Here is a 70,787-nt window from a genome sequence, read left to right as displayed (position 1 = left end):
CAGTTTTATTGTCTGTAAAAGGGGCTCACAACAGAGCCTCCTTCATAAGCTATGAGGCATGGGAACTGGGGCTTGGTACCCCAGTAAAGGTTCGACAAAGGTGAGTCGTTATTAGCAACAAGAACCGGAGCTCGTGAGGAGAGCAGGGTTGGGGCCTGCATCCCTTAGTCCCCATGAACACAATGCGGAAGTCCCGAACACCGGCTGCTCTAGCCTGAGAGGCTAGAAGAAGGGAAGGTGTGGCCCCTGACAGTTTCTTTTAGACTCCACAGAAGCCCCTGCCGATGCTGCTGAGGAATCCCCAGATTGGGAACACACACATGGTGGGGCATGGCAAGGTAGGGGCAGTCTTTTTAGAAAACAGCTCTCCTGGGATGGCAGAGCGGGGCCCCAGAGGCCACCCACCTACCACGGGGACTGGCGGCCGCTAGGGACGAGGTAAATCACCCGCGATTGCCTTCTGGAATGCTGTGAAAGGTAACACGCGTATTACTGTTGCATAAACACAGTTAAACTATTTACCATGGCCTCTGCCTGGCGGCCCCGCGAAGACCCTGCCATGAGGGGGTGGGTGGGCCCGCCTCAGCCCTGCAGGCCACGATGGTCAGGAGAGGGATTTATTTTGGCAAGAACCAGATCCTTGGCGCTTTCCTGCTGCTACCCAACCAAGGGCCTGGCGTGGTCCAAGGGAGGCATCTTCTCCCAGGGCCAGGAAAAACGTGTTTTGAAATTATGGAAAGTAGCAGAACAACAAAATCTCCTCTTTGTTTTCTTTTAGCCCTGGTCCTTTGACCTGATTTGTGGAGGGCACAATTTCAAGAAAGCAGGAGCTTTTGTCCCCCCAACCCCAGAATGCCCCGGGGCAGATCTCCATGCAGGATACTGAGGAAGACTACACAACAGTGCTCCTGAGGAGCCCCCAGCGTGGGGGAAAAAACTAGCCCCTGCCCGCAGCAGCCTCCAGTTTGAAGGTGGAGACCCAGCTCTTGTCCTCAGCTCCCTCCTTCCCTCTTGCCCACTCTCAGAGGGGAGGCACAGGTCTGTTCCTCAGAATGGGGAGCCCCTCCCTATTGAAAGCGGGGGACTGGACAACCTGAGTCTCCAGGCCTCTGACAGACTCAGGGAGCACACTGTCCTTTCAGGCCTTCCCAGCAGAAATACCCCCTGAATTGTTCCTTAGATCCATTCAGAGCAGGGGCCCTTTTCTGGCTCTGGTGCAGGTTCTAGCCTTGGTCCATTTTCTTTCTCCAGATGAACCCCCCTTCCCTTTTTTTTTTCTTTTTCTTTTTTTTTTTGATTTAAAACTTACCAGGGTCACTCAAGAGGTCACTGAGGCTGACAAACGTTAGAGGGATTTACCACCAGGGTGTGGAGACCTGGCCCACCTCAGAACCTCCTCCCTGGTCCCTCCAGGCCTCCCCCTCCTCCCCTCTGAGGGGGCTGCCCCTCCATCCGCTTCCCATGCTCCTGCGGCTCCTATACCTGGAATGTACCCCTCAAGCCTTCCCGCCCAGTCAACAAGGCCTTCTTTTCTCCCATCGTCTACACAATCCAGGCCAGTCCACCTGGATTAATCCGCTTGTCCTCCAGCTCTTTAGCTGCCAGCATTCGCGGAAAACCTTGTTAGCTCACATACCTCTCTCCAATTTCCCACCACCACCAGGTAGGTGGGGATTTCTGGCCCCAGGGAGGAGGAATCGGAGGCTGAGAGGCTGGTTATTCTCCCAGGTCACACAGCTGGTGAGTAGGAGGGAAGTCTGCTGGCCGTGCTCTGTCCCCTCCACCACCTTGCCCGCCCACCTGCATGCCCCAGGGAACAAGGAGCAACCAGATCCCTGTTAGGTGGGGTCAGAAATGGTTCTGGTGGGGTTTTGTTTCAGTAAACGAGTGAGGTTATACTTCAAAAAGTTTACCTCAGAAGAGAACAGTTACTCTGATCAGGCTGCTCATTGGGTACATTTTTGTTCTTGGTTTTGATTTACATTTTATTTATTTCTATCAACAGGTACAACATGGAAAAGGCCAAAGAGCAAGTCTTTGTCTCTGCCCTATCCCAGCGCGTGGGTCCCTTCCTTCCAGGGGCGAACCCACCCTGAAGCTTCCCCTCCCTCTAGAGCTTTCTTGCCCGGCTTCCTGCGGTTTGATTCACTCACCAGCACTTTTAAAGTCAATTAAACTCATCACATCAGAATCAAACTTTTTTTTTCTTTACCCAGTTTAATCCAATTATTCTTTGAACTTTCAAATAGCATTTTTTAAAGAAACTCTTTGCTTTAGAATACTTTAAGACTTACGGAAAAATTGCCAAGACAATACAGAGTTCCCATGTACTCCACACCCATGTTCCTCTATAGTAGACATCTCAATTAGCATGGTGTATTTGTTCTCATTAATGAACTCATTGATATGTTATTGGTAATTAAAGTCCTTACTTTTTTCAGATTTACTAATACCCTTTTTCTTATCCAGGATCGCACCCAGGATACGGCATTACAGCTCGTTATCATGTCTCCTTAGGCTCCTCTTGACTGTGACAGTTCCTCATTTCCTTGTTTTGGATGACCTTGACCATTTTTGAGGCGTACCAGGCAGGTATTTCTGTAGAATGTCCTCAGTTAGGATTTGTCTGATGTTTTTCTCCCAACTAGGTTTGAGTTAAGAATTTATGAAGGAAGAATACAGAGATAAAGTGCCATTTTCCTCCCATTTTATCAAGGGTACAAATTACCAACATAGCTTAGCACTGTGGATACTGACCTTGATCATCTGGCTGAGGTGGTCTTGTTCAATTTTCTCCACTTTAAAGATACTCTCCCCCCTTCCTCCACCTGCAACCACCCCGCCCCCTGCCCCAGCTCTTGCCACACTGTTCTCTTTGGAAGGAAGTCGCTATGCCCAGCTTACACTGAAGGGTTGAGGCACTATGTTCTCCCTCCTTGAGACTGAAACATCTACATAATTATATGGCATTTAGTTCTGCATAGGAGATTTGTCTCCTTGTTCCAATTTATTTATTCAATTATTTATTTCTATCAATATGAACTCATCAAAATTTATTTTATACTTCAGGTTATAATCCAAACTATTTCATTTCTCGAATTGTTCCATCTTTGGCCACTGGGAATCCTTTCAGTTGGCTCCTTTGGGGTTTTTTGAGAACTTCCTTACTTTCTGATACTACAGGCCACTCTGGGCTCATCTTGTATATTTCCTGTCCCAGTCCCGAAATCAGCCTTTACTCCAAGGAGCCCTGGGGTATAGAAACCAATGAGTACTAGGTGTGCTTATCGGTATTGGGGTAGAGTTGTTTATAGTCCTTTCTAGTTGACAGAGAAAGGAGATATATATGTACTAGCCCATGTATGTATACGTTTCTATAAGTATTACTTATGTAACCATCTGTATCTGTATTAAGCTAAACATGGCCCTAACTCTATTACCACATGGGTCATTCTAACCTTCTCCCCTTAACTTGTATGTAAACTTTCATTCCAACAGCCAGAAACCTGGCTCTCATCATCTGCTATCCATTTCCTTAATTGGTCGACTCCAGTGTACATGTATATTATTTCATATTGTTGACCCATATTTCTTTGGGAAACAACTTAATCAACTAGAGTACAGTGCTTACGTGCTCTTCCTCTGTCTTGGCTCTTGGAGACTCCACTGATTTCCAGAGTGACATAGCATTTTTCTTCTTGTTCCTTTCAGTGAAGTGGTTTTAAATTTTTGTAAGATGGTTAGATCCTTTGGTCATGTTCTACCTTCTGTCCCGTGACCTCCCAATCTTCTAAGGTTTTTTTGTTTGTTTGTTTTTGTTTTTGCTTTTTTTTTTTTTTTGTTTTGTTTTGTTTTTAATGTACGTAGATTGAGGTGCACTCTTTGCACTGTTAAGTTCTGGGGGTTGTGACAATGATTGTCATGTATGAAAATGGTCCCTACTACCCTGTATTATTACTTGTGCTTCATCAGTTCAACTCTTTCCCCACCCCTGATCAGTTTACCATCTCTGTAGTTTTGCTTTTTCCAAAATGTCATATAATGGAGTCATACGGTGTGTAACTTTTTCAGACTGGCTTCTTTCATTCAGCAATACTCCTTTAAAATTTACCCATGTTTTCGTGTGGCTTGACAGCTCATTTCTTTTTATGGCTAAATACTGTTAAACACAGTAGATATACCCCCGTTTATCTAGTCGCCCATGAAATGACATCTTGGTTACTTTGGCAAGGATGTTTTTGTTAATTCTGAATAATGTGCTTCTATAAATACTTATGTGATGGTATTTGTGTGGATCTAAGTTGTAAAATTAATTGAGGAAACACCTAGAAGTGCAATGGTTGGATCATACGGTAAGAGTATTTTAGTTTTATAAGATACTGGCAAACTCTCTTCCAAAGTGGCTGTATGTTTTGCATTTTTATCAGTGGTGAATGAGAAGTCTTGTTGTTCCACATCCTTGCCAGCAACTGATAATGTCAATTTTTTTTTTTTAATTTTAGCCATTTTGATTAGATATGCTGTGGTTTCTTGATATTGTTTTAATTTGCATTTCCTTAATAACAAATGACATGGAGCTTCTTTTCATATGTCTATTTCCCATATATATGTCTATTTCATATAGATATATCTTCTTTTTTTTTAAGATTTTATTTTTTTGACAGACAGAGATCACAAGTAGGCAGAGAGACAGACAGAGAGAGAGGAGGAAGCAGGCTCCCTGCTGAGCAGAGAGCCTGATGCAGGTCTCGATCCCAGGACCCTGGGATCATGACCTGAGCCGAAGGCAGAGGCTTAACCCACTGAGCCACCCAGGTGCCCCTAGATATATCTTCTTTGATGTGATATCTATTCACATCTTTTGCCCATTTTTAAATTGGGTCATCAAATAACTTTTTATTGTTTTAAACAAATCAAATCCACCTCTGAGAGTGGAAGGTCAAACTCAGCTGAGCGCTGCCCACATTTTGGTGGGAAACAACTAAGGAATGTTTGTGGAATAGCATTCCATGGAGACCTGGAACCCCAGAGTTAAAAGACACCTTGGAGTTCTTTTACAGGAGAGGAAAATGAGATTTTGAGAGGAGAAGTGGTGAAGTGGCAGAGATGTCTACTACTTGCCCTATGCCCACATACTCCCCCCCCACTCCCCGGCCCCCTCACCATCAGCTGGGACTACAAGAGCAGTCCTGGCCAGTGGGCTTGAATGGAGATGCTGCCTGTCACTTCTAGGCCAAAGCATTAGAGAGCTAGTACAGAGCTCTTCTGCTCTTTTCTGTCCCTGTAGGCACAACCATGGAAGCCATGTGTTGAAATTCGATGTATCCAACATCTGGGGTCCCCAACCGACTATGTGGAGCAGAGCCCGAGCCAATCTGCCTGGGTTAAATTGTGTGAGCAAGAAAGAAACCTTGGGGTTGGGGGGAACCTGGGTGGCTCAGTTGATTGGTGGCTGCCTTAGGCTCAAGTCATAATCCCAGGATCCTGGGATCAAGTCCCACATCGGACTTCCTATTTAGTGCTTGCTTTTCCCTCTGCCTGCCACTCACTCTTCTTGTGTTCTCTCTCTCCAAATAAATAAATAAAACATATCTTTTAAAAGTGAGCAAGCAAGCTAGAAACCTTGGTGGTGTGAATCCACTGAGATTTCTGGGCTCATCTGTTACTGTAGCACAAACTGTCCTATCCTGACTCCCACAGCCGGTCACTGGATCATGCTTTTGACATAAGGCTGATGTAATCAGGGTCTCCCAAACCTGGTGGTGTGCTGGCCTGGTGGAAAGTTGTTTAAAGGAAAGAAATCATTTGAATGAACTAGCATCTCCCGAGACCTTCCACACACCTGCCCAATGTGGGCAGTGAGACTTCATTATCTCAGCTCTGTCTAGAAGGTCCAGCTCTCTAAACCATCTGCTCTTGTCATTCCCCGGGCCTTATCTCCCCAGAGGACACGTGGGAGCTGACATATCAGTGGAATTTCCCAACAATAGAACAATCCTTATGGGATACTAAGGTAGATCTCCCCACCCTCAGGCTCTCCAAAGTTCCTATACACTGCCTAGCCCCCAAAGTGTTGCCTTAGGGGAAGCAAGTCTCAGAAGCTCTATTTTATCTTCTGCTACATCTCTCCCCACCCCACATTCAGAACTTGCTTTCTACTAACCCCATCCTTTCTAGAAGTGGAAGACATTCCCATCCCATTTATTGCCAGCATTTAGCACACTTCTTCTCCAGCCTTGCCCTGCCTGAAGCAAATTGTCCTGGGCTGGGCCTCTGCTGAAACAGTCACACTCTCCCAGCCTTCTCATCACAATATCTGGGGCAGGATGCGGCTGTGAGGGCAGAGAATGAGCCTCTCTCTGTGTGAAGTGAAGTGATGTTCACAGGGCTCAAAATCAAGACCTTGACCTCATTAGCTCGATGTTCTGGTCAGTGGGCTTGCCGAAATGTGTTGTTGTTAATTAAGCGCCCATTTATTTAATCCCTGTTCTTGTGAAATGCATGCATCTGTCTTCCCCTTCTCTCCCCAGGGACTATAAATTCCTGGGGGCACAGCAGGGGGTAGAGCAGGACGGGGAAGGGACCAGCCTGGGGTCACCCAGACCTGGATTCCATTCACTTCCTGACTACTCTGACCCTGGGTAACCTTACTGAGCCTGGGATTGGGTAAAGATTACGAGCTTGGCACTGCGCCTGGCACGTAGGAAGCTCTCAGTAAATTATAGCCATTATTATCATACTGTTAATTATTGTTTTATTCTATCAACTGAAGAATGATTTTCCATTGCTCCTTCTTGATTCTTCAGAGGCAGTAATTTGTAGACGGGCGTTGTCCAAAAGAACTTTCTGCCACAATGGGAAAGTTTAGCATCTGCACCGTTCAGTGTGGTAGCCCCTAGCCATGTGTGACTACTGAGCCCTTGAAAGGAGGCTGGTGTAACTGAGGAACCGAATTTCTGCTGTATTGAATTTTAGTGCAAAGTTAAATACAAAAGCCCCTGATTGATTTTTTTTTTTTAACTTTGTGATGGTGCAAAAGTGACACGCATTCAGGAGAAACCGTATTTCGAATTTCGAACTTGGCTCTTTGCACAAGCTAACAAGAGGCAGTAGAATGTTCTCTCATGATGCTGGGCAGGGGCAACCACAGCTCCCAGTCAGCCACGCAATCACAAGGGCAAACAGCCCATATGCTTACAATGATTCTGTCCCCGTATGGCCAATCTGTTTCTCACTTTCAATACAGTATTCAGTAGGTTTCATGAGATATTCAACACTTTATTATAAGATGGGCTTTGCGTTAAATGATTTCGCCAAACTGTAGGCTAATGTAAGTATTCTGAGCACGTTGAAGGTAGGCGAGGCTAAGGTTGTAACTCCTTAAGTCAAGGAAGATCTCTAGTCTCATGAGTTTAGTGGCTCCTGTATTGCTCTTTTCAGGTGCAGAGGCTAAGAGCTCAGGCTCCAGGGTAGAAGGCCTGGCTTCCCATCCTGCTTCCTAGCTGTAAGACTTCAAACCAGTTCCTCAGCCTTTCCGGGCCTCTGCTTCCTCATCTGTAAATTGTGGGTATTATAGTAGAGGACTTTCCCCTTATCCATGGTTTCAGTCATCCATGGTCAACCACGGTCCAGAAGCAGGGGGTCCTCCCCCAGGCATGAGATCAGAAGGTCCATGGCAGCCTACCGGTATGTCACAGCGCCTATGCCATTCCCTTCACTTTAACTCATCACACAGGCATTTACCGTCTCACTCATCACAAGAAGGAGGGTGAGTACATTACAATAGGATATCTGGAGAGAGAGCGAGAGAGAGCACATTCATGTAACTCTTTATAACCGTATGTGGTTACATTGTTCTGTGTTGTTAATTATTGTTGTTAATTTCTTTTTTTTTTTTTTTTAAGATTTTATTTATTTGACAGAGATCACAAGTAGGCAGAGAGGCAGGCAGAGAGAGAGGGAGAAGGAGGCTCCTTGCTTAGCAGAGAGCCGGATGCAGGGCTCAATCCCAGAACCCTAAGATCATGACCTGAGCTGAAGGCAGAGGCTTTAACCCATTGAGCCACCCAGGCGCCCCTGCTGTTAATCTCTTACTGTGCCTAATTTATGAATTAAGCTTTATCATAGGTATGCATGTGTAGGAAAAAAACACAGTGTGTGGAGGTTTCAGTGCTACCCATGGTTTCGGACATCCACTGGGAGTCTTAGTGGGTATCCCCCCACTTATAAGTGGGGACCACCATCCTGACGTCCTAGGGTGGTTGTGAGGATTAAATGGGTTAATCTGTATAAAGTGCTCCATTTTGGAGGTGCTTAAGGAATGTTAGCTCTTACTATTGTTCTCTCGAGCACTAATGCGGGGTCTATAACCTCTGCACAAGATGGCATGGCCTCTGTGTGGACATCTTGAGGACCTCTGTCTGCTCCTGCTCAAGGAGCCCAAGGCAGAGAAAACCAGCATGTACTGACCAGTGAGGAAAAGGAACCCTGGAATGTGTAGAAGAGGAGGTAAATGGGCAATGCTCCTCTCCCCACAGCAGTGCTGGGCTCCTCGCCCTTCTCCAGAGGGTGTGGCCAGCAGGAGGCAGGCTCATCCTCCGGTCCTGGGGCTCTGAGGGCAAGGTAGCCAGAGAAAGGCAGTTCAGGTGGGCTCAGGGGCAAGGGGCTTTCTCCATCTCAATTTCCCGGGTGGGGGAGCCATAGAAACTAGCTATGTCCCTTCTACACCATCTCCAAACATGGACACGATCTGGACCACCTGCCAAACCCAGTCAGAAGAGACCAGAAGTCAGGACGGCTCTCCTGGAAAGCTTCTAAGAAAGCATGAAGATCTGGGTCTGGTGCCAGAGCCCTGGAGCGGGGTCTTTGGAATTCCCCCTTCCTTCTCACCCCTATGAGGAACTGAATGCTTCCATTTCAGGGAATGGGTGCAAGCCTGTGTCCTTTTCCCCTCAATTTCTTCCTCCCCAGGGGTGGAAGGGCCATGTGGGGATTTCCGGATCCTGGGACTTCTTGGTGCCCCCAGAGGCATAGCCTCAAACTCCCCCCAAAAATTCATCAGCATCAGAAGCTGAGGACCCTCCGAAAGGCTGGCAGTTCCTGCCTTCATCCTGACTCACTCCTCACCTGTCCCACACTCGGTAGGAAATGAAAGGATCTGAAGGCGCTGTCCAAGTCTCCTCTGGGAGGTGGCCTGAGAGAAGATCTCCTCCTTCTTCCCCAATGTCTGGGACTCCTGCTTCTGCAGCCAGGAGCAATCCACACTTTGGAGCCCCAGAGGAATGCCACAGTCCTGTGGGACAATCTTCAAAGACAGGGGATGGGGCAGGGACCATCTTTGTTCCACTTCCCTGATTTCATGGTAAGAGATAGGAGGAGGCAGCCAGTTAGACTCCAGGAAGGACTTCCTAGGGTGGGAAATAAGAGATTGTGGGGGGTAGGAGCCAGTTATATTCAATCCCTGAGGAAGAGTGAGCTGATAAGAAATCTGGGATTTAAAATACACAGACTACGTGGTTGTTATGATCTCTCAGTTAGCTGGATCTGGAGTCAGACAGACTGAGGTTTAAATCCTAGCTATGCCACCGACTGGCTGCCCGTGTGACCTTGGGCTAATTGTTTTAATGATGCTTCTCTTCAGTTTCCTCATCTGTAAAATGGAGATAGATTCATCACCCAGGCTCTCCTGAGGGAGGCCTGTGGGTGAATGGCCCTAGCCCAGTGCCTGGTGTAAGCCGGTTTACGGAGAAGTAGCCAAGTCTGAGCTGGCTGGGGATTTAGGGTACAGTGGATGGGGAAGACCTATAGGAAGCTTGGCTAGGGGTGGAAAGAGTGATCATCATGACTGGAGACAGCCTTGAGGACTGCTGCCCACCAACACATGGCCCTCCTCCCTGTGCGGGGCTGAGACTCTCTGGTACCCAGCCCTGCTCCTACACCCCATCTCAAAACAATCATGGGGGAACAATGAAAGAACTGGGATCCCTCCCTGGATATCTCTGTTCTTCCAGCAGGCCCCCTAACCCATCTTGATCTGGGGGCCTTCATTTGCTCGTTGAGGAAGACCTTCGTGGGGCCAGCCGGAGGGAAGCAGTTTCCAGAAGCCTTACCCCTTCCCCTGCAAGCCCCTCAGGGAGTCCTGAGACAACAGCTGGGGCTGGACACCAGCCTGCCTGGCCTGCTTCAGACCCGAGCTGCTGAGTTGCAAGGCAGGGAGGCCTTTGGTGAGCTGGGGAGACGGCTGTGGGTGGGTCTGCAGGGGACCCATTTCCCACCAGACTCAAGAAGAAACTGAAAGCCCATCTGGAGCTCTCAGCAGGGACAGGAAAGAAGCTGGCTGTGCACAGCACGCACTGTGGCATCAGCTGGCTCTAACTGATGCACCTTTGAGGGACTCCCTCCCCCGCACCTCCCGACAGGGGTGAGAAGGACTCTGGCCACTGGACTTTAAACAGCCTCCCCAAACCAGCTCGGGTCAGACGCCCCACTGCCAAGGAGGGAGACCAAAAGATGGTGAGGGCTTGGGAAGCTCGGTGCTGTGTGACCCAGTGGGTGTCTTTAATTCAGGTTTAGGTTCCTGAATATAAAGGAACAGCTCTCTGTCCTAAGACGCAGGCTCCACCCCTTACACTAGGGGTTCCTTGGGCGCAGGGCTGTGTTCCCCATCTTATAGTCCTGGGAGATGGGACCCATCAGCTTTGCCTTACTCTCACTGTATGAATAAGACCAACGTGATTCCAGAAGGGCAAAATCTCTAATTTGTGGTTGTCCGGGATCTGAGAGTGATCCATTACCAAGGAGAGTAACTCTTTCCTGAAAAGCTGCAGACTCCTGGAAGCAAACTTGGTCTTCCCTAGATCTCTTTCTTCCCCTTGCCTCTGCCTGCCCTTCCAGGGGGAGGAGCTGGGTGCTCGGCCGGGCACTACAGGACCAGGTATGTGGCTGGGGCGGCCCCTCCTGTTCTCCCCCACTCCCATACCTGTCCCTCACCCCCAAGCCGGCCCCTCCGGCCTCTCTGCAGCTCTGTCTTGCCCAGGGCCGCCCCACCCTGGACCCCTCCTCCCTCCCTCCTTTGCTCATAGAGGAGGGTGCCCAGATGCCCACTGCCAGGCACAGAGGATAAAAATACCCAGTGGAAAAACACGTGGCCCCAAGTTAAACATTAACCTGTTAGACCTGGCATTCTGGCCATGGTGTCCCTTCCCAGGCTACCTGGCCACTAATGTGCAGCTGCTGACGGTGTCCTTTCTCCCTGACCATCACCGTGACTCTCAGACATTCACCCACATACTCTCAGCAGGAAGCACCTCCCTGAGGACCCCAAGCACGAGTCTGGACAGCACCTGTCTGGACTGGGAACTGTAGGGCGAGGGAAGATGACCCTCCCTCTATTCAGCCTGGAGTCTTCCTTGAAACTCTCTGAGCTTCCAGGTCAGCCCAGCTCCCGGATGAAAGCGGTGCCACGGACCCTCCTCGACGGCAAGAGCCCGGCTCAGAGAGCCTGGGTTCCTCGGGTTGTCCATCCTTCTGCTGCAAAGCCAAGTTAATTTCAAGTCTCGAAGGAATGATGACCGGTGAAGGGAAGGAGTCGGTGGAGGATAGAGTCTAGCCAATGGGGGTACTCAGGGCTCAGCAAGCTGGGAAGCCACCTGGAGGAGGCGTTGGGAGAGGCAGGCAGGACATGTCCCTAACTTATCCTGTGTGTCCAGCTTTGATGTTTGCTGGGGCTGGGGAGACCAGAGGGACAACTGTGCCCACCCAGCTCCATCGACACATCTCAGAACCTTCTAGATCCTACTCGTGGGCATCCCCACAGCTGCCTGAAGCCCCTATTCTCACACCTCTGGGGTCCAACACCCCGGGCTTCTAGGAAATGCCTGTGCAGCAACCTTGGGCGTGAGCCAAGTGCCCCATTTTCTGTCAGGGAAGCTCAACTATGCACAATTTAAAAAGAGTAAAGTCCATCTGGTGCAGCACGACTGCCCCATCATTCTGGCTGGCTGGAGGCCAGTGGGCCCACTTGGAGCCCAAAAAGGATTTGGGGGGCCCGGGACCAGGGAAGCACTCCTGGCCTCTTCGATGTCCATGGCAGCCTCGCAGCACCACTGTGGAAGGTGTATGAATGTTAATTTTGAAGGGGAAGCAGAGGGTTTGAGTGGAGATCAGCAGCCCTTGCTCTCTTCTCCTGGGGCAGTGGAAAGCTGTCCCTCTGGGGATTGGCCTCTGCTGGCCCTTTCTCCGGGGTGAGAGTCCAGCACTGGACAGAGACTTGGGAGGCCTGGCACCTGGCAGTCAGGCTCCCCCAGGCATAGGAGTTCCCACCTAGGACCGTCCCCCAGGCTCCTGGAGATTTTTTTCACCAGGCTGGCAGTTGCTGCACCCAGACAGGGCTCTGTCGACCCAGCAGGGCCACACAGGAGGCCCCATGGGCTTTAGAAGCCTGGTTTAAAGCCCGGTTCTGCCACTTAAGCAGCCATACTGTCTTTTGTGTGTTACTAAGCCTCTCTGAGCCTCAGTTACCTATGCGATGGGGACATTTATGTCCAGCTCTCAAAGTTTCCCAAAGATTAGGTTTGCCTATCCCTCTGTTAGTGCCTGGCAAATGAAATTATTTCATAGGTGGTTGTTCTGGTTAGTTTTTCTCCCCATCCTGGGCCTCAGTTTCTGGATCTGTAAAATGAAAACAATCACACCACACCCACAGGACTAGGCGAGCTGCTCTCTGTATTGTTGCCCGCAGACATCGGTCCATAACTGTCGGCACATCTGTTACCTGTTCCCCTCTCTGCGCCTCAGTGTCCTCACTGCATTCTCTAAGCCCCCCACTGGAGGTCCAGGGCACTCACCACCAGCTGCCTGAACACAGTCACACACCCTGCTCGTCCCCCCTCTGGCCGGGGCCACCACTGCCTCATATCGCCGTCATTATCGTGCTGACATTTGCTTTGGCTCACAGAGCAATTACCTGTTAAATTGAACAAAGGCCGAGAGAGACGCAGATAACAGGTCAGCCAGAGGCCCTGGCTTTGGAGAGAGAAGCGGGGAGAGGTGTTAGCCTGAGCCTTGACCTCAGGCCCGAGAAACCAAGCCAGTGATGTCGGGAGGGGGGTGTGAAGTGGGCTCAGGATTAATTTCCCCCAGCTGAGGAGCCAGAGCTGGGGGGAAAGGAGGGATGTTTGCATCTGGATGCCATCTGGATGGGGGCGAACGCCGAGGGGCCACTCGAGGAAATGCCTGAGCGGCAAATCCAATCCTGCAAAGAAATTGCCGGGCCCTTGAAATGAATGTCTGAGGGAGAGGAATGTGTCTGGGAGTGCTGGTGCTGGCGGGGAGACCTGGTTAGGGAAGGAAGCCAAGGGGGAGAGGAAGGCACCAAGCCTAAGGGCCTCTGGGTGAACAGGCTTCCCTGGCTGGTGGTCCCCAGAGGGCACTGAGCCTGGATCTCTGGGCTCGGGGTCATGTGGGCAGGGTCTCCAAACACACAGGGGGTCCACATCACTCAGAATTCTGGGGCTTGTTCTTTGTAGCCCTCTACCCATTTGCCAGACCCAGGCCCTGGAATGCTGCGGGGGTGCTGCTACCCTTAGGGTCAACAGCCTTGTCCGCTCCCGGCACACCTTTATGGCAGGCAGCTGCTGTATGCAGAGCCACAGGTGCAGAAAGCCTAGACTCTCAGGTGTGGATCAGCATAGGGTGGTAGCTTTAGGTACTGACAGACTCAAGTTCAAATCCGTTCTCTCCTTCGACAGGCTTTCACAAAATTTCATCCTCCATTTTCTCATTTGTAAGAGTATAATCTCGCCGCTTCTTGGAACTTCCTGGGAGTGGACCAGTGCTAAACCTAAGTGGGGCTCCAGAGCAAGGCAGGACGTCTGGGAGATCCTCAACCCTCCATGGGCTGGAGCCTGTGTATCTCCCCCACAACCTCCCGCCACTGATGCAATAAGGTAGGCACCACCCCAAGCCCTGCCCAAGGGAGGTGCGCTCTGATGCAACCCCAAGGGGGTCGGGAGACACACTCCCCCAAAGTCAGCTGACAGCTGCTGACACGTGGGCCTTCTCCCACGGCTCCACGGCATGCCAGGCCGGGCAGGCACACACCAGTATGCGTGCTTGCCTGCCTGTGTGTGTGTATTTGCATGCGCGTGCAAGTGTGGGTGTGTTTGTGCATGTTTTCACATCTGTGGCTGCGCGCATGTGCTCCTATATTTGCCTGTGTATATTGTGTGCTTATTTGTATGTGTTTTGGGCAGAGGCCTGTGTGTTTTATGTATGAAAAGTGTGTGCACATGTCTGTGTGATGACGTGTGAGTGAGAATGTGATGCAAATGTGGGTTGTATGTTTATGGGTGTAGATACGTATATCGACACATTTGTGTGTTTCTATGTGCCATATGTATACACGCTATGTGAGTCCACGTATGTGTGCATATGTAATGTGCTGGGTTTGTGTCTGTAAATAAAGCATGTGTTTGTATCATGTGTTTCCGTGTTAACATATGTTTGTGGCTAGAATGCATCTGTGTGTAATTGGCATGCCTATGTGTTACGTGTGGACGTGTGTGTGCCTGTGTGCTCAGATGTAAGCATGAAAGGCAAGTGTGTTTGTCTGTATGGGTATATTACATGCTTATGTGGAAATGTGTGTGCATGATTAGCATATGTGAGTAATGTATCTATATGTTTGCATATTTGTACGCATAACGTGTGTGTCTGTAGGAGGCAGCCTAGCCTGTTAGGAACAGCCCTGGGCTTGCAGCCAGAGGAAGGGGTTCAGACCCAAGAACTTGGACAGTGACGCCTCGAGGCACTTCTTTGGCCTTTCGAGCTTCTGGAGGCCCAGCTGTAACCATACCAGCTCTGCTCCCTGCCCTGCCTCCCACCTGTCAGGCCTGCAGTCGGAGCAACACGTGGACTAGCAGGCAGCTGAGGGCAGGACCATCCCGCTAAGTGCTGGGAGATCTGCTGGGTCGGGCCCGCCTCTAGCATTGCAGGGCAGAGGACCTGGGGCCTGTCCTCACCCTGCGTACAGTCTGGCTGCAGAGACAGAAGTCAGCAAGAGCACAAGGAAGGGCCTGGCGGAGTTCGGCATGAAGATGGGCTCCTAGGGGCCCGGAGGGACCAGGTGGGCACAGACCCTGCAGTGGAAAGAGCCAGGGTTTAAATCCCGGCTCTGCCACTTCCTTGACCTGGGATCGTGGGAGGGTCACTTAACCTCCCTGTACCATAATTTCTTCATCTGTAAAAGAAGATCTGCTCTGAGGGTTGTTGTAGGGACGAAGTGAGTTCATACACGGAAAGTACTTAAAGAGGGCCTGGCACATAGGAAGGGCTCAACAGATGGTAGGTATAATAAAGCGAGGAGCCACTGAATTCCTCCTAAGTACGTAGAAAATTAAGTGAACGACCGAAAGAACCATTATCAATTGCAGAGAAAATAAAACGTTATGCCCCCCCCCCAAAAAAAATCAGTTTACTAAGTGGCTCACCGCTGGATGTCAATGCTTTCACGAGGTCACATCCATTCTCATCTAACCAGAATGACATGGGATTATGGAGGGGGAGGGAGGGAAGGCTGCGCCTAGGAGTGTGGCCGCAGGCACCAGAAGAATCTGTCATGGCAAGTGAACGTGGTCACCTCTGCCGAGGGAGTCTGTTGTTTTTACCTTACAGAACCTTACAGAGCCGAGTGACTCTCAGGTGACTCATAAGCGACTTTGATACAGATTTTTAAAAAATCCATTGAAATTCATCAAGTAGAGACCTGTGCCTGTGGTCAGGTGTGCCTGAGCTCTAAGTACTGGACGGGGTGCTGTGGGCTGTCCGTCTCAGCAGAGCGCAAGACAACGCCAGCTTGAAGTCTCAGGACCAGGGTTACGGTGAAGAGGGTGTGGCTCTCCCTCCCCCACCGCACCTGGGGATGACTTTCTGTAAGAGCAGGGGTGGATGTCCTGGCAGCTCCTCTCTGGTTTTCCAGTGATGCTGATGGCGGACCATTAGGACTCCGGCTGCCTTCCCCTGCCTCTCTGCTGCCTATTTAGTTATCGGTCTAAATGCATGGGTGAGAAGAAATGTAAGGAAGAGTCACGAGACCTTCTGCTGGTCCTGGAGTGCCACTGTTCTAAGCCTTTAACATATCTTAACTCATTTAATCTTCACACCCATCCTTACAAGGATCTGTTCTCATTTCCATATCAGAGATGAAGAAGTGAGGCCCAGAGAGTTGTTAGGTGACATGCCTAAGGCCATGTAACAGAGCAAGGACCTAAACTCAGGTGGTCTGACCCTGGAGTCTGTGCTCTTCACCACTGAAGCTTCTAGAACGTGTGAAGGAGCAGGGCGGAGAAAGAGATGCTACACCTGGCCCAGGGCTTTGGGAGCCATTGGCAGCCAGGCCACACCGCATGACCCTGTTGGACAAGACAGAGAGAGGCCAGGTCCTCACTGGGGTAGGGCCCACGTCGCCACCAGCACCCTAGCTACTGTTGGGTCATCTGTACGGGCCCAGGTGAGTGCTAGGGGGAGGAGAAGCAGGACCAAGAGGGCTTCGGATTCCAAGCTGCTGAAGTCAGTCCTGAACCAGTCCAGAAACCAAGGCCTGCCCCCCCCTTGGCCCTTCGTCCCCATGTGCCTGCCCAGCATCCTACCGTTCCCACAAGGACCCCACAAACACCCACCAAGTGCTCCCGCTGTACTGGAAAGTGGGCTCAGGCCTTTGAATCCTGGCACCTCCTAGTTTTGTGACCTTGGGAGACAAGTCAATCTACGTTCTGTGCCTCAGTTTCCTCTGCATACACGAAGACTGCACGGCCTCGATCTCATAAGTTTGTGAGGATTAACGAGTTAACACCTGCGAAGAGCTCAGCACGTGCCTGAGCCACGTGCTCAATTCATCTAGCTACTGCTCTGTCCTTGACCTTTGGGGGGTTAAAAATAAGTTGCGATGGAGCTTCAGCCACTTAATCCCTAGGAAGGGTGATGAGTAAGAGCTCACCTGTCGACCCCCATGGGATTTTCAGTCTATTGAGGGGAGCTTGGGCTGATGAGGAAGTACTAGACTAAGGCAAAAACGGGGTAACTGTGTCTGAAGGGGAGCACCTAACAGTCTCTGCTCATGGACAGCCAGCCCATGGGCAGCAGGCTCAGGGAGGCTCAGAGCAGTCCCTCCTCCTGCCTCCATCAGGAGAGCGAAGCAGACCGGCGAATCCCCAGAGGGGTTGGAGCGCCTGAAGGGGCAGGATGGGCCTTGGACGGAGGTACCCCAGAGGAAAGGGGGGGCGCTCTTCCCAGGCCAGTGAGCAGGGCTCGGGGGAGCCCAGCCCCCTGGATACAAGCATGCAGCCTAGACTTTGCTTGTTCTATTCCACTCTCGGCCAAGTCCAGGCATTCCAGAGCCCCAGAGCCCTCACCCACCTGGCCTTTGTGACAGCCTCTTGTCTTGGATGTGAATAATGCGGCTTAGGACTTCGATCTGCCTCCCGAGGTCTGGCTTCTCAGGAGGAGGGGTGCATGGATGGTGCTGACCAGGGCAGCAGCCGGCCCATCTCCCTCCCCTAATGAATGTCCAGGTGGTCTAGGGTCTTCCTCAGGCTATGAGTCCCCTGGGCGCGCTGGAGAAGGAAGGCCAGGAGCAGCCAGAACCCCAATGTCCGTAACGCCTCACTAGGGGTGGAGGCAGGTGGTGGGAGGCGGGACACCTGTGCCCACCGGCCTGCCTCTGGCCCCACTTCTGTTCTGTTGTCCCTCCTGTAAATGTTTGTCACATGTGGGCTCGGTGCCACACCCCATCATGCCCCTTCCTGTGAGCCAGGAGTCATCCCCGCCTCACAGATGAGGAAGCAGAGACTCTGAGAAGTTAGTAAGAGGGCTAGAAAGAAGCAGAGTGGGGACTGGAGGCTTTGCTTACTAGCCCCCCCTTCGCCTTCCCTCTGAGGCTCGAATGACAGGAGAAATCTTGAGAACACTCGCTATGTACTTGCTACGTGCCAGTCATTACCTCACAGTGCTACGTGTCCCCACGCCTCCCAACCTCACGTCACAGAGATAAAGAGCTTGCCCCAGGTCACACGGCTCAGAGCCGAAGCACTGGCTTTGAACCCAGGAATTCTGGCTTCAGCTCACTCCTGCTCCCACCACTCCCAGACAGATGCCAACACCTCAACCCAGGGCCACACTGGGCTACTCTCCTTCCATGTGCTGTGAAGAATGCTAACAGATCTCCCGGATAGACTGAAAGGGAAAAAGCCAAGTAACAGAAGAGTGTGGTCCGGAGGCCACTGTTTGTATGAGGGAACCCGAATAACATAGCCTTGGCTGACCACGGGAGCTGGGAGCCCTGAGGCAGGGGTGTGGCAGGCCCCAGATGTGTGGCCTCAAGGTGTGAGAGCTGGTGTGACCTCCGAGCTTTGGCAGACACAGGACACAGGGGCCGCAGCCCAGGGTGGCACTGGCTTATTGGCCGGTCTGGAGATTGTGACATCAGGCTGGAGAAGGTCCTGAGAGAGACACCGAGGGGAGGACCCTCAGGGGTCTCAGGGAGCCTTCCGTCACACACATAGCTGACAGTACCAAGCTTAGGATCGAGGGAAGTGGGGACATGCTAGGAGGCATGGTCAGGCCCTGTAAGAGGCTGGGATCAGAGGGCTCCAGCGCCTTCCTAGGGTGCTTTTTTAAAGCCTAATTCCCCAGGGCATCTGGGTAGCTAGCTCAGTTGGTTAAGCAACTGGCTCTTGATTTCAGCTCAGGTCTTGATCTCAGGATCTTGAGTTCAAGCCCTGTGTTGGGCTCCATGCTGCATGTGGACCCTACTTAAAATAAAAAAGAGAATAAAATACAGCTTCCAAAGACCCAACCCTTTGAGACCTTAATTTATAAGAAATCCAAAAGAGGCCCCAGAATCCATAGTTTTATTTGATTTAAAAATTATTTTCATATATTTTTGGAAAGGTTGAAAGAACAGAGGAAGGAAAGAGGAAGAGGGGAGGGAGGGAGGCAGGGAGGAAGAACCAAGCAGTACTGAAAAGAATACAGTGGCAAGGGGCGCCTGGGTGGCTCAGTGGGTTAAGCCGCTGCCTTCAGCTCAGGTCATGATCCCAGGGACCTGGGATCGAGTCCCGCATCGGGCTCTCTGCTCAGCAGGGAGCCTGCTTCCCTCTCTCTCTCTGCCTGCCTCTCTGCCTACTTGTGATCTCTGTCAAATAAATAAATAAAATCTTTAAAAAAAAAAAAAAAGATACAGTGGCAAGCAAGTCCCTCTTCTGTGTTCCTTCCCGGGGACTGTCCTCCAGGGCCAGCAATAGCTACCTATTTGCCTTCTCTCTGGAGAGATTCTAGAAACACATAGCACCATACTGATGTGTAGAGAGCTGCCTCTTTTTTTTTCATGACGTTGTTGTAAAGAAGATGTACTTGTATAAAGCTTCTCCGCAAATGTCGATAAACAGCTAGCTTGGGAAAAGGCTGGTTTAGAGAACTTCCTTGGAGCCGACAGCTCTGGATTTGAATCTTGATTCTGACATTGACACGTTTATATGACCTCTCCAAGTTCCAAATCTTAGCTTTCCTGTGCATGACAATGGTAGAGTTTTCATGGAGATTAGAAATAATTTATGGCGAGCTCCTGGTGCCTACTGGGAGTGAATAATGGGGGGATGAGTTTACAAACACAGGCAGAAACGAGAGACCGATCACGACGTTTGAGCTAATACAAAGAGTTCAGACACAGACAGCTTGCGGGGTGAGTCCCTTCAGCTCTGCCCCAGGAAGATTCCCAGGAAGAACAAGGTGGGAGAAAGGGAGCTCCCCTTCCTGATTCCATCAGCAGTGTGGGGAGGGGGCTGGGAGGGCGGGGTTACTTCCTGGAGGAACTGGAGAAGGCTGGCCTGCGCTCCACTTTGGAGGATAATCCTGTGTTGGTCCTCATGGCAGGTGTCCCTAAGTCGGGCCTGGCAGGACTCACGGGGAGACTGGGTCAAATGTCACAGGAGCTTCCGCTAGGCTCAATGCTCCGCTGTCCCTTGGCTTGGTGGCTCCAGGGACTGGGACTTCTAATGGGCGCCCTATCCAGGATAGGGCAACACACAGGAGCTAAACAAAGCTTTGTAGAATCACCTCTGGGACCACAAAACTCACTGGAAAAAAAGAATTCCACAGGATTCAGAAGAAAAGCTGGGGGATGGCCTGAGCCAGGAGTGGTTTCAAATTCCAGCTCTACAATTCCCTGGAGGTGTAAATTCAGGTTCGCTCTGTAATCTTCCAAAGCCCCATTCTCCTTTGGAAACCAGGGCCTTCTTTCAAGGATTAAGTGATAGAATGTCTCTAAAGCAACTGGTTTAGGGCAATTATTATTACACAGCAATAATGGTAGCCTAAATTCATGGTTTTCCCCTTTCAAAATGGACAGTTGTTGAAATTCAATTAGTTATATTTGCAAGTGAGTTTGAGCGTTTGTCACTCAAGTTGGGGAAGTTTTATCATGGAGATTTGTCAATAGGAGAGGAGTCTAAGTTACTGTTGAAAAGGCAAATGGATTCTAATTAATTCAATGATTTTTTATTGAGCACCTACCACATGCCAGTCTGGGTCTTAGGCCCTGGGGGTAAAACAGTGTACAAGGTAGGTCCAAATCCCTGCCCTGGAGAGTTTCTTTTCTAGCCTAGGACTAAAGCTCCCGGTCTGGCAAGGAGACTTTTCCAGACTCAAATAAACCCCTTTCGTGGTCTTTCGCCCTTAACAGGGTCAGTAAAGCTCCTTTTGGGTGGGTGGGGGGGTGGTGGATATGGCCTGGCAAGTAAACTTTGCTGAGCCTGTAGGCACCCACTCTGGGCATGTCTGGCAAGATTCCCACAAAGTAAGGGGCTGGCATTGCCAACAAGAGGCTCCAGGCAATGGTGGAACACCTACCCCATCCTGGTCTCTGTCCAGACTCAGAATGACTCCTTCCAGATGATTATCTGAGGAGCCCTTGGCCTTCTCTGGACAAGTAATGAAGTGGATAGGTAGGGATGAACCCTGTTTCCCAACGGCCAAACTTATTTGGTGCTTCTCTCTCTTGAGTCCCTGGGCTATGTCTCCTCCTCCTTCAGACTGGGGCTCCCCAAGGAGAGAGCTGCACCTCCTCCTCAGACTGGGGTTCCTTGAAGCAAGGCTGTGTTTCCCCCTCAGAATGGAGCTCCCTGAGAGCAGGGCTGTGTCTTCCCCCTCAGAATGAAGCTCCCTGAGGGCAGGGCCATGTCTCCAGTCAGAGTGGAGAATTTCTCCTTTTCCTCCTCTTCCAGGCTCTGGCCTCTAGGGAGAAAGGATGCTCCTCTCAACTCCTGGGGTGATATCCTACAAATTAAGGGTCGAGCTGACTCAAACCCAGCTCTCCTGATGCCAAGCAGAACTCTGCCCCCTACATATGACTTCCTCAAACTCCCAGTCTGGGAGTTTCTAACTAGCTCCAGTGTCGTCTCTGCCCCAGCTGTTCACAAAGCCATTGGGGGCCTGGCTGCCAGGCTAGGCAGCCTGGGGAAAAGGGGCAGTCTAAGGACTGGTACTTTATATCTCTCTCCTCTGTGGGAGCCATTAGGCAAGTGATGCATTTACTTTTCTGAGGCCCTCACTATTTAGCTACAGGATTAGTTCTAGTCCATTTACTCACCAAGCCCACTGGCCAAACGCTGTGACCAGAAAAGCACATCTCCCTTGTATAATAAATGTTTAATAATGACAATTGGGATTGACCAGAAAATGCCCCGGTTGGCAGTCCCAAAGCCACACAGGCTCCAGGGAACGATTAAAGTTCAGTTCCACCACCTCCTCCTCCCCAATCTGCTTGCCTCCAGGCTCTTTGGGCCCTTTGGGCACCAGCCCACCCATGACAACAGAGCTGGCGGGAGTGAATCCCACAGCCACTCCAAGGGCCTCTGTTGTGTTTTTCTATAGTCCTGCCTCCTTCGGCCTGGGAGCTTCCCCTCTGACTGGGGCTCCCTGAGGGCAGGGCTTTGCCTCCCCCTCAGACTGGAGCTCCCTGAGGGCAGGGCTGTGTCCTTCCTGGGGGTTCGTGAGGGCAGGGCTGTGCCTCCCCCTAAGACTGGGGCCCCCCAAGTGCAGACCCTTCAGACTGGGGCTCCCTAATGACTGGACTGTGTCCCCCCCTCAGACTGGGGCTCCCTGAGGGCAGGGCTGTGTCTCCCTCTCAACCCCCAACCACAACCGAGCCTGGGATCTACCTTCTGTGCGTCTTCCCACGCAGCCCAGCACAGAGCTAGTGCCACCTGAGGCTGCCCTGTGCCCAGGCCCCAGGCTCAATTGCAAACAAAGACCAGATCTGTGTGACTGCTGGCAGGTGTTAAAGAGAACCCCACTCGGCCCTTTAGGAATTAGTCTAAAATATACGATTGTATTTCAGGAGCCTTAAGGGTGTTTCTGAAACCTTGGGGCCCAAGACAGTTATAACATATGTCCATTTTAGACTTTGGAAAATAGGGCGCTATAATTGGAAAAGTTAGCAAAGCGCTAAGTACAGGGAGCCGGTCTCTTTACATCTCAAATACCAGGTATTTAGGTGGCTTTCTTGGAACCTGGCATTAGGGACACGTGTGAACGGGCCAGGCTCATTTCTGGGGAGTGAGTGGGAGCAGCGGGTGAAGGTTGGCCGGGTGGCGCTGTCTCTGGGCCCAATGCTAGCTAGCATCCCTGCCGCCTGGCACGTGGACCCTAGAACCACCTACCCTTTTTCCTTCCTATTCTCTTCTAACCTGGGCTTTCTGAGGTTCCCAGGAACACTTCCTAGACTCGGTTCTGGGGCTTGCACCCTAAAGCGTTCCAGGTTCTGGCCTTTTCTCCAAGGGTGGAATATGGGACTCCTGTTGTCTGTCAGCACCCAAGGGCTGGTGCCAGAATGTCTGAGTTCAAGTCTTCCCATCCCCACTTAGGCAAGTTGCCTAACCTCTCTGGGCCATGATTTCCTCATCTATAAAATGGGATGAAAGTTCTAAGACTTACCTCCCAGGATTGTTGAGATGATTAATGCAGTCACTTCCCTAAAGCACTTTGCACAGTGCTTGGCACATAGCAAGAACTCAAGAATGTCAGTCACTGTAATTATATTTTAAAAGGGTTAACGTATTTCTAAAGCAATCTTTCATGAGACCTAGACTCTCTGCTGATCCTGCCCTTGATGGAGACCCTTCTGTACCTCTCCCACCATGACCTCGTGTTGGGATCCAGGTAAGTTCCTTTTTGTCATTGTCATTCATTCGCTCTCCCATTCCTTTATTCCTCCAACGTTTACTTAAGTGGGCACAGAGGAGGCTATTGTAGACACAATTAGCCTTTGGCTGACAAACGCTGCCCAATCCTGATCTAACTGATAGAGCACGTCAGCAGCTTTATGGAAAAGCATGGGTGGTCCTTGGAGCCCGCCCCCATTGAAGAAGCAACAAATCTAAGCGGGAAGGGAAAGAAGGAACACCTGGCAGGGGTCGAGGGGAGGGCTTGGGGTTCTGGAGGGAAGAGTAGCCACTCCTACATATTTCCAGAGCATTAGCACCTTCCCAGGTGTAAGGAAGAGACATTTGGTGTTTTCGTGTAAAAGGAAGCACAGTGGATTTCGTTTTTCCGACAGTACAAAGGGCCTGGGGCCATCCGCCTGTGTTTCAGTTACCTCGTGCTGCATAACAAGCTACAACAAAAGCTAATGACTTAAGACAACAATTATTTATTTGATCCCAATTCTGCAGTTGCAACAGGGCAGGGCAGGGACAGCTGGTCTCTGGTCCACCCCTCAGACTGTAGGATTTACTTCCTGAATGGCTTCACTCACATGCTGGCAAATGGGCGCAGGATCCCCTGGGGCCGAGGGCAGCGCCTCAGTTCTCCTCCATGTGGCCTTGCCTTATGGCTATGTCAGGCTTCTCAAGATTGGCAGCTGGGTTTGGAGAAGAGGCATCCTAAGAGTTAGGGTTCCAAGAGGACAAGACCCGCTGTGCAAATGCTTGCCAAGTCTCTGCTTATAGCCATCACACTTGCTAAGGCCCCAGGGGCCAAAGCAAGTCACATGGTCAAGTCCAGAGTCATTGTGAGCAGAGGTCACTCAAGGGTGTGAATACTGGGAAGGATGATCTATTAGAGACCACCAAAGTAAGAGTCAACTAAAACCTGGCGTTTCCAGTCTCACCAGTGACCAGACACATCTAGATGTGGCGATTCCACCACACTCATACAGTGAGCACATAAATTCAGCTGCCAGGACAAAGAAATTCCCAAATACAGAGGCTTCAACAGAATAAAAGTCGATCTGTTCTACATATAACATCCAACTAGGTAGTTCAAGGATGATCGGTGGCTTAATCATGTCAGGTACACACCACACCTGCCTTCAAACTTGTCGTTCTGCCTTCCTCAAGGTTGTGCAGGTTTCTTCGCGTGGTCCAAAATGACTGCTCCAGTTCCTGTCATCACATCTGCATTCCAACAAGTGGTAAACGGAAAGGTGAAAGGGAGTGCTCCTTCCTTGCAATCTCCTTGACCAGGACCTAGTCATGGGCCACATCTAAACTGCAAGAGAAGCAGGAAAATATAGTCTTTGGTGGAGACCAAAACTTATATCACCATAGAAGAGGAGAAGAGATATAAAGGAGTAATTGGTTGTCTCAGTCATAGGATACAAATGACCAGCCCCAGCACATTCGGTCTGCCAATCTTGTGAGTTAGAAGGGACCATATTCCTGACAACAGGAGCAGAGATTTTAAAAATGACCTTGAACTATGGCTCATGATATAAAGAGAAGGGTGACCCATGGGTGGCAGGCAGCCTGGGCTTTGCACCATCAGAAGCCAGCTGACCTCCTAGGAGCACCATTTCCTACTGGTTCTATCAACTTCACTGCCATGGACAGCCCTTGAGCATCTCCAGCGCATGGCAGGGGAGGGTCCTCGGAGAGACTACTCACAGTTCCAAAGAGGATGCCTTAAACTCTCCACCAGATCCCAAAGCACTGGGTGTGTGTGGGCTCCAAAGGGCTGGACAGAGTTCCAGGATGTGGGGGCCACAGTGGATTCCCCTAGTGAATCTGAATCCCTGGCCTCAGAGAGCAACTCTGGTGCCAACCCCCATCCTGCCCCCTCCACCAACCACCCCTCCCTGCCCCCGTCCTCCAGCTAGCTGGCAGCTGTGAACAGCTGGCCAGAGAAGGCAGCTCAGGTGGCTGCTGATGAGAGGCTGACCCGAGATTTGCCGGCTATCCCTGCCCACACACGGGGGCTTCTCCTGCCTCAGCTCTGCCAGCAACCTAGCCATGTGTCTCCCACCAGACCTGGGGCCCTGACTGTCTGTGTCAGCTGCGTAGCTTTCTTTGCTGCATGTCATCTCTCCCCAGCCTTCTGCTCCTTGATGGAAGGCTCTTCGCTTCAGAGCCACAGCAGTGGGCACTTGGTCAACCGTGGGAGAGGACTCGTAGCCTCTGAGCAGTCCAGTGGCACAGCTTCCAAGAACAGGGCTGCAGATACAAGAGTTCTAACCCCGGGGCTTGGAGACCAAGGTGGGCCCATAGCCCAGTATCAGTATGAGGCAAAAGCGCAATGAGGGCAGATGTGGGAGGCAGCTCGAGGACAAGTCCCACAGCCTGAGCAGCAAACTGGTTCAGCCCTGGAAACTTAACAGAAGTCAATTCATTCAGGAGAAGGAGCCAGAAAGGAGAGGGCAGGCGCAGAGACCCTCCTGGTGGGGGATGTCCCCATTAGAGATTGTCTAGTTCAAATAACACGCCAGGTGGGGAGGGAGAAGTCAGTTTCTCAGAAACACAGATTAGGAAGCCGGTCAACCCCCACCTCCTCACCAGGCCTTTAGGACAAAAGAGAAGTCATGTAGTGAGAAACCATCCTCCCTCCGCACGCAGCCCCTCCCAGCACATCACGGTTCTGTGCGGCATTCACATCTGTGAGATAGAAAGCGTGACCAGGATAGGTGGGTGTGGACAGCACACCCAGAAGGAGAGGGACAAATGGAAATGTGTTCAGGCTTACAAACAACCAATGAGAGGCCGGGGCAAACAAGTTAGCATTTGCGCCAATTACCTGCCTTCTTCCTATTTTTGAAAAAAGGTTTTATTCATTTATTTGACAGACCGAGATCACAAGTAGGCAGAGAGGCAGGCAGAGAGAGAGAGGGGGAAGCAGGCTCCCTGCTGAGCAGAGAGCCTGATGCGGGGCTCCATCACAAGACCCTGGGATCATGACCTGAGCCAAAAGCAGAGGCTTTAACCCACTGAGCCACCCAGGCGCCCCCCTTTTTCATATTTTTTTAACAGAGTCTAACACAGGGGACATCAGAATTGTCTGTCTGCCTGCCCGTGGGCCCCAGCCCATTCTTCAGCATCCCCTGTCTGGCCCTTCCTCCATCGCAGGGGGCAGGACCTTGACTTACAGGGTTCCAACCCATAGATTGGGCTAAGTCAGTCAGATTCTCCCTTTTCTGAATTCTAACTCAGAGACACAGAAATGCTAGGCTGTTGCTGGCAGATTTGGGGGTCTCTGTGTTCCCAGGGATACTGGCATAGTGGTCCGGAGTACATTTTTGAAATGAGGGAGGCCAGTGAGATGGGACCTGGTCCCACCAGTTACCGACTACATCTTTGAACAGGTTACTCAGTTTTTTCCATGCCTCAGTTTCTTCATCTGTACAATGGGGACTATTATAATCCCTACACCCAAGGAGTGGATTGTGAAAATTAAGATAATCCATAAAGATGATTGGTATGGGGCCTGGAACAAAGTAAGTCCTCAGGACATGTGCGTGGTGAGTTTCAAAATGATATGTACTCAGAGATGACAGCTCTTCTAGGTCCAAAAAGAAAAGAAAAGAAAAGAAATACCTGGGCAGGGAGAGCAGAGAGAGGGAGAGGCTGGGACAGGCAGGCCCCCGGGAGCCGGAGGCGGCCAGTTGAGCTCTTGTTGGCTCTCAGCTCCAGTTTCCCTGAAGCCTGACTGTACTTGGCGTCCAGTGTGGGATCCTTACATGAAACCTCCTTCATTTACTTTTGGAAAGCAGTTTGGCAAGCCACATCAAACAGCACAAAAACAGCCTTGCCTGCTGACCTGGACACTTATCTTACAGAAATAATTAATAAGGAGGAAAAAAACCACAGGCACAAAGATGTCCAAGGCAGCTTTGTTTATACTAATGAAACACTGGAAGCCATCAAAGGCGTAATGATCAGGGAAGAGAGATGTCCCGGAGATGGAATATTATGCAGCCATTAAGAATGACAGGTAGCAACATGAAATGGTTATGAAGAATAAGTGAGAAAAAGAACAGAATGTAAAACCATAGCAGATTCTGATGACGTTGGGTAAAAAAAAAAATATATATATATATATATGGGGGAGGCTGGCTAGAATTGCCAAAAATGACCAAAAAAACAGGCTTATTCTTGGGCCTAGAAGGAAAGGCCCTCTGAAGGGAAGGGTCTCCCTCCCAGTTGTGCCCCCAACCCCCAACATCCCAGCCCTGGGAAGGGGAAGGATGGAAGCCCTTGGAACTCCCGTCCCCACAGCCTGCTTCTTGCCAGCCCCCATGCTGCCTCTCTAGGGGGAAGATGCTCCGGGCTTGGGCTGCTGGTATTTTTAGCCAGACCTCGTGCAGTCCAGTGTTCTAGGGTAAAAATAGCTGGGGTGGAGGGCACAGCACTAACTTTGCTGCTTTCTGCCTCCCCCCTCCCCCTTCCCCTGGACCAGGCGCTCCTGGTCTTGGAGTTGCGGCTTTCCGTTGCTTCACTCTGGCTTCATCCTATCTCTTGAGGCCTCAGAGGCCAGAGAGGAATGTTCTAGTCCGTTACATCTTGGAACCTTGGCGTTCATGGAGGCCATGCATTCCATTTTATGGATAAGGAAACTGAGACCCAGAGAGGATATGGGCCAAGTCAGGAAGGGACTGGCCAGAGTAGTCCCATCCTCACACCCCTCTCGTTATTCTTACTTACAGGAGGGAGGAAGCTTCACATGGCAAACACAGGGGAGGCGTGTTTGACTCCCAGCTCTCCTGCTGGCGGGGGGATTGGGGGAAGGTAACTTTCTACCCCAGACTGCAGTTTCTGCATCTGTGAAATGAAAGAGTTAGACAAAACCGGCCCTTGAATTGAAGAGCTGCACTCCATCCCAGGGTGGAGGCTAGACCTGCCAGCATTATCTACCATCTTCCCAGCACCTGCCCTGGGCTGTGAATTCTGTTTGGCAGGAGGATGGCACAGTGCAAGGGTTACCTGAGGTGGCCACTGCCTCCCAGGTGACCTTCTCCCAGGTCCGGACCCATACATGAGGCCCCTCAACCTGTTTCGGTACCTTCTTAAGGATTGAACACTGATTCTAACACTAGCTGGAGCCAAACCTAATTAAGGAGGTAAACCTACTGGCAAAAACAAATCCTCTGAGTGTAGCTGGAGGCAACATACGTGAGGCTTGGGGACCATCAGCTGCTAGGAGCCTGGGACTCCTTGCCACTCCTGCAGAGTGAGAAAGGACTTGAATGTATCTACCACACCGGGAGACTATCCCAGTGTGATGAGCCTTCCACACAGCCCCTAGCTCTGCTCATCTCCTGGGACCTCCCCCTACCCAGGGCACCTGTCTGGCACTGCTTGGGCTGGGACTTCAGTCTATAGGGGGTTAGTCCCAGCACAGGACCCACCTCACAGCTCTGGGAAGGGCTTAAAGGGAACCAGCCCCAAGTGAGAAATCATAAGACTTGGAGCCAAGAGACAAGCCTAAGGGACTGGGGTGGCAAGCAAGTCACATCATCCCAGGCCCAATCTGCTGGTTCTTCTGGGGCACAGTGCGTGTGTGTGTGCACGCGCGCGCACGCGCGCATGTGCATGTGTATGCGTGCCCCATGAGCCCCATGACTGCTCTAAGTGTCCTTGGCATGGGAGCCCAAGCCCCTGAGCTCTTTCCCGTATTGCAAACATTGACCCGAGAATCCTACCAGTTCCCTCATTCATTTGCAGCCTCTAACTCAAATGTCAAATGTCTGCCCTTCTCTGGCACTTCCTCAGTACAGTAACACTGGAAACTGCATATTTCAGACACAGGCTTCCTTCATTAATAAAATGGGGAAATGGATCAGGACATAACAAGCGGCAGATTCGGTAGACAAAACATGAAACGTAGGCAGCAGGGACATTAATCCTGAAGTTCTGGGGCTGAGGGAGGGAGGAGCCCCAGATCAAGGACTCCGGAAGATCCTGAGTTAGAATTTGGAGGTCCTGAGAGCCATGGTGGTTGGAGAGAGGTCTGCCCTGCCGTGGGTCCTCAGACCTCTCCCAGGCTCTCAGACCACATGTGAGACACTCTGTGTTGTCTAAAGGGAAGGTGGGGTCGGGCTGGGGTGGCCTGTGGGAGGCTCCCATGGCACCAGCCCTCTGTCCCTGTCTCCTACGGCTCTCCCTTCCTGGCAGCTAAACGCAGAAGCTTGCGCTCAGCCTGGCATGCAGAGGGAAAGTAATGGATAGGGGTGATCCAGCCCATCTCTCAGCCCCACGTCACCCGTGAGCAGGATCAGTGGCCTATTCTCACAAGGGCACATTTGGGATCATAGCATTGAACTCTATCCCAGTGAGTCACCTGGCAGGCGCCCTGGCATAGTCCTGGGCCTCCCGAGCCCTCTCTGAAAGCCTGGTGTCGCCTGGTAAGTGTCTACCACATGGGGTCAGGAGGGTGGTCCAGAGATTATGGTTCGGATTTCCATTGTTCTCTGCCTCAGTTTCCCCTTCTGTAAAATGCAGATTACAGACAGGCTCTGTGTGTCTTACTACAATCCCACTTGTTTACTGACCTTGGGCAAGTTACTTGACCCCTTTGAACCTGTTTCTTTGCCTTTAAAATGGGGACGCTGATCCTTGCCTTACCTTCCTCACTGGGCTGGTCAAGGATCAAGTCCCATAGCATCTGCAAAAGTACTTTGAACATCAGAGGCTCCTTGGGACCACAGGAGAGCATTCTTAGGACCAAGGACATCCCATGCATCCCACTTGGGTCAGGCTGTGAGGCCGCAGGGGAGAGGCACTGCCCATTGCCACCCTTGGGTGTGTTAGGGAAATGGAAACAACCAGCATCCATTCTGACATGGAGGGTATCCAAGGCACCTAGGCACTGGAGGGGTTCAGTGGCTGAGAAACCCTGGGGACCGGGGCTAACCTAGGAGCCTCCTGGAGGAGAACACTCACCTTGAGGACACAGAGCCTTCAAAGGTAAGATGTGGCTTTGCTCTTCACCACACCAAATCCCTCAAAGTCCCTTTACTGGGTTTTGTTGTTGTTTTTACACACATCATCTTATTTGGTCTTGAAAATTGCCCATTTATTTAGTTATTATATATGTGCATTGACAGGGAGGTCCCCCATTCAAGAAGGCACGAAGTTGGGTCCCAAATGTGGGGCTCGAGAGGCCTGGTGTGGCCCCTCTAAGCATCCCTCAGATGTCTGCTGCCCTCCCCACTTTCTCTCCCTAGCCCTCCCCATCTCTATTACCTGTAGGCAACACAGATGCAGATGGCTCCTTTTATGTCTCTAGGGATCAAAGGATTGGCTTTGGAAGAAAGACGTGCTGCTTGAAAGCCAAGTGGAGCCAGTCTGCACAAATGGCCTGGCCTTTCCCGCTTCTTTTTCAGGGCTCTTGAGCAGTGCCCCTCCAGGAGGGCGGAGGGGAGTGGGGTTGGCCCCCACACTCCACCGCCTCCTAGGCCTCCCCTCCCTCCACAACCCGCACAGCTGGGCCAAGGGACCAGGCCCCTGAGGAAGGTCGCCTCCACTCACAGTCTCACCACCTCTGTTGGGTAATGAGACTGTGGAACATGTTGTCCCCGCCAAGCCAGGCATCAGTCCTGTGGGAGAGGGAGAGAGACAAAGAGTGACGTGGAATGACAGAGAGACGGCCGGTGCAGGAGGAGGAGAAGCTCTCGGAGATAGAGAGCGGAGGAGAAACAAGTGGACAGAGCGAGAGAGGAGAGCCGGGCAGCAGAAGCCTACCAGACAGGCAGCGATGTCCAGGGAGAAAATGCGGAGATGGCGAGGGTAGATAAGAACAGGGAGAGGGGAAAGGGATGAAGACAAGGATGTGAAGGAGAGATTGATAAGTTTAAAAAAAAAAAAAAAAAAGAGAGAGAGAGAGAGACATATTTTTAAAGCCAGGCCAGAGATGAAGAGGAAACAGCAGAGAAGAGGAAAGAGGCAGACAGCTCTAAGGGTATGGAGATGGGCCAGCCAGGCAAGAGAGAGTGTCCCAGCTCCAGGTGGAGGCTGCAGGCAGGCCCCTGAGCACCCCTGCTCCCTCAATGAGCAGGGTTCCATCAGCCCTGCCCCCCACGCTGAGCTCACTCCCCATGCCACCCTAGAAGTTAGCCCCTACCCTCTGGATCTGCAGCTCCCAGCCCAGGTGACCCTCCCAGGCAGCTTCTGGAAGAAGGTGGCTTGAAGGGGAGGGACGAGAGTCTGAAATCTAGCAGACCTCCAGGGGGACCGACGTGGAGCACCTCATCAGGAATCCCCATACCCCTTCCCCACCATGGAATAAGTCTCTAGCCCCTAGCAAAAAAGCCCCCGAGGGGCTGGAAGCCAGAGAGGAGAGGGGGCAGGAAAGCAGATAGGTAATTCTAGGGTGAGGTATGTGCCACCTTCCTCCTGGCCCACCTGCAGACATCAGAACCGATCTCCGTGGCTGACTCCCACCTATACCTTGCCGCATCCTTCACCCTCTGTGCCATGGAAGGACCTACACCTTCGGAAGCCAGGACCTCTGGGTCCTCCATTCCTACCCTGTCACTGACTGGCTGGGTGACCTTGAACCTGTCACTTTTTCCCCCTGAGCCTCATTTTCCTTATCTGGGAAATGGGAAAAAAAAATCCTAGTGCCTGCCTCATAGGATGGCTGTGAGGATTAGATAAGATTAAGGGGACTGTGTGCTCAGTGCAGCGCCTGGCACAGAGCAGGGCGCCATTGACAGGGTCCCTGCCTTGGCTGTTGCCCCTAGCAGTGGCCATGACCCTGCCATGGGTGTGGGGCCTGCCTGGCTCATGGGGGTGTTGTGAGGCTGGTAAGAGCTGAAGGATGGGAAAGGCGTCCCAGCCAGGGATGACTGAGCTCCTGGTCCACAGAGGCTCCTCTGTCCAGAGCACAGCACAGTGCTAGCCCATGAGACATTTAGGGGTCCACAAAAATGTTCTAATTTTTTTTTAAGATTTTATTTATTTGAGAGAGAGAGAGAGCGAGAGCACACAAGAGTGAGAGCTGGGGAGGAGGCAGAGGGAAAGAGAGAACTTCAAGCAGACTCCATGCTGAGTAAAGAGCCAGATAACAGCTCGATCTCATGACCCTGAGATCATAACCTGAGCTACCCAGACCCCCGATGTTTTCACTTATTTTAAAGTGGAAAGGAAAACATGATTTCTTAAGTCAAATAATGTATTTTCCTACAATATAGATATATTTGTCTTTATTCCAACACAGTCATATAACAATCTTTGGTAATTGTGGAGGGAGGGGCTCACAAAGTCAAAAGTGCCTATGGCCCAGAAAACTCATAATGTGATCCCACTGGCCAGTGCTGCCACTCACTGAGGGTAGGGCAAAGGCACTCTTGGTGGTCCTAATGGACAGCCTTGACCAGAGGGAATACACCTGGGCCAAAGCTCTCCTGGAGCCATATACCCTAGGAATCGTAGGAAAGGAAAAAATAAAAGGGAACAGGCACATGAAATAGGAGCCCTTCACCTTCTGCCCTTGGGGAGATCAGACCAGGGGACAAAAATAGCCCTGTACCTCAGAAGACCCCTATTCTGAGGGAAAAGCCAATTCTCTGCCCTCAGGGATCCCCAGTCTGAGGAGGGAACCACAGCCTTGTCCTCAGGGAGCCCCAATCTGAGGGAAGACACAGCCCTGTCCTCAGGGAGCCCCAGTCTGAGGGGAGATAAAGCACTGTCCTCAGGGAGCCCCAGTGTGAGGGAGGGAGACACAGCACTGTCCTCAGGGAACCTCAGTCTGAGGGGGAGCCCACAACCTTACAGAAAAGACAAAATGCAAAAATTCAAAACACAACAAGCAGCTAGGGGGAAGAGACCTAACAGGCTGTGTCATAATTAGCTGTGTGGCCATCAGAGAAGCCTGGAGAGAGCTCCCAGATGGCTGGAGGAGGGCAGTCATCTCAGCGGACATGGAGGCCCTGACCTGAGGCAAGGAGAGACGTGGAGGCAGTAGGGAAGGGGGATGCTGCCACCATTGTCCAGGAACGAGCCAAATGGAGAGGGGAGAATTGTGGGTCTGAGTACAGAATGGTCTCAATGACCAGCCAAGCCCATCCTGCCATGCCCACACTGGGGGCCTCCACAGATCATGGCTATCCCAGGGGCTTCTGTGTCCAGAGCTGCACGGGGACACGGGAGTCACTCCTGGTGCGGTCAGGTAACCGCACGTCCCAGGTGCCCCCCTCCACCTCCCGGCCAGGCGCCCTGCAGAATTAAATTACCATATTGGAAATAGCAAAGTAAACACCAATAGGTAAAGTGCAAATTAAAGCCGTTCCTCCCAGATACCTTATTTATAGACCTGAGTTCAGTGGCCGCGCCCTCCTGGGCAGGAGCCCCAGGAGCAGAGCAGGGCACCTGCCTCGTGCCAACTCGTTCCCAAGACACTGTGTTTCTTTCTGGCAGGGGTGAAGGCAAGATATGTCTGGGGGCTGGCTTCCCCGTACCCCTGGCCTTCCACAGCACAAAGGCCTTGGGGCCAGTGACTGCTTTAGCTTGTTCTGAGGAGGCAGTGGGGGACAGGAAGGTCGGGCCAGAGCTGAGGGGTACAGCAGCCATGGTATGGGGGTTGGGGGTTGAGATACTACAGTGGTGACCAGAGCTAACACGTAGTGGTTACTGTGCTAAGTGCTTCCAAGACTTAGCTTACTTCATCCTTGTGATAGGTCTAGGACTGTCTCTGTTTTACAGATGGGGATACTGAGGCCCAGAGTCCTTACATAACTCCATGGCTACGAAGTGTCCCATCAGGGATTTGACTGAACCTCACGGTCTCTTCACTTAACCGTCACACTCTGCCACTCTGCCGCCTCTTTAGAGCCCTCCCCAATGGATTTGGAAGACTGACTCAGTAGCCTTGGGCCTGCCAGCCTGGCACTTTCTTGTTCTCCAGTGTTTTCCCACCAACACACGTGCCAACCTTCACGTAGGAAAGTGCCTGGCTTCATGCCCTGCTCGTTGGCAGGCAGGTAGACCAGCTCAGTGGGCATGTGGACCAGCTCTAGTCGGGCCCTCCCAGGGCTAGGGGCACAGAGACACCCACACACACTCTCCCTGACCCCCAGCCCTCCCCAGGCCTGCTCCCAATCCCTGCTGCATTGGCAAGGGTGGCAAGCTGAGGCCATGGATCAGAGCACACCTCCCTGCAATGCCAGCCTGGTTGGGGTAAAGTGTGACCTTGGCCTTGTTGGCGTGGTACTCTAACCCATGGAGCGTGAGGCCACGGATGGTTAGCCACAGGTTTATTAGTGGAGGGAAGATGCCGAGCCAGGGCCAGGAAACCACACTTTGCCTAATTTGCTCATCCCACCAGACCTGGGAAAGCTGTCACCATCTTGGCGGCGGGGAGCCAGGAACAGAAGCTGTGGGCTTGGCAAGAGGGCGGACAGGAAGGAGAAATGGCCACATTTTGTAAAGAAGGGAAAAGGCTCGCCAGAGCCTCATGCTCTCAGCCAATCAGCTGCACATCCGAGAGCTGTTTCCAGTTGGAAGCCAAAGGACACCGGCAGACTGACCCTTTGCAAATATCCCCCACTGCCCGACAAACACCACGTGCTAAAAATAGCTTCCATCCTGAGGAGGCAGGCTGGAGGCACGGGCCAAGGGGCAGGCAGGCCCAGGGGGAGAGCTCAGCCTGGCTCCCACTGGATACACACCTGTCAGGTCCCCTCCTTTTCTTGCTGGGAGCTCCTTATCTATTTGGTGAGGGGCAGGGATAGAATGTAGTGGTTAAAGATCAAGAAGCAGCTGAGGTATGGGCCCTTGGCAAAGTCCTTCCCCCCATTCAGGACTCAGCTTCTCCATCTGCACAGAGGGGAAGGTAGGCCTGCCTAGTCCAAAAGCAGGAGCCATGGGAAGAAGGCCAGAGTTGCCATCCCGCACCAGACCCTGCAGGAGTAACGGTGACCTGCTCAATGCTTGACCCATCCCAGTCCCCTTGACCCTCATGATGCCCTATGAAGAAGGTGAGAGCACTAGCTCCATCTTACAACTGAGGAAACTGAGGCACAAAGGGGTTGGGGCACTAGAGCAGGGTGGCTAATGAAGGCTCAAAGGAGGACTTGAACCCAGGCAGTCGGGCTCCAGTGCCCATGTTTTAACCAACCAGACGCTATAAGAGGCAGCATGTGTCATTCTCAGGGTGGAAATAGAAAGTATTATCCCCAGCACCTCTAGAACCCACCTCTCCTCAGAGAGACCTTCTAGAAGCCAGAGGCCAGGATGGAGAGGCCAATGACCACTCACATCCCCACCGTCTCTGTTTCTCCCCCTGGGGGGCTGAATGGAGCTGGGGCCACGGCGGTGGAGCCAGCAGGCTGACCAGCGTGTGGAACGTGCCCCGGTCAGAGAGCCCGGGTGTGGTGGGGGGGGGGCGTGGGCTGCTGGCCATGTGGTCCCCAGCCCACGCACTGTCTGGCTGACCGGGGGGTGTGATGGGGGGCCCATAAATAGCAGGCCTCTCACCGGTGTTGGGAATAGAAACCCAATCCAAACAGTGTGGTGAGTCGGGGCTTTCCAGAACAGCCGCAACCCCCAGGGGCCCTGGAAGCGGCTGGGAGGGCCCCCTTCTCCTCAGGAGTCTCCTAAAGGATCAAGTCATCTTGGGGAGAAAGCCCACTTGGACCCAATCCCAGAATCCCTCACAGCTCAGGACGGAGTGTCAACAGCTGGCAGAACATCACCTACTTGCTGCTGGCCTGTTCTGAGGGCTCCGCTTGGATTATCCCACTTAAGGTCACCATGGTTGTATGAAATAGGTCTATCCTTTCCGCCTTTTTAAGGAGGAGGAAACTGAGGCAGCAAAGGGGTGAAACATAGGACTCAGGTCAGACAGAGTGTGCCGGATATAAGATGTGAACTTGGGCCACTGGCTGCCGATGGTGCCCCTTGCTCCTGGGCTTGGGGGCACAGGCCAGCCACACTGGGTCCTACTACCCTTGAGGTCGCCTTGGTCGGGGTGGGGATGGAGGTCCCAGCATCCAAGGGGAAAGCAGTAAGGACTCAAGGTGCAGGAACTGAAGGCCCACCAGCCCCGGCTGGGGCTTCTGCCATATGGAACTTACTCATCCTCTGATAGATTAGAGCCTGAAGAGCAAGGGACAGTGTTGGGGGTCGGGGGGTTCCCAGCAGGGCTAACCTGCTGAATACCGACTCAGCCTTGCTGAGCCGAGGTGAGGCCCCTGTTCCTGGAGGAAGTGGTGGGGGGGCAATCCCCGAGGCCGTTTGGGGGCTAATGTTGAACACCCTACTGCTACCCACTCGGGGGCCCTTCTAGGATTTTGAGGCCCAGAGAGGAAGTTCATAGTCAACTGTTGATGCCCCTTTGAGATTTTTCGCAGGCCCAGATACCACTCCTACCATACAGACCCCACCAGACTTGGGACTCTCCTTGTGTGTCTCCTGGTTTCAGTAGCTACCCCCCTCACCTTCCTCAGGACCCCCATGATGCTGATTTGCTGTCCTGGTGAAGGCCTTCATTTCTCTTTCCCTTCCAGGATTCATTGCCAAAGGCCTGTGAAGACGTGGAAAAACCTGGACAGAAGCCTAAAGTCTATGAGTTCTTGGAATGAGGAAGCCTGTGTTCACGTGGAGCAAGGGCAGGTGGCAGCCTGTGGCCTGGGTTCCAAGGGCACAGGTGACGTTGCCCACCTCCGTCCTGGGGAGACATGGGGGTGTTGGGGGAAACCGGACCCCTGCCATGGCTCCCCTGCCATAGCAGCCCTGGGCAGGCATTTCAGGGGGAAAGGAGGTCACCATCTGGGGGGATGAGGAAGACAGGAGAGGGAAGGCTTTCTCAGAATTGGGTTCAAGGAAGAGGACGGAGGCCGGCAGGTTTCCCTCAAAGCAGATGCCTGGCTTGTTCTCCCTCCTCGGAAAGGCTGGCTTTCCACCCAGCTGACCCAAGAAGCTGCCTCTCTCCCCCAAGGGAGCCGTGTGGGGTGGGGCTGCCTCTCGGGGCTCTCTCTCCTGTTCCCCACACTCTTGGCAGGAAAGTACAGTTACGGAAGGACAGCTCTGGGCTCCGCCTCAGTACCTCAAGCCCCTTCCACTCCAGGCACTCATTAGAAGGCCTCCTGGGCCAGGTTGGCCTGGCAGTGACACAGAGAGCTGGAAATTGGGTCCTTCCCCCCATTGGCTGGGTGCCTGGAGCATAGAAAATGCTTGCTTAGTATTATTTTGAGCGAACAAGTGTTCAAATGATGCAGGAGGCCTTTTGGAAGAAATTCTAGATGTGGACTTTAGAGGAAACCAAGCTTCTCTGGACTTGAAAACCCTGGAAGGATCCAAGACTGAGAGAGAAAGGGCAGCATTTCCCCCAGGCCTCAGAGTCAAGAGGAAGGAAGTGAGTGCGAGCCGGCCAAGGACGGAGCCGCCCAGAGAAGGAGGCTGCCGAGAGCCTGAGGCAGGCTCCTCGTGGCCACGCTGAACAGAACTGGGTACAGAAGGGGAGTGCCTGGGGCCAGACTCTCCTGAAGATCAATGTCCTCTGTTCCCTCTGGCTGTGGGAAAAGACAGCCTGCACAGAACCACAGACCCCAGGGCTCGGCCCGGCCCGGTCTCGAGGGCTACCCTCCGCCAACCCGAAGATGCCTGATGTCGGAGCTTTTGAGGCCCAGTCTTGGCACCCTTAATCATTCTGCACATGTTTATGAAATACTGACTACATGTCACACCAATAGAGGACTTGACTCAGCAGGGAACAAGAGGCGAATTGAAGCCATCATGGGGCTGGTGTTTTAGTGAATGGAAACAGGCAATACACAGATTGATATTTAAGAGGTCCTAAAAAAAAAAAAAAGAAGAAGAAGCAAGCAGAGTAAAGGAAATAGAGAATATGGGTAGGGGGACAGGAGGTGACACTGGAGCAGAGACATGGAAGCAAGAGACAGGGAGTCACAGCAGCTGGGGGCGGAGTCTTGCCGGCAGAGGGGGAAACCAGTGCAAAGGCCCTGAGGCCAGTGCTAGTATTCTACATATTAAAAAATAGCCAAGAGACAGCTGATGGCCTGGAGTGGGGACAACAGCGGAGAATGGTAGGAAGGAAGGTTGGGGTCCCCAGGAAGCCGGATCAGGCAAAGGCATAGGGATGGATGTTAGGCCAGGGCTTTTACCCTGAGTGAGTGGAACCCGCTTTGAAGAGAGGATGGCCATGGGCTAATGGTGTCAGCCAGTCTGAAACTTTGCCTCTGTGAGCGTTAGTCCACTCCAGTAAAAGGAGGACCTAGGAGCTAGGACCTCACAGCACTGTGTCAGGTTTTAAATAAAATGGTACCTATGGAGGGATATGTTTGAAACACAGTGACGACTTGACACATTGTAGGTGATAGCAGGTTATTCCCATGGTCCTCAGCTCGGAGTTAGCTACCGGCACAGGGCCGCCTCCCTGCCTCTGCCTCCCTGGCCATGGGAGCTTTCTAGGAGGGTCTGGACTGTTCACAAAGCCAGTTCTGCTGGGCCTGCCATGTTCCCCAGTATTCTGTCTGACACCCAGGCTGATACCTGGTCAGAGCTGCCCAGCGCCGTGGGGCCCAGGGACACCCAGGGCCGGGCTGGCCATGTGAAACCAGAAATCAGGCAGAGGGCTGGGACAAGGTAGCAGGTGCTTGGTGTCTAGGAGGATATCCACATAGTTGTTGACATTGAAACGGCTTCTTCCTCTTCCCAGCATCCGGGGGCAGATACCAGGGATCCTGTGCCAGCTGGCAGGGCTGACCCCGCTAACACCTCGCTCAGGCAGCCAGAGTAGACAGGCTCTTCTCACTGGTTCCTCAGTCAGAGCGGGAGTCACTGTCCTATACAAACAGATGAGGCTCCAGGCCTGCCTAGGCCTTCCCAGACCGTAGGGTGTCCCTGCCTTAGGACCAAAAGCAACCTATGGCTGATGAGGCAGAAACTAGAGCTACCGTGGACCATGGGCTGCCAAGTACAGGCCCTGCTCATTTGTCCCTCGTGTTGTCTCTCAGTGGAGGAGACTCTTGGTGTCCCCCTCAGGTCCCCCAGACTCCCCCAGATCTCTGTATCGGGCCTGGGCGCTTCCCCCTACTTTCTGTGGCTCCCTTGGGTGACAACCCCAGGCTATAGGAGCTGCTTTGTCTGCAGAACCCCAAATACCTGGAAGTTTACAACTCTTCCAAAAGTGGCCCTTAGTCAATGACTGGGGTGCAGAAGAGGGAGGTCCCAGCTCCCTTATCTCCCATGGGGAGGATCCTGGCTGAAACCAGCCTCTGTACCCTTGTCAGCCTCTTCCTCTCCCATCCCCAGTTGCTGTCCAGACTCCTACCCAATCCTCCGGGGAGCACTACCTTAGGACATCACTGAGCCAGGAATCGAGAACTTGACCTAAGACACATTCTAAGGTGGAGGTAGTCATAGTAGTCATAGCTAATATCTACTGAGTGCCTACTACGTGCAAAATATTGTCTTGAGTGTTTCACAGTATTAACCTGACAACAAGTCAGTGAAGGAGTCCCTCCCATTATCCCCCCTTTCACAGATGAGAAAACCAAGGTACTGGGAGAATTGGTTGCCATAGAGATACTGCCGTTATCCTCACCCGGGTGAGGATTCATGCTTGGTGCCCCTTCTAGGAAGGCTGGAGTCCATGCAGACACATTTTGGTGTCGTGGCATGCAGGGCAAATGGGCCAAGTCACAGCAGACTCTGCGCCTGCCCCCAGATCAGCATTTGGAGAATGTCCTGTGATGTGGTACAGCTACAAACCCAGGACAGCCATGATCCGTTTGTCCTCATGGCCTCATCAAGGGCGATCTCGGGGATATTTCTCATCTGATCCCTTTTTCCCATTTAAAGGAACTGGCCGCAGGGTGGCCCAGTGCATGAGGGAAGTCCTTGGGACTCCAGATGTTCAGTCATGGCTTGGTACATCCTATGCTCATTTAAAAAAAAAAAAAAATCTGCTGTATAAATACACAAATGACTTCAGGACTAAAGGTGGGGACACTAACCCAGGCTCTGCAAAACCAGAGTTTTGGTGGAGAAAACCAAATATGCATAGGCACGTGCACATTAAATCGAATCAACAGAAAATACTGTTCCCAATAATTTCTGAACAAACAAAATCATAATCAATTCCAGAACTGTGAGCACTAGGGCCCCCACCCTCGGCCACTTGCTTTGCCAGGAGGTATGGGGATGGGGATCCCAGAGAGGCAGGACAGAGAGACCCTGGCCTCTAGGAATGCAGTCTACCTGGGCAGGGGTCTGGAGGAGGCCCAGGGAGCATCCTGACCGTCAGGATCCCAGGAGGAGGGAGTGTCCCGCAGTTGGACAGCTGCGTTTCACATTCCCAACTAAACGCTCTGGCCCTCTGTGAGCCAGTTCTGCTCCACCCTGTCCTGGGTCCCCACCCCAGCTCAGCTGGTCCCCGGCCATAGACAGCACCAAGTAGATCTTCCATCTCTTCATACACCTCAGGCGAGAGCCCTTTCAGTCCCAGAGTCAGAAAGGAGCACCCAGCCAAGCCCACCAGGCAGACTGAGCTACAGAATGCTGTTCCCTGTCTAGCTGGCTCTTGCTGTCTCTCGCAAGCTCCCCAAAGGGCTTCCTCTGTGTATGCGTGCAGGCAGCCCTCCTTGTCTAGTGGCGGACATTCAATGTACCCTTTGTCACAAACCCCTTTCAAAAGCAGAGCTATTCAGACGGGGCAGCAAGCTTTGGGACGATTCATTATCAGGCTGGGCAGCAGCTGGTAGGCTGACTCCCTCCTCTCCCCATCTCCGTCCTTCCTGCAGTGGGAGTGGTGTGGGGGGCCAGCCTGAGTGGGAGCTCCCCTCCAGGGCTAACTGCGGGGGTGGGGGAGTGGGCAAGACTCCAGCAGGGCATGGCTGACAGGACCCTCCTGGCTTCTAGGGGTGTCCCTGCCGTGCAATGTGCTCTGAGAAGTGCGCCGGCCTAGGCACCCAGGGCAAGGTGTGAGTAGATACCCACTGTCCAGAAACAGACAGATCCATTTTCTCAGGGCTGCAGAAGGCTATGAGGTCCCTGCTCCCCATCACTTTGATGCACCTTCCTAGAGAAGCCAGTGGAGAAGAGGGACCCTGTGGGCAGCACAGCATCAGGCACACAGTAGTCAGTCAGTAGGCAGATACTACTACATAACAAGCAGGTGACGTCTACCCACTAATGCCACTGCCCCCCAGGAGCAGAGACCCAGGCCAGAGCCTCCGGAATGGGAGAACCCACCTGTGCTCAGGCCCTCCTTCCCCTGCTATTACCCCCGCCCCCCTCACCCTACCTAACCCCCACCCCCCCACCCCGCCTATGACCCCACTTCCTTTATTCCCCTCCCCCAGCCCTCCACCCCATTCTCTTCTCATTTTTCTTTCTCACCCCCCATTCCTCTGTCTCTTCTCCCTTTCATCCACTCCACAGGCATTTTCTGCACTCACACCCTGTGCCGGGCCCTATGGGAACGGACCAAATGGGCCTTGGTCCCAGCCCCCAGGCAAGCATGTGGCAGGCAGTCACCATACGCTACTGCTTAGGGGCAGGGGTCCCAGAGTCCCTGAACTGTCTGGGAAACTGAGAAGTCTTCCTTGAGGAGGGGCCATTGAGATGGGTCTTTAAACTGAAGGTTGCTGGAGGGAAGCAGGGGTGAGGGGATGGGGTAACTGGGGGATGAGCTTTAAGGAGGGCACATGATAGAATGAGCACTGGGTGTTACAGGCAACTGATGAATCACTGAAATCTACCACTGAAATTAATAATACACTATTTGATAATAAACTGAATTTAAATAATTTTTTAAAAATGTACGGGAGGTTAGGAAATGGAGAGGGGGAGATGAGGGGCCATATTGCTGCTAGAAGGACAAAGATGGAGCTTGGCATGGTGGGGAGAGGGCTCAAGGATCGGAATGCCTGAAGCGGAGTCACACCCGGGGCCCTCGGGCCATTGTCACCTCCTCCTGCCTGGGACCCACTTCTCCCCCTTCTGCCCAGACCTGCAGCAGAATAGCTTTCCAGACAGTGTCAGCAGGAGGGCACCAGGAGAAGGGTGTGCGGAGTCGGTGTCCTGCTCCCACACCTGTAGGGGGCGCTCCTGGTCTCTCTGCCCAGCCCCTGCCCCTTTGTCCCCAGCATCAGTCCCCCACTGCCTGAAGTTGCTGTCCGGAACTCCTGGACCTGGACTTGGCTGCAGGGAAGGCCTGGGATCAGACACAGCCAATCACAGGATCCCACTCCCTTGGCCTGAATGATGGACCCCAAGGTGGGCACGAGATTCCAGGCCTTGCCTGGGTGTTCCCTCCACCACCAGGGAAGAGGGATGCTCTGTAAACCTCAGCAGAAGCAGTCACAGAGTTGGGGTGAAGATTAAGTCAGGGAAGAATAATGGGATAGAAAGTGTTTCATTCAATGCCTCCCCCAAGAGCTCAATGCATGTGACCTTTTGTTTCTGTTTTTCATTTCCTTCCCAACCACCCATTCCCAAGAGCCCGAGTGAGTCCAAGCAGGCCTCTCCCGGTACATGGGGGGACACGGAGACCTGAAGAGAGGCTGTGACTCGCTCTCTCCCTAAGTCTCCCAGGCTGCTCGGCCCACGAGAGGTGGCTTCCCCACGGCCACAGGTGTGTGACTCTTTTCTGTACGGACCGCAGCTGGGAGGAGCTGCGAGGTGTCGGCTTTGCCTTGGTCAAGTGGAGAGGCCAAGTGGAGACCCCCTGGGTGCCTCTGACCTCAGGCAGTCCCCCTACTGCCGCCATGTCTCCTCCCGCCCTGCTCCTCAGGGCCTGGCTTCTGTGGGCTCGTTCTGTGAGTCCATGGCGGGCCACACCAGGCCTCTGGGCTCGCACTTGCCCAAACCGCTTCATGTTTCCGAGTAACCTCTGCTGTTCCCGTGGGAGTGGGACAACCAGGAAAAGGCCTCGAAAACCAACCTGGAAGGTTTTTTCAAACAAAAGAGTGTGATTTCCTTCAAGGGAGGCAAGAAGAAGGGAAAAATACCCCCCATGGTCCTCCCTGGCTCCAAGCGCCTCAGTCACTGTCTTGGGTGCATTTAGTGGTTTGGCGACTGTGGGCGTATTTTAAAATCTGCTGTCCAGGCAGAGAGACAAAGGACGCTGGTGTGGGGCCAGGGGAGACCTCAGAGGACAGGGGTATTCATCTTGTTAAAAATAGCCCACCCGTTGCTATTTCTATTGAACTTGGCAAACAGAGCTGTATGATTTTCCCTTTTTTCGGCCATGCTTTGCTTGGGCCGTCTGATAAAAATAGTAGATAACAAGCTTAAAAAAAGCTGGGATATTTTTACATGTAAGCCCCACTTGGAGTGGGCCTGGAGTGGGGTGGCCAGCGAGTAGGGAAATGGGCAAGAAGGGGAGAAGCGTGGTTGGTGGGGTGGGGGCAGGGCGCGTGACCACAGCGCTCCAGGGACGGGAGGAGGGTAGAAGGCAGTCCAGGGAGGAGACGCGGGAAGGGATGTGGTGCTTTCTCCTGTGTCCACAGCGCAGGGTCAACAAACAGTGGCTGGGCCCTCCTGACCCACCGTGGACTTTGCAGTTTCCCAGGCCCCGCCGGCCCCAACCCTGACCTTCAGCACGGTTCCCACCACCCTCCCCAGCACCGGGAGGCTGAGCCGGATACGAAGCCGGCTCTGCACATCTTTCTGGACTAGGCTGGCAGTGCCAGAGCCTGTGGCAGGGAGGAGAACATTCTGGGGTGTGGCCTGAGGCCCAAAGCCACCTGGACGTGGATGCTGAGGCTGATGAGGAAGGACGGGGCTGCCCAGGCTGGACCACTGGCCCATTTGGGGTTATCAGTCAACAGGTGGTCTCAGGAGGCTGGATTTGTAGTTCTGAGTGTGCAACAGGGAGACTTGAGAGAGGCTGGCGTGTGTGTGTGTGTGTGTGTGTGTGTGTGTGTGTGTGTATCTGCAGTAGCCAGGCACACAGCTGTCTATGGGCCACTCCCCTAGGGTGAGAGTCTCAAGGATGTCACTGCTGGGTCCCACCACACCCTAACTCCAGGTCAGATGTGGAAGGAGCAAGACTAAACAAAAGTGGACACATGGTTGCATGGGCACCAGAGGTGTGAAGACAGCACGTGTGGCTCACACCGTGGGAGGCTCCAAGGCCATCTGGAGTGGAGGGGCTGGCAGAGCCCGAGTTGGTCAACCTCTGTGCCCAGAGGCAGACACCTCCTACCCTTTTGAGCTGGGGGCGAGGGCAGATGCCTAGCTGGGGTGATACCAACTTCTGGGGTGCCATGGGGCCAGTGGGACCCACAGAACCACCAGATAAATTCATCCTAACTTAAGCTTTTGGGTTTAGGAGACTGGGGACTTCCCACAGGCAGCATTTATGTCTCTCTGAGCAGACTCCCCCAAGGGCCGCTTGGGTCTCCCCACAGCCTCCACTACCTACAGGCTAGTAGAGACTCCCCAGAAGTGACAGGCTTATTAGCTGACAAGCCAGATGCCTAGCCCGGGAACCAGGGACTCACCTTCCTGTCCTCATCCTCGCTTTGACCCACATTGCTCCCGTCTGCATGGGGAATGGGGGGCGCTTTAGAAAGCACATTCATGTTCCCCACAGTGACCTTGACAAGTTGGCAGAGAAACCCATTCCCACTTAAAAACTGATCCAGGGAGATGACCCTGAGCAAGCAGAAGCCACATGGCTGACGGGCGCTACCCCTCCCTGGCTGGTCCAGGACACACACACACACACACACACACACACACATACACACAGTCAGGCTGGAGACAGGTCCTCTGGTTTTTATGGCCCTGAGCAGGGCACAATCCCCTCCCCATCCCAGGTAACCAGGCAGATGTAGATGCACTAAGGAGGGAGCTCCTGGGGATGGACACAGGCTGGCCTCTGCCACCCAAGGGGTGGCCAGAGCAGTTGGGGCTCTTACTGGTCAGAGCACTGTACAGAGAGTCAGGAGTCCTGGAAGGACTTTGCAGGAAACTACTGTGTGACTTTGGAAAAGTCACCTCCTCTCTCTCCTCTCACTTTCTCTGAGGAACATACCTCATAGGAGGAATCTTTTTAAGCCCAGGCTGAGGCAAACAAAAGGCTTCAGTATTTGCAATAAATAGACTAAAGAGGGAATCAATACATGGGTGCACCAGGGCTAGACCAATCCCTCCTCGGCCTGTCCCTTCAGGCTCCTAGCCCGATGTCCTCCAGGGCAGGCAAATATCCCAAGAGCCACACCTTGTCTGGCAGAGCCATGGCCATCCACAGCCGGGAGAGCCAGTCCTGCAGGCCCCACAGCCCCCAGCACCTGCCCAAAGACCTCAGTTTCCTCCTTAGCCCTCAGCCTTCCCTGGGTCTGTTCCCCATCATTACTTCCAACAGTCATTCCCCCAGGGTCATGTGCTTGCCAGGGACCACAGAGGGCTGTCAGGCTTCTAGTTGTCCCCTCCCCCTTGATTGTTCCTGGGCACTGTTGACTTTGCAGGAACAGCTGGAAGCCCATTAGGGGGAGCGGGTGCCCTGGGCCGGGCAACTGGTGGGGCAGGTTTCTCAGCTGAAACTTCAACACAGGTAAAAGGCAAACAAATAAACAAGAGGCCAAGGGCACCTCTGCCCCTGGGCATGCAAGCTAGAGACAGGCAGTGAGAGGACAGTAGCCAGCTGAGCCCTAAGACCCTGGGGACTTAAACACGTTAAAGCTCTCTTTCCGCTAAGTCAACTGACCCCTCACTCCTTCTGGGGTGAGGGGGAAGTTCTGGGCTCTGTAAATTCCACTGTGAATATATGGTTCCCAGGGCAATGGGTTCCTAGGGGTTAATAAGGACTAAGAGTTGTCTCAGAGGGAGCCCCAAATGTGAGCCTGGCACTGGGCTGATGTTTCCTGCAAGCATCACGAAAATCCCACCAGGTAAGTAGGTGAATATTTTTATCACCCTTGTTTTCTAGCTGAGAAAATAGAGGCCCAGAGAGGTTAAGTAATCTGCCCAAGGGCACACAGCTAGAAAGTTGCTGAGCTGGAATCCTACTGCTTTCTGTCCCCTACTCACACAGCCGCTGCTCTCAGATATCTCGGCCACCATCGCCTGTTGCCTGGACTGCTGCAGGGCCCAAGCAATGGTCTCCTGCCTCCACCCACACCTGGCTTCTTATCGTGAATTTTCCACACATTGGCCACAGTGGGCCTGTTAAAGTATGAGTCAGATCATATCTCTCATCTGCCCACCAGAAGCATGGCTCTCCTATGACTGCCAAGGCCCCAGGCTCCCCTGCTACGTCCCTGAACTCAGACCCACCACACACCCCCTCATCCCACTCCAGCCTCACTGGCCTCAGCCTTATTTCTTCACCCCACCAAACATACACCTGCCCCAGGGCCTTTATACCTACTACTCCTGCTGCCTAAAATGCTCTTCTCTGTTTATCCACAGGACTCATTCCAACAGGTTTCTACTCAAACATCACTTTTTCGAGATGCTTTACCTGCCCTTCCTGCATAAAATAGCCTACCATCTCCTCTCTATTCCTCCCCTCCACCCCCCTCAGCCCTGCTTTCTATTTCTTCAGAGCCATTCTGGCTACTGACATGTGTATACACACTTTTATCTGGTTTTATTTTTTAACTATCTCTAACCTACCAGAATGTAAGCTCTATGAAGGAAGGGGGTTTAGCTCATTTTGTTCGTTTTTGTACCCCAGAGCATAGACTGGTGCCTGGCAGATAGTAGGTGCTTAGTAAATGTTGTCAAACTAATTAATTAAATAAAGCAATTCTAGAGCTGGAGTTCTTAATGTACTCTGCTGTTTCTCCCGCTGTGTTCTCTAAACCTCAGATTCTATGGTGCGGGATATGTCAGCCTTCTCCTGCAGATTAGGGGTCCCTCAGGCTGAGGACCAACTGGACTTCTTGATTACTCCACCACCTACCCCCATCCATCCACATGCAACACCCCTCCCCCAGAGGAATCCGTTCTAGCCGTTCTGGGTGATTACTCAGCCACAACCAGCCAAGCCCTATCTGTGAGGTGCTGCTTTGGGCACCGGCTCAGACCCTGGTAAGCAACATTGCTCGACAAAGCTGGTACTGTCTCGTCCTCATGGATTGCGGCCCACTGACCCAAACTGGACAGTCAGATAAGCAGACTTCTGGCTAGCCCTCAGCTGGGGCAGGCCTTCCAGATTCACTCCTGCCAGCCCCCATCCCCATCCCCTGCTCTTGACTACAGGGAGTCTCCGTCCTCCATGGCTCCTCCCAGGGGGACAGGCCTCCTTTCCGCTCAGCTTCTCCTCCAACCAGCAAGGTACTCGGACCCTCAAGACACTGGTTTCCCCTTCTGTGAAACAGGAAGCCCGGGGCAAGTTTTTTCCTTCCCTTTAAGCAAGCCTAGATTTGTAGAAAGTTTCCCTCAAGGAGTTCTATCCCCAGTTTACAAAGGGATTCACTGCAGAGCTCTTAAACTAGCCAATGACCTCATTCTTAGAACATAGGATGCAATTTACAAAATAAAATTCTGATAGAGGGCTCAACCACACCCACTCCTGCTCTCCCGGATGGGTCCCTGGGAGATGGTGGGGAGAAGGCCAGTGCATTAATAGAAAAGACTTTGGCAGTTTCTTTGTGTGAAACTGAAATGACCTGGTCCCTCTCGAGCCACCGGTCTGTGACTTGGGGCTGTGGGGTTCAGTCTAGGTCCAGCAGGCTTTTGACATGGCTAGGTGCCCCGAGGGCTGGGATACTCAGGAGTGAGAGGGCTAGGTGGGGGCCTAGACGGGTTCTTCTCCTGGACTTTGGCAAAAAGTTTCCTCTGGTAACCGTGGCTGCTCTCCCAGCAATCCCAGGACAGGCAGATGCAAGGCCTCCAGACCAGGAAAAGGAAAGAAGGCCTCTTGGTGTAAGGTCTGACGTTTGGGAGGTGAGTCTCGGTTTCTCCATCTAGCAAGCATTTATAGAGCACCCCTTGTACCAAGGAGGATGCAGGAGCTGGGAGAGAAGCACAGACCTGGTCCCGCCCCAGTGGAGCCCACAGTCTGTGGAAGAGGCGGATGGGAGGCCTTGGTATAGGGCTGGCCCTTGGTGAGGCCATGGAAGGGACACAGGGCCTCAAAGCCCTTTTACAGACCTTGGTATTGCCCCCACCTCCAGAGGTGGTTTTGTAATAGAAACAAACCCAGACCTAGCTCTACAAGCTCCAGACTGATGGTCCTACCACTCCTTAAAGTTGGTCTTCTGTAGGCTTCCTTCCCCCTTGCCTCGATGCTTACTTAGACTTGAACTTGTGTTCTTAGGAAAGGCAATACATTTTCTCTAGGACTTCCATTTTCTCTCCTGGATCCTTTGTTCCAACAGCAGGGATCTGCAAGAAGCTGAGTGGGACTTAGAGGTTCCTAGTGTGGTGAGGAAAAAGAGCCGCTCTAGAAAAGCAATACAGAGAAGTGGTTTAGGGCAAAGACTCTGATGCCAGACCAAGCAGGTGCAGAAGTGTATCACCTTGCTGTACCTCAGTTTCCTCTTCTGTAACATGGAGTGATAATAGTGCCAATCTCCTAGGGGTGGGAGGAAAGAGGAGTCATATGTGAGCACGTAATGTCCACCAGACACTGCTAGGTCCTTTCTGGACTTTGTTTCATATAGTCTCCACAGTGACACAGGGAGGTGATAGAATTATCACCTCCTTCACCTTCAAAGGCGAAGGAACCCGGGTTCAGAGAGGTAAGAGACTGAGTAGGTCAGAAATCAAACCCACTTAGCATTTCTCACACCATGTTTAGTTCTGTTTCATGTCTGTCTCCCCCTCCCGAGGCTGGTAGCATTTAGGAATTGTTAACCCAGCCTGGTGACATGGGCAGTTTGCTGAGAGAGAGGACGTAGTCTGGTCATCACTCATCAGGAAGATTTTTGCTCCTGAAAAGGTTGGGGTACGGGGCGCCTGGGGGGGCCAGTTGGTTAAGCCTCTGCCTTTGGCTCTGGTCATGATCTCAGGATCCTGGGATTGAGTCCCGCATCCGGCTCCCGGCTCAGAGGGGAGCCTGCTTCTCCTTCTCCCTCTGCTGCTCCCCCTGCTTGTTCTCACTCTCTCTCACATAAATAAATAAAACCTTTTTTTTTTTTTTTTAAAGGTTAGGAACTCTCATTTCCCACTTCTTCAGACCCCTCAGAGCCTACCCAGCAAAAGGCCAAGTACTTGTCATGTACTCAGATGCTTTTACTTACTGAAGGGACGAATGAAGGAACAAAGGAAGGAACCAACAAGGCAAGCGCTGAGGGAGAGACAGATTGAAGCAATAAGTGAATCTGAAGGAAATGGGATCCTGCTCTTGATTCTCTTTCTTACACTGGAGGAAAACCAACAGCCAGGGAAGTAGGCCCCTCACTGCAGGAGGGCTGCCTGTGGAGGGTAAGAGTGAGCTCTGTTTTTGTTTGCCTTCCACCAGTGGGGAGCAAGCCCAGGACAGACTCCTCACCCCCTAAGAAAGCCTCACCCCCTGGGGCCCACTCCTCCACGCCTGGCCCCTCTCAGAGGAGGCCTCTCTCTGCATCACTGGAGCAGGCTGAGGGCGCCTTTCCCTTGGGTGCCTGCCCTCAGGCCTGGGAGGGCTGGGGGAAGGGCTGACAGAGGAGGAGGCCTGGGAAGATTTGTTGGGGCCTTTCTGGCCTCTTCCCCCCTTGCCCTCTGAGGGCCAGTGGGCGCCTGGCTCAGGGTAAGTGTTCAATAGACGGCCGAGAATGGCAGGGAGCTCCGCTCACCTTTCAGCCACAATGGGCTCTAAGGGGCCCCAAGCACCAGGGCCATGGAACGAGCTCCCTCCCTCTGCCCTCACAGTCTGCCAGCTGCTTTGGACCCTAGAAGTCAGTGGTCCCCACCCGCATGGGCTTTCCCCAGGCCCTGAGCCCATGCCTATAAACACCCTCCCTGGGAGTCACTCCCCCCCAGTACTGGAAGCTCTGGCTTTCCCATCAAAGGCCCCAAGGGGAAAATGACCAGTGGGTTAGGGAGTAGAGGCCAGAGCCTCGGTCACTCTGCCTGTGGCTGGCGTCCTGTGGGGTGCCGGCTGGCAAAGGGCAACTCCCTCTTCCCCACACAGAGCTGGCAGGACAGCGGGTTCATCCTCCTTCAGCCACAGCCTGCAAAAAGCTTGTTCCCCTGGAGCCTCGGGCCACTGGCCAGTCCACTGGGGACATCCCTCAGGGAACGGAGGGGCGGGAGGGGCAGGGCGGGCACCCAGGCTGGCGCACTGTGGCCGGCCTCCCTGCTCGGAGGACCGGTGGTTTGCACGTCTGGCTCCCTGTGGCCCAGACAGCCCCAACACATCACTGGGGGACGAGCAGGCTCCTGGCCAAACTCGAATTCACAGCTCAGGCCCTCAGAGGCTCCAAGCCAGGGCCCAAAGGAGTGGGGGCAGGAGGAGAACACAAGAACACAGGACTCTGCAGCCGGGCAGAGTGGGAGGGGTGCTACATTGGGGGGTGGCGGAGGCCAAGAGTCCAGAAGCACCCCGGGGGCAGCTCAGTCATGGGACTCCTGGAGGAGGTAGGCCAGGAATGGGAAGAGAATCTGGAGGAAAAGAGAGGGAGCGACTGCCCAGAGGAATACCCAGGAAACTGGGTGGCTCCTTTCTGTCTCTTCTGACGCTACCCCCCAGCTTCAGGCCCTTCGCCAGGCCAGCCCCCCCCTGGAAGTGCTCCTCCCAGCCCCTCCTCACGACTTCATCCTTCAGGGCCAGCTCCGAGTTAGCGCTCTGAGAGTCTTCCCTGATTCTCCCCAACCAGGAGCAAAGTCATCCTCTGAACTCTCAGAGCACATGATCTGTGTCCCCCTTCTTTCTGTCTGCTTTGCCTCCCACACGTCCTTCGTGTGAGGCCATCAACAAACGTTACTGAAAATGTCACTGTATGGGGCGCTAAGGGGATACTGAACTGAGTTCGACTTGCTTCCTGTTCGCAAGGAGATGGTGGTCGTGGGGCCAGAGCAACGTGAGTGAGTCAACCTTCTCCAGAGACACAGGTGCTAGAATTCGGGTCAGTAAGCATTTCAATGAGCATCTACTACAAGCAGGGCCAGAAATAAGCACTTCGGAAACACAGTCATCAGGGGGAGTGAAGAGACCAGGACAGTGAGAGTTAAGTGCCTGACGAAGGTGGGCCCAGAGGACCTTGGGAACACAGACTCAGGTCCTCGGGCCAGAGGCACAACCCTAGCTGAGAATCGAGGGATGAGCAGGTCTCAGCCAACACAGGAAGGTGGAAAGGGCCCGGGGAGCAGCACTGCAAAGGTACAGCCTTGGCAAGTTGGGGCACTAAGGGTTTGGGGGCCTACTGGAGTGCTAGAAGGTGTGTGAGGCATGTCACCTGGAGGTGTGTTGGGGCCAGAAAGCCAAGTCAACCACATCTGGACCTGAGGCCCACGATGGCTGTTCTCCCCCAGGTCCATTCTCCATCCTGCTCTGTCTGGGGAACCTGGCTCCCACAGGCTCTGGCTTCTGGTTGCATTGAGCCAATGGAAGGCACCAGGAGGTAATCTCAGGAAGGGAAGAGAGAGAGGCCCCCTAGCAGGCTTGCTAGACCATACCTTGGCAAGTGTTGCGTCCCTCTATCTATGACCACAGGTCCTAGCAGGTGACCCCTCTCCTGAAGCAACAGCTACCTCCCTGCTTCCTTCAGACCAACCACTGGCTCCCTCCTGTGTTGGTTCCCTCAGCTCTGTAAACAGCATCCAACTCCCTTCAGTTTCCCCTTTACGACAGTCTTGTAGGCCTGCCTGGACCGTGACCCAGGAACTTGCCTTCGAAGGCCTAGGAGGAGCACTGGAGGGTTTTAGGACAGGGAATGAGCCTGAGGAAATGATGGAGGATTTACTGAGGCTGCACTTTGTGGGTTGGAGAAGCAGAGGAAAGTATTCTAGGCAAAGGAAAAAGTTTGTACTGTGGCACAGAGGTAGGAAAATATGAGGAGTGTGGGCCAGAGTGGTAACTGTCAGAGCTTTTTAAAGTACGACACAATGTGCATTTTAAGCAACTCATCTGTGACCTGTTGGGCATGGATAGGGGAAGAGTACGGGGGATGAGGGGACTGGATGAGATGCCAGAGAAGCCGTGAAGAATCAGATAGAGGCAATAGCTCTGGGGAGGAAGGAGGACCTTCCTGGGAGGACCCAGGAGGTTTGGAAGGCAAAACTGAGGGGACCTCGTTCCTAAGTGCTGCATTCCGGTGATGGAGCTCAGGAGTTGTGGCTGGGCTGACTACATGGGTGAGCAAGGAAGTCAGAGAAGGAGCGGGACTGGCTGCAGGGAAGGGCAGAGAGAGGAGTCCAGGACAGAGGTGAGAGCTGTAGACCGGAGCTGCTGGTGAAGGTGATGGCAGGGGCCAAAGAGGTGGGTGAGATCCTGGGCCCTGTCTCTGCAGAGCTGGCAAAGGAAGACGTCAAGGAAATCACAAAGCACAAGGTATCGTGCGAGCCGAGGGAAGGAGGTCTAGCTAACGTAGAAAGGAGTCAGTGGTCTATGGGGCAGACATCCCACTGAAAGACCCGCGGATCCCCTTACCCAAGAATCCAACACTGCCACTGGATGCAATCAGCAAGAGGTTCTTTATTGTTACGCAGGCGCCTGCGGGTGGTCAGCGCACGCCTGCGGGTGGTCAGCAGCTCCTGCTAGCTGAGCACACCAGGCTGGGGTAGTGCAGGATTTTTATGGACAAACAAGGGGAGTGGGTGGAGAGGGAGTGCAAGGCATCAGCCCCTTCTCCATCCTCAGCCAGCCTCCTGCTCCCTCATTACCACCATGCCCTGGAATAAAGGTACCTTGTGCCCTGAGGCAAACATCCCAGAATTCCCAAGGGTAAGCACCCCACCATGCCCTGGGGCAGACATCCCGCCATGGGGCAAATGTACCACATTATCTGAGATAAACATCCCACCATGCCCTGGGGCAAAGGTCCCTTCACACCCAGGGACTAACATCCCACTATACCTTAGAGCAGACCAGCTCATTGAGAAAGGTTCCATTTCTATGCACTGCAGAATTTCCAAGACCCTTTCTGGGGCACAAACCTTTCTTGAATTATTAACTTCTTTAACCCTCATGGCCACTGCCTTGGAGAGATGATGTACTGCGCCCATGTACTGCTGCTAACGTGAGGCCGGGGTCTGAGCAGGGCAGGCAGACGGATGCCATGTCTTAAGTATGGCATCTGCTGTCCCCTCACTGATGCCCAGTCTCCTCTGTAGCAATGGGCTGCGTGGTGCTGCTCTCTTTCCACACGGGGAGCTTGCTTCCTTCCTTCCCGGGGCAGCACCCTTCCTGTCATGAAGCTGGAGCCCTGGGCTGTCTGATCTCAGTTGCTCTCCCCCACTGGTATTGATCCTGTGGGGGGGGGGGGGAGTGTGAGTGTGACACCCAGTCTGGTCTCCACAGGAAGCCTTCCCCAGGTTTGAAGACAGAGTCCCACTATTGTCCTTGTCTTCATGCTCATCTCTAGCTGGGGCTCTCCAACCCTGGTTCCCAGCCCTCTGAAAAACTGAGACACCAGACAGAGCTTCATGGGAACAGGGAAGCAGGCTCTGCTTCAGAGACATTTCATGTGTGAAGACTAAGACCAGTGATGATCCATGGCGGCTTCCCATCCTCCCTCTTCCCTTTCCAAAGTTGCCCGGTATAGCCCAGGGCCTGGTGGCATGATGAAGCCTGGGGTCCCTCCCAGCCCTGAGATTCTGTGGCTCTGGGGATCCCTCTGCAAGGCCCTAATCCCCAGGGTCCTGAGAACTCCTCTTGAGATAGTTGCTGGGCCATCCTCCTTCCTAGCCTAGCAGACAGAGTGCCTGCCCCCACTACCTGTCCCTGCATAGGAAGAAGCATGCCCGCCCCCACCCTCCCCCCTCCAGGTTAGTGTATCCCTCTCCCCACAGACACCTCCTGCATCTCACAGCCCCAGCCCTAATCCTAGACTTGTTTCAAGCTGAATTCTGAGCCTGTGGTGCAGTAGCTGAGAGGTTGAGGTGGAAAAGGATTTACAGGCCGCATTAAATCATGTGTTTATTGTTAAGTGAGTGGGGCCAGAGGTGCTCAGGAGCTCCGCGTCCCTCCGCACCACCTCGGGTCCCACCAAAGTGCCTACTCTCTCATCCACAAAGGGCACCTCTGGGGCCCTGTCGGCTTCTCCTAGAGGCCCACACCAGTCCCCCTTGCCCCACTCCCCCTGCAGTGGCAGGCAGAGGTTGCCTTATCCCCACTGTACAGATGAAGAGACCTGAGGCCTCACAGGGAGGAGGCCCTCTGCCTTCGGTTGTACTGCAAGGAGGTAGAAATGGCATGGACAGCGTCCTCAGCCTGGTAACACTGGGGCCCTGATTCTTGCAAGCTCATGTAAGCACTCTGGGGTCCTTTTCTGGGAAGAGCTCCCTAGCCTGAGGTAGAAAGGGTATGGGACCCATAGCAGGCCCTGAGCCCAGCTCTGCCTGTAGGACCTCAGACCCCTCAAGCACAGAGAGCCCTGGCCTGCAGAGTCAGGGAAGGAACCCCTGTACCCACCCTAACCCCCTTTCCTGAGTGCTGGGGGACAGTGTGATGTTCTATCCCCGGAACCCATCCCTCAGCCCCTACCCTGCCCTCCAGCAACTGCAGCCAGTGCTCCCAGCCAGCGTCTTCCATCTGCCCCGACGGCCACATCCATGTTCCTGCCGGCTCCACTGTTTGTTCTCACGCCCTGCTCTCCCTGCTCACATTCCTGGCCACTTCTCTCCCAACCCACGGTTTCCAGGCATCCCCCATTGGCCACCCCCGCCACCCCAGGTGACCCTGGACAGGACAGGCCATGAAATCCCCGGACGGATGCTGAGAGACTCCCACCAGGCCACCTGCCCCCAGAAAACAGGCCACTGAGAAGCTGCTGGGTGCAGGGGCTGGACCAGGGCACCCAGGGAGCCAGCAGGCTCCCCGTGTTACTGTGGGCAGGACCAGCTGCCTCGCACTGCTCCTGAAGCAGAGCAGCATCTCTGGTGCATCTCTGGCTCTCTTTAGCTGATATTTTTATAGCTTAAGGTTGGAGGAACGCCAGGGCCAGGGAAGCATGGCCCCTCTGCCTGGGCAGCCCATCTGCCCACCAAGAATGTGCTGTGGTCTTGAACCCCACAGCTCTGTCCAAGTTCCCACGAGGGACCCCAATTCCATCTGAACGACACTGCAGGCATTTAAATGTGTTCCTCATTCCTAGTTTTATGAGATGCCCATAACATACCAGGTTGCATAGACTTGGCGGGGGCCGGAGGAGGGTTTTCCTAACATTTTAGAGGAAAGGAGACTGATGCCCAGAAGGCAGATCGGAGGCCCAGTCTGGAGCAGAGGCACAGCAAGGGCAGGAACCCAAGAGTCCCCATCCCCATCTGGGATGCTGACTCCCTTCCAGGCTGGACAGAGAGGGGAAGGCTGCCCAGGTTCTGCAGAATCCTGGCAGAACCCACTGACCTTACAGGGTCCACGTTCTGTTCGGCTAGAGGCTCCTGCCACAGGTGCGCCCCTACCTAGCCCCTGCCACCTTCACCTGACAGAGCTAAGCTGCAAAGCTGAGAGGGGAGCAGATGTCCCGAGGGGGGCCTTTGAGCCAGTGCTTCCAGGACATCCCAGGACTTGTCAATCTGTGCATTTGTCCCTCTGGAGTCAGCCCTCAAGGGCAGTGAGAAAGGACTTCAGTGGCTGCATGAAGTAGGGCTTCCTTGGGAATAGCTGTGTTCTGGACTGAGATAGCCAGAGAAAGAGGGAGGGGGTGCCTATGGGTCTCCTTGTCTCTTCTGGGTGGGGGATGGATGGAGTGAAAGGTGGCAGGGCAGAGCTATTGGCTCTGTGCCCCTCATAGCACCCCTCCTATTCAAGCTAGGATGTGGCTGGGGACAGTGGGAGGGTTGACAAATTTGGGCCAAAATTTCAGATGTTCCCAAAAGAGGTGGCTCATGAAGGAGTAGTCAGTAGGGAGGGAGGGGGAAGAATTGAACAGAAAAGAGCCTGGCAGGAGATTAAGAGAAGACCACGTCTGTGAGGGGCACTGCAACAGGCATTTTATATCTAGTTTTTCACAGCAGGCTTAAAGGGAAGTAGGAGCATTCCTATTGTAGAGATGTGAATACTGAGACTCAGAGAGGTTAAAGTGAGTTTAAATCAGAGGTATTCAAAAACAAATGGCTCTATAAGCTGGAACTCAGACCCAGACTCTGTGATCCCAAGTCTCAAACTCCTTCTTCCCCTCCAGACTGCAAAGCACCTTGAGAACTGTGCTCATTTAGTCCTTCATCATACTGAGCACTGGGCTCAGGGCTTCATAATACAATAGGTGTTCAATAAATGCTGTTGTCCTAATGACTTGTCAGGGTTCCAGTTTCCTTGTTTGTAAAACCAGACTAATGATTCCTTAAGAGGACATGCCTGGAGGTGGTGTTTAGACCAGGGCTCTTGGAGCCCAGCCCCCCGATCTTTGACCTGGGCATCCCAGGCAGTCTGGTGCCATCTGGGCTCAAGAGGCCCTTGATATCCCCATCTCTATCTTTTTTTGTTTCTGTTTTTAGTAATCGCTACACACCATGTGTGACTCGAACTCAAGACCCTGAGATCGAGAGTCTAGTGCTCTACCAAATGAGCCAGTCAGGCACCCTGTTCCCATCTAGGTCTATGGGAAGACAAGAAGGACACTCAGATACCCCCCAGCATCAGAGTCCATGACCCTAATCTCTGGCTGGGGACCTCTCCACCTTCCACTCCAGGACTGCTCCAGGTAGGTAGCTCAGGAGGTTTAACGAAAAGTTCCCCAGAAGCACACAGAGTATAATCCGTGTTACGTTTTAGGAGGCAGTCCCACAAATAAATGGCAGAGAACAAGGAGTATGTGATTCAGAGAAGTGGCTTGGAAGAGCCCGGGCTTAGCCCTGCTCCTCCCTAGTCACGTGATCATGGGCCAACCTCTCCCTTCTCAGTCTGCTTCCACATCAGTGAAATGGGGATAACTCGACCTACTCTGCGAGTCTTGTAGGAGAGTTGTGAGCCTCAGATGCATGAAGGCTGTTCAAGACTCTTTGTGGGGCGCCTGGTGGCCCAGGTCATGATCCCAGGGTCCTGGGATCTGACAGCCTGCTCAGCCAGGAGTCTGCTTCTCCCTCTTCTATTGCCCGACCCCCACCCCACCCCCAGGCCCCGCATTTGCGCACTCGCGCACTCACTCTCTCTGAAATAAATAAAATCTTTGCGGGGAAAGACACCTTTGCAAGCAAGGAAGAGGTGAACAGAGGTTACTTGGATTTACTCCATTTTCATTTTGTAATTTTCCTTTCTTACTGTAATGCCCAAAAGGCTTGGGAGACATTTCTCCGTTTGATGAGTTTATGGGAAGCCCATACTCCCTCCTGCTTAGAAAAGGTTTCTCATGGATTCGGGTGACGGTAGGAAGTTGCAAGTGCTTAAAACAATGTCTCACAGTTCATAAGATGCTGGTTCAGAGAATGGAGGAAGTAAAGTGCGCTGGGCATGGTTATCACTGTGTCCTGTGCTAGATAGTAACATAAGTTGGTAACATTGGAATGGGACTCCTCTTATGCACCCCAGGTCGGCAAATAAAAGTTCCTGAAATGAAGATGTTGAATTTAACTCTGATACTAGGTTCACTGTGGGGCAGAAAGGGCCACAGAGACTCACACCTATAAGATTTTGGAAGCATTTCTGGAAACAATTCCCGGTAGCTCTAGGCAAAGAGTGCGTCTGAGGAAGGCGGAGGGGCCACACTGAAATGGGGGTCAGTCACCATACTGTCCCCCACCATCTTCTCCCACTCCCTTCTTCCCCTCCACTTCCCTAGTTCTGCTCCCTTCCCCCAACCCCCTCTGGTACAGCCAGAACCTGGCCTTGTGTTGGGGACTGTGGGGGAAGCCGTGGGAAAAACAATCAAACCTTGGTCAGCCGGATAATTAGCTGTTCCTCTGTGACCATGGCCTCTCTGTCCTCTTCCCGTTGCCACCCCGCCACCCCCGCCTGGACAAGGGTTTCCGAACACCCGGGCGACATCACCTCATTAATGTTAATGGCAAATCCGGACATGAGCCCGGATGGTCATAAATTGTCCTGTGGGAGAAAGGGTCAGAGGGTTTGTATCAGCGTGTGCTGCATGTAGGAGCCTGTCACACAAGCAGGGGGTGCACGTGCAAGTATGTACCCCTTGGGGTTTGCACGGGAGAACATGCGTTATTGCACAAGAGAGGAAGCGTGTATGTGGGAACTGAGTGTGTAGACCATACACATCTGAGTGTGGCTGTGTGTGCGCTTGAAAATTCGTTTGCAGCGACTTGTTCCTCTGTCACAAACATGAGTCCATGGGCATCGAAGTACGGACTGCATGATATTCTGGGGTCTACACATCCCTATGCATGTGAGTGCGTGCATGGAACACACACAGACGTACTGTGAGTGCGCTGTGGCCGAATTTTAGCACCTCAATATAACACCAGGCACATACCATGCACTCAATGAATGTTGGTTATTTTTATCCTTAATAATTCAGATCTATTTACACAGGTAAACGTGTGCATGCCCAGGGGCCTGCTCCAGACCAGCCTGTGGGTGTGTGGACATCTGTACACAAGCGGACACTATGAATGTATCTGTGAGCCCAAGGGTCGGTGTACACGCATGTAATGTCCAAGTCCTCGAGGCTGTGGGTCCTTCTGTCCTGTCCACGTTCACTGGCACAATAACGGTGGAGAACAGCTGGGCAGCCCCACGGGACTGCCTGAGGAGTGAGGCTGGCACAGCATTCACACCCCCAGGCCCTGCTAACAGGTGGCGGGGAGGGGGGAACACAATGCTCAGAGGCACGCAGTCCATGGGCACCACTGACCACCCCAAGGGATGAGCTGGATACCCGGAGCTTCCCCTCCTCCTCCCTTTTTCTACAAATCCCACTAACCTCCAAATTCTGTCAACTCCCCCCCCACAAATCTCTCCATTTTTCCAGTCCCCTCTCTGTCCCCTCTCAGGACTGCAAGAGCCTCTTGTGCTCCTAATCCACTCTCCACACAGCAGCGAAAGTGATCTCTTAGAAATGCAGATCTCATCACCTCACTCTGGCTGCCTAAAACCCCTTAATAGCTTTGCATTGCTCTCGGATAAGGTCTGCAATCCCCTCGCCTGAGGCCCCATCGCCCACCCTCTCCCTCCGACCCGGCTCCTGTGCACAGCTCCCCGGCCCTCTCAAGGCCCCCACACCCTTGGTTGCCTCTGCCTAGAAGGCTCTTCTCCTCCTGTCCTACTCGCCTTCTCCTCCCCAAACCAGGTCTCACCTCTGGCACCTTCTACTTCCAGATTCCTCCTGTTTTGTCCTTTCCCATCCCCCTTGTAATTTTCTCCAGTGTCTTCAACACACTGGGACCTCAGCTATGGTGCAGCCTTGTCATCCCTGTCTCCTCTGAGCCCTGGGAACTCCCAATGTCATCGCGTCCTGGCCGCCGTGCATCCAGGCGCGGCACGCAGGCCTGGGTCCTGTGTGGTCCCCTGGAACAGCCGGCCCCGGCTCTCCAAAAGCCCACAGACACAGACAGAGAGGAGGCTGCTAGCTTAGTAAATGCCCTGAAAGATGTCAGGAGGGGCAGAGAGGGGCTTCGCAGAGGTACAGACAGAGGCGGCCTCAAGAAGTGAAAAGCCAGCCAGGAAAGGGAATTCCAGAGAGCGGAACAGCAGGAGCAGGCAGCATGGGGAGGCCCTGCAGCCTATACCATCGCGGGGGAGATAATAGAAAGTGAAAGTGGGAAGGCCAGTGGGGACCAGACAGTGGAACCTCAAACACCCTCTCATTTTTTAAATTAATCTGACACCCATTAGCCCGAGATTCCAAACTCTCATTTGTACTGGGGACACTCTTGTCCCTTGGGCATCATGTGGCTGAAGGGTGTCCACCCTGAGGCCTGTTGGAACCAGCTCAAGGACCCCAGGACGGCCACTGGGTCCACGGCCCCAAATTCCCACTTTATCAGCAGGAAGGAGAGGCCCAGGGAGAAGCAGCAATTTCCCCTCAAACCTAGAGCTTAGCCAAGTATCTAAGTTCAGCCCAAATTGGGCCACCCAGCCTGCTCAGAGCCTGTGCCCCAGGGGTCAGGGGCCAGGGGTCAGGCAGCTCCTTCCACAGGAAGGCTTCAGTCCCCTCTAAGTGGAGAGGAGCAGCCCCTCTCACAGGCCCCAGGCAGGAACTTGGGCAAGGCAGCAGATTAGCTCTGTGAGGAGGCCCAGGCAGGGACTCTGGGGGTGGGGGCCTCCGCGAGAGGGCCAAGAGCTTTAATTCCCCCCTTTCAGTTGCTGTTGCTAATTCAGGTCCCAAGGGGCTTGCTGAGTTTGTCCTGGACCCAGCCACTTAATCTTATAATACCTCCCAGCAAAGCCCCTTTGTTCTCCCTCTTGCATAAGGTGCTAGGAACTGTGGCCGCCTCCTCCCCCTCGGCACCTCTTTCGTCATTGGCCCAGAGCCTCTGCTGGTGGCTGTGGCTGGCTGCACCTCCAGGCCCTCATGGGGGTCCCTAGGAACTTTCCGCAGGGGATGTTTAAGGCAGCTAGTTGCTAATAAAGATATCCTCTGGGTCTGTTCCCCCCCGCGCCTCCGACCTCTGGAAAGCCTGGCGCTGTACCCCACTGACCCTCTGGGCAGGAGCAAGTCCCCAAATGGGGGCTTTTACTGATCTTGGAAATCTCAGCTGGCTCTGAGACACATCCAGCAATGAGGAGTGCATCCTCTGATCTCCCAGGGGAGAAATGGCTGGGGTCCCCCCTCCTCCTTCCACATTCCTAGGGTTCAGACCAGCTCTGTGGACATGTGAGTTGCACTCTCATACAAGGGCCCATGTTTAGAAGGGCTGCATACTTGGTTTAATGCTCTGCTGTCACTATCTTGAAATTCTTAATAATGTTGCACAAGCACCAGGCATTCTCATTTTGCCGTGTACCCCACAAATTATGCAGCTGGCTCCGCCTGCAATTTTGGAGCAAGCCCAGGAGCCAGCCAGCAGGGGAACCTGAGGGTGCCCAGAGGGTTCTGGTTCGAGCTCAGCCCTGGTTGGACGTAGGAGCCAGCAAGTCCTTGTCCTCCCTCTGGGACTCCCGTTCCCCCGAGAGAAAATAAGTTCAGCTGACACTGACTTGGGATATTAGACTACTGTAACTAGTTCGAATGCTAAACGTACGGTATAGAACTGTCCAAAAGACCATGCTCTACAGAGGTCTACACCAAATGGAGATCACTGAAAGCTCAGTGACAGGGAAGGGACAGAAAAGAGGGAGTCTGTCAATGTTCGTCCTTTTGAACTCTGGCAAGAGCCTGCTGCAAGAAGTGTCGGGGCAGCAAGGCAAGGCACCTCTCCTGAGCCTCTGGGTCCCTTCCCCGGGCAGGCGCCTGACAGACCAGGAGGGGAGCGGCTAGTCGAGTTGGCCACGATGGAGAGGGAGAGCGGGCATGGCCCTGCTGCCAGTCACCCCTGTTGAAGGCACTCCTCTCTCTGGGCCGGGTCCCCTGTGAGCAGGCCTCTTCTCTGACACCATCCTTGCCTTTGCTAGGGACAAGGGCAGGCTTGTGCTGGCGAGACCCCCAGGAGGTCAGAAGCTCCTGTGGCACCAAGCAAAGAGCCCCTCTCCATATTCCCAAGTTTGGGAAGGACCCAGAGTCTTCCCCAGCTGCCTGATCCCTTCCACGGTGTCCCCAGACCCAAATCATAGTGGGGCCATGTTCAGCCTCCATTCCTCAACCCCTTCTTAATGCACACTGTATGACCCAGAAGCAGAGGCAGCAGCCCAGAGAAAACTCCCTGCTCCTTGGGAGCTGCAGGCTGCCCTCACCCAGAACAGCGGGGGCAGGGCCTGGCTTTGCACCCGCTGACGCTTGGCTCCCGTGGGTCCCTGAGGGGTTGGCCGGCTCTGGGACCAGCTCCAGAAGTCAGGGCTAAGGATCCACACAGCATGCGGGCTTCCTGGAGCAGAGACACATTTCCTCTCTCCTCCACTCCCCCTTCTGTGGTCAGGACAAGGTTCTCCAGGGTTAGGGCCCAGGGCTCCCAAGCTTGATCCTTCAAACACTCCACAGGGGCATGCTCTATTCCAGTTTCTCCGGAAAAATAGGCCAGGCCAGGAGCTCCAGTAAGACCAAGGACTCTGCCCCATCTGGCTCAGTAGTAAATCCCAGGTCCCCGCATAGGGTCTAACATAGAATAGGGGCCCTTCATATTGTTAACCAAGTGAATGAAGAAGGAATGAATGAATTCATTCTTCAATTTCATTGAGTGGAAGAATGTATGGCCTAATGAATGAAGCAGCACCTAGAAGCTTCCAAAACATCCAAGAAGCTCTTCCTCACTCCTACACAGGCCCTCACATGTGACCAGAGTTCCTCTCATACCTGTGGTTTGCTCTCTGGAGTTGGAACTGATATGGAATAAATGAGGAGGGGCAGTAGGCCCCTTGCCCGGAGTTGGGGGAAGGCCACACCATCTTTCCAAGGACATAGGCCCCAACAACTCAAATACCCAGCACACCAGGATGGAAGCCACCCTGAATCATCACCACCAAACTCCTGGGGCTCAGCTAAAGTGACTATGGCCCAGAGAGGACAAGGAACTTACCCTAGGTCACACAGTGAGTTGGTGGGGGAATTAGGACTAGAATCTAGGACCGCTGAGTCCCTGCCTAGGGCTCCTTCTGTTCCACCAGAGACCCAGCCATGACCGACCCAGACACTGTGAGACTAGTTTCAGCCTTGATCAGGTGGACCTGGCCTGGGACCTGAACCCTGGCTGTCTCAAGCTGTGGCAGCCTGGCCACCTGCTGGCCAGAATGCTTGGAATTGCAAGGGAGGTGGTAGGGTCACAGTTTGTTTGGAATCAGACAGCCTTGCACAACTATGAGGCCTGCCAGAAGCTGGGCAGACCACTCTTCCCCACCCCTGCTCTGAGGCCAGAGGGCTGGTGGGGCCACAGCGCACACAGGGCCAAGGTACCAGATCAGGAGGAGAAACCCAGGGCCTGACTGTTTATGGTGGGGATAGCTCTCTAGGCTCTGTTATCAGACCTCCCGCGGGGAGGGACGTCACAGACAGCTACTTAGGCAGCCGTGGAGAGGGCAGTCAGTGGGCTCTGGTCCCCCCACTTACAGTCTTGGAATGAGCTCCAGCACCCTTCCCTGACAGTTTCTCATGCAGTGTCTTTCATTTGTTCACTGCCACTCGGCCTTCAGCACTGGATCACTCCCATTCTACAGATGGGGCCACCAAGGCTCAGGTAGGTTCTGTACCTTGGCAGAACTCACATAGTGAGGGATCTAAATCCAGAAGAATTCCCCTTCCCCCAGATTTTACAGCTGAGTGCCTCATGACATTGTCCAGTTCTTACAGCAGTCTGCCTTCCCAGAGCTGTTAAGAACCTGGAGCCACAGGGCGCCTGGGTGGCTCAGTCGGTTAAGCATCTGCCTTCAGCTCAGGTCATGATCCCAGGGTCCTGGAATCAGCAGGGTCAGGCACTCTGGGGAGACTGCTCCTCCCTCTCTCTCTGTCCCTCTCCCCCACTCATGTGTGTTCTCTTTCCCCTCTTTAAAATAAATAAATAAAATCTTAAAAAAAAAAAAAAAAAAAAAAAAAAGAACCCACAGCCATGAAAAAGATAGATCAGGGGCTATTAATGGACCCTGTCAAGTTGGCAGACCTGCCCAAGTTACCCTCTTCAAGTCAAAACCTTCCATGCTCTCTACTACCCACTACCTTGGGCAGGCCGTGACTCCCCACACCCTACCATGACCTTGCCCCTGCAGGCTTCTCCAGCCTCAGTCCCACATTCTCTCCACTTTGAATCTCACAATGCAGGCCCTAGAAGGTGACTTCGAAAGCATCCCTGGCCAGGCTGTTTCCAGACTCCAAGTTCTCTCTGCCTGGACACCCACAGTCTACCCTTCCCTTCTCATAACATGAGACTCAAATAAAGTGTTATCTTCCTCATGAAGACCTCCTTATCTCCCATGGGCCCTCCATGCCCCCTTAATCCCTTGGCATGCTTATACCACACTAGAGAGTAATGACCTGCTTCCGTGCCTGGTCTATCTGCACCGTGACCATGCATCTACCTCTGGAGTTCAGCACCTAGCCCCAGATGGGGAATCTCAGGGCGGTTCAATGAAGGCTTGTTGAATGAATGAATGGAAGGGAACAATGCCCTGCGGAGGTGCGACTCTGAAGATAGGGAGTGTCCAGAGGGCTTGGAAAGTCACTGCGGGCTGGAAGAACCAGAGGAATCTCATACCACTCTGGAAATGCTGGCCTGAACCCAACAAAGGTGAAATTGAACTAGGATAGATGAAAAATCTCCCCAGTGGGATTCAAAGAGGCTGTGACCAGGCGGCCTGCAGCCCGGCCCAGAGGAATGGAAGGTCATCTCCTGTCCTCCCCGCAGGAGGATCTGGATTCCCAGGACCAGACAGGGAGGGTGTAGCCTCCAGGAGCTCCTGGGACTCTGTCCAGCCCTCTCTCCCGCTCTGAGCAGCACAATACCTTAAGCTCCTGTCCCACAGGCAGGCCCGGAAGTCCATTCATTCTCCCAGGGAAGAGTGGAGACCTTAAATAAAGAAAGTTTATGTAACCTTACAGAAGCATGCCACATGGCAGTGAGCCGGAGTGGGGGTGGATGAGTACTTCGGCAAGGTGCTCAAGATCACCGAGTGTTCAGCACCAGGATTCTTGATCCAGGGACAGGCTGGAGAGAGAAATGTGCTGTCTGCAGAAGCATAATCGATATTTTAATTTACTACTTGGAAAAAGAAAGCATACCCCCTGTGGTTTCCAAAGACCCACTGTAAGGCAGGGTTCTTGGCTGGTGCTGTGCGTGCGGGGGAGAGCGGGGCAAGGCACTGGGGCCGTGGCTTAAATGAAGTTGCCCTGGGCTGCTTGAGCAGTGTTTGTCCGGACGATTGTTTATAAACAATTGGTGAGTTATTAATAATAACAGCTGTGGTGTACTGCCCCTTCCTTAGCGCCAGGTGCAGACAGAGTTTTCCTATGCATTCTTTGCCTTTGCCTCATTTAATGCATTAATTATGCTTTGCTTTACATTTCTCTGCTCATAACTCATCTTTTGTGTGTCTAATTCTCCTACCTTGCCCAGCACATGAACATGCTTTGGGATAGTTACACAGAGAAGTTTTAGAAAATTCTTGCAACAACAGGTATGATTTTAACTTAGTGGTGGTGTTAGTTTTTTTAATTTTTAATTTTTTAAATTTTTTTGCTGTTCGTTACTTCCTTGCAGGGCTTTCTTGGGGCTTCTCTGAAAATGGTCATGTACACCCTTTTATCTGGGAAATCCTTGGCACCAACCCACTGAACTCAACAGGCAGCATTACGGGTGTTTTTCCACAATCCTTTTTTAAACCCATGAGCCTTTTCAGGATAGGTCCCACAAGTAAGGTCTTAAAACTGCTACAGCGGTGACTTATTGGAAATGCAGATTCCTGGGCAGCCCCCAGCACCTTTGTGCTCCCAAGTTCCTGGGGCGGAGCCTGGGAATCAGCCTTTCCCACAAGTTTCCTGGATGATTCTTCTGTGCACTCAAGTTTGAGAACCTCTGGTCTCAAGCATGGTAGGTATTCAGGAAATGTTTGCAGAGTGAGCTGTTGGTAAATGAGTTTCGAGAAGTCCAGTGCAAATACAAGTGCCATCTGGGGAGTTGCTCAGGGCTCTTCCCGGCCAAGGCATTGGGTAATGCTGCTTTTGAGCCAATCAGGAGACCTTCCTTGCCTGGGTGCCGTGCTCCATCCCCGTGACTTTCCAAGTTGAAGATTTCTCTGTAAGGGACCAGGCTCCCCATTCTGTCCCTCATTAACTCCCAGAAGCGAGTTCCCAGAGTGGATGGCTAAAGGAGTCGGCCAACTCCCCGCCCCGCCAAACTGCAAACTGTATTCTCTGCCTTCTATGACCAGATGGGCCAGGATCATCTTCTGTGGCCACACTGTAGGTTCAGTGTCAATGCAAAAGACGCACTTACCCCTGGGTGCCTGTTAACCCCTAATTCCAGGTCTAGATTACTCTATTCCTAGGTCTAGGCTGATCCTTGACCTGAGTACAGACTGACTCCTAATCCTTTTTTTTTTTTCAAGATTTTATTTATTTATTTGACAGAGAGAGAGCCCAAGCAGGCAGAGAGGCAGGCAAAGAGAGAGGGGGAAGCAGGCTCCCTGCTGAGCAGAGAGCCGGATGCAGGGCCTGATCCCAGGACCCTGGGATTATGACCTGAGCCGAAGGCAGAAGCTTAACCCACTGAGCCACCCAGGCGCCACACCCCCCCCTTTTTTTTTTTTACCTTTTTAAAATTAATTAATTAAAGTAAGCTCTGTCCTGATGTGGGACTTGAACTCATGACCCTGAGAACAAGGGTCGCACACTCTACTGACTGAGCAACCAGCTGCCTCCTGGACTGACTCTTAATCCTAAGTATAAACTGACCCTTAATCCTAAGTATAGCTTGGGTCCTGGGTGCAGACTGAGTCTTAATCTTAAAAACAGACTGACTTCCTACTTCCAGATATACACTTATCCCTGGTCCTGGGTACAGACTGATTCCTAATCCTAGGTAGGTATAAACTGATCCTTAATCCTGGATGCAGTCTGACTCCTGATCCTACCTAACCAGACTAATCCCCCAGCCCAGAAAACAGGCTGGCTTGCAACCCGGGTCAGAGCCTGACCCTCAACTCCCCCTAATTCTCTCCACAGTGTGATCCAATTCTGCGTAGATTATCCGTAACCCTGACCACAGATTGACCTCTTGGGGGCTAATCTAGGAGTGTGAAGGAAATTGGAAAGGGATGTCCTGCCAGCAGAGGCAAGAGAGACGTTTCTTCAAAAAAGGGACAGAATCTGGCCAGCTGTGTTTTGACAGCTTGGGTTTTCCCTACCAGAGCTGAAGCCTTCTTGGGAACTGGGGGCGCTAGAACCTTAAGAATAGGCCAGACACCTATCCTCCACCCCCCACTATTCCTGCCGGTCTGCCCCTGACCTGCGGCCCTATCCAGCCCCCACCCCATCCACTGGTTCATTGGGACAGGGTCAAACATGAAAGGGAAGATGACTGGCCCTGATACAGGCGCCAGGAATGTGCAGGTATCATTAGTGGGCAGACAATGGCACGCTATGGCCTGTCCACTCCCAAGCCCTCCCCAGGATGGACCCCAGACCATGAGCAGAGGAAGCAAGCCCAGAGTATGGTACCAGCAGGGCCAAGTAGACTACCCAGATGGGTAATGGAGACCTGGCTTCTCCCCCAACACACCTCAGTGTCTTGTAAACTGCAGTAGGGGTAAACGCTGCTGATAGCCTGGTGTCCACAAGACCCAGCTGGGCTGCAGATGCTCCCCACCCTGCAGACAGGTTTGAAGGCAGTTGAGTCTTGGGCCTGAAGGCACGAGGATGGAGACCACAGCTTGTAGGCCCAACTTCAGGAGCCACCCCATCCTGGCCAAGAAAGGCATCTGGGTGAAGGGGGCACACCATTCCTTTGGGCAGCTTCCATTTGATGGGGGCCTCAGAGTCCCAGGCCTTAAGGAATTCCCAGCCTGAAGAGAATTCACAAACCCTGACCTCAGGCGGCTCCCAGTCTAAAGGAAAACACAGAGGCCCTGTTTGAAGCCAAAAAACCATCCTCTCCCTTCCCTATAGTGAAGATACGGGTTCACGGCGCTGCTGGCCAAGTCAGGGGGAAGCCTGACAGGTGTTAGTGGCACAGATGAGTCTGTCCCAGTGGCCTCCTTGAAGATGACCCTCAGGGAGGAAGACTAGCTCACCCCTCACATATATACCCACTCCCTGATCCTGAAATTAGGGTCCAAACCATTTCCCTCTCTGCTGCCCAGTACCCAGTGGCCGGAAGCCTGTGCTGGCTTTCCCCTGGGGAGTTGAGGAGGGGTGGGGGGCAGGAACAAGCCTCCCAGGCATTCCTCTTGCATTCCTGGGGCCATGCCCTCCTTCCTCCCTGCCTCAGCCTGGCCATAAACTATTTCAGGCTTGCAAAATCTGGTCTGTTGCTCTCTTGTTCACAGCCCCCACTGAGGCCGGGGTCTGGGTCCTGGCCAGGAAACCCACAGCGCCCCCAGAGCCCAGAGGGTCTGGTCAACTGGGACAGAGGAAACCGGGTGACCTCTTGGGCTGCCAACCATTAGAGGGGTTGGGGAGCAGTGGGACCCGGCCCACTCCTCAGGGCAGAGACCCAGAGCCCCACTCCCCACAGCCTGTGCTCCAGGGGAAAATGGAAAAGTGGTTAGGACAGGCCCTTGTGTTTGGGGATCCAGCATGGGCAAAGGGCATTCAGACAGATCATCTCAGACAAAGGCTCACCCCCACCACCAGACTCGTGTCTTCATCATCATTTTACAGAGAAAACTGAGCCTCAAACCAGAGCTCTTCTTTAGGCTTGAGCAATGTCTCCCCATCGGTCCATACGCATTGCAGGGGCTGGAACCTGGACTTCTTTCTCTCTGCCCTAGGCCCCATTCTCCTGCCTGCCCGAACGTTGATAAATGTCACTGTCCTTCCCCCTCCACCCCCTGCCCCTAACAACCTGCCACAAACACCAGGGCCCAGGCCCTCCACAGAATCACATTCACCCTTTCCCCCCAGGCCTACCTCCACACTCCCACTTCCCCCTTATAGGATTCTACCCATCTTTCCCTCTCCCTCTGCTCACAAGCTGCCTGTGTCCACACCTCTGTTCTCCTCTGTGCTTGCTGGGCCCTCCTGCCTCTGTCCTGGGATATGACCCAGTTCTGGATTCTCAGGAAAGACACCCAGCACCTCACCCCAGCTCCTCTCTCCCCAAGGTGTGCACCTTCCAGAGCACACGAGGAAAGCTGAGCCTTCCCTCCTCCCAGCGGCGGGGGGTCTGGAAGAAGGGACCTCTGTGGAACAGGGGCCAGCTCTGACACCTTACTGTGTTATCAGGTTCCAGAATGGAGAGAGGTGGCCAATGAAGGAATGAGTCCTGCAATTTCTTATTGAGCAAATACATGTTCTAGATGTTTAGAATATGGCAATGAATAAAATGGGGGGGGGAATTCTTGCACCCATGGAGCTTCCTTCTTGGGGGGGGTGGGATGGGAGTGGAAGATAAACCACAAAATATGTAATGTCAGGTACTGCTATGAAGCAAAAGGAAGCTAGAGGTGCTGCGAGAGGCCTGGCTGGGTGTGCATGAAGGATGCTCACCAAATCCATGCTTTTGTGCATAGTTAGTCAAGGGATGAATATGCAAGAGGCTGGACCAGGTCCTGACCCCACACTGCCAATGACTGTATAATCTGGAGCAAGTCATGCCTCCTGTCTGGACCTCAGTTTCCTTATCTGTAAAGTAAGACAGTTGGACTAAAAGGCCATCAAGATCTGACTTTAGCTTTGACCTTCACGGACTCTAACACATTATGTGTCTGTGAATGCAAAGGGGAAAATTTAGAAGTGGCTCTGAGTGGGACCTTTCTGTGCCCTAGCAATTTCCCAGGGCTGATGTTTCTGGTGACGTCACAAAATCTGCATGTTGGCAAGTGAATTTGCATCCTAGGTCCCCAGCTCTGGAAGGCTTGTGATGCAAATGTTAATAAGCAGCACCAACAAACAGACTCACCTATTCAAGCTTCTTCCCAGACCAGGGTGAAGGGAGAGGCGGGGTCAGTTGGGGCTACAAGGAAGGTGGAATTTGCTGGAGGCCTAGGGACTAGTTTACCTCCTTTCCCCTCTCCTGGTGCCCTCAAGCCTGCTTTCCAACACCTTGTCAGACATCCCCACTGGACTGCTCTCCAAATGTCCACGGGGACCCCTTCAGGACCAATGCCCAAGTCCAGGCTTCTGACGACTGAGGCTGGGAGACAAGCTCACCTAAGCCCTGAAGATGAGCTGCCCAACCTTGAGGCCAGTCCTGCTCGGCCCCGCCATCTCCTAGGACAGCAGCCATCAGGGACTGTAGCAGCCTGGTGGGTCCCAGAACACCTCCCTTGCCAGGCACCCCCCTGCCACATGCCGTGCCATTCCTAGAGGCTCCAACTTCTCAATGCACCCCAAGATCAGTAAACATTGTGGCTTCCCCTCCCTGGGACTGCCTGGTCAGGATTTGTAAATCTCAGTCTCCGCTCGCGCTCTCTCTCTCTTTCTCTCTCTCTCTCTCTTATCTGGAGTCTTGTACATGCTCTCTCACACTGAAGTACACAGAAAACTCCAACCCAGGACTAACAATTCGGGGAGGAAAGAAAACTAACATTCATAAGGAGCTTTATTTATGCCCATCTCATTGAATCTCCTGCCACCCCCCGCCCCCACCTTGGAGCAATATTTGAGCACTCCTATTTCACAGAAGAGGAAACAGAGGTGCCCAGTGATACCCTCAAGTGAACCACAGACCCAGGAGTCTGCCTGGTTCTGCCTGACTCCTGGCCGGTGGGCCCACCGCTCCATACTTCCACACCTGCGTGCAAATGGAGGGCTTGTTGCAAACACAGCTCAGAGCCAGGAGTCTGGAGCCTGAGGTGCTGGGCCTCATTCTGCTGCCACCTGTTCAAGG

At 53.0% G+C, this 70,787-nt stretch overlaps 1 long non-coding RNA gene across 1 annotated transcript; it reads right to left on the bottom strand.

The window, feature by feature from the left end:
* Positions 1-23,697: 23,697 nt before the first annotated feature.
* Positions 23,698-64,801, bottom strand: LOC131834022 (uncharacterized). The gene is made up of 5 exons (XR_009354717.1): positions 64,745-64,801; positions 41,220-41,329; positions 30,504-30,856; positions 27,963-28,079; positions 23,698-24,540 (listed from the first exon to the last, which is right to left on the bottom strand). It is a non-coding gene; the product is annotated as an uncharacterized LOC131834022 (long non-coding RNA).
* Between the last annotated feature and the right edge of the window lie 5,986 nt (positions 64,802-70,787).

The sequence above is a fragment of the Mustela lutreola genome, chromosome 6, assembly GCF_030435805.1.
Source record: "Mustela lutreola isolate mMusLut2 chromosome 6, mMusLut2.pri, whole genome shotgun sequence".
Taxonomy (NCBI): domain Eukaryota; kingdom Metazoa; phylum Chordata; class Mammalia; order Carnivora; family Mustelidae; genus Mustela; species Mustela lutreola.
The sequence above is the reverse complement of the archived record's forward strand: the minus strand, read 5'-3'. Positions and strand labels throughout refer to the sequence as shown.